General features: G+C 41.7%; 4 protein-coding genes and 1 non-coding gene across 12 annotated transcripts in view; 1 reads left to right on the top strand and 4 right to left on the bottom strand.

Annotated features, from left to right (window-relative positions):
* Window positions 1-27,887, bottom strand: part of LOC115597732 (apoptosis-stimulating of p53 protein 1-like) — a 49,021-nt gene extending 21,134 nt beyond the window's left edge. For 4 of the 8 annotated variants that reach the window (XM_030443958.1, XM_030443960.1, XM_030443959.1 and 1 more), the window contains exons 1-4: window positions 18,646-18,863; window positions 14,402-14,549; window positions 11,917-12,024; window positions 10,133-10,194 (exon numbers count right to left, since the gene is read on the bottom strand). In XM_030443958.1, coding sequence (XP_030299818.1) covers window positions 10,133-10,194; window positions 11,917-12,024; window positions 14,402-14,549; window positions 18,646-18,762 — 435 coding nt within the window. In that variant the 5' untranslated portion in view covers window positions 18,763-18,863. Of the gene's footprint in view, window positions 1-1,401; window positions 1,708-8,280; window positions 8,506-10,132; window positions 10,195-11,916; window positions 12,025-14,401; window positions 14,550-18,645; window positions 18,864-27,429 lie in introns of those variants that run through there. The other 4 variants (XM_030443962.1, XM_030443961.1, XM_030443965.1 and 1 more) reach the window with 4 other exon arrangements.
* A 2,486-nt stretch (window positions 27,888-30,373) lies between these two features.
* Window positions 30,374-39,019, bottom strand: LOC115566030 (protein tyrosine phosphatase type IVA 2-like). The gene is made up of 8 exons (XM_030391776.1): window positions 38,907-39,019; window positions 37,948-38,085; window positions 37,723-37,845; window positions 36,744-37,469; window positions 36,542-36,634; window positions 34,156-34,286; window positions 32,683-32,757; window positions 30,374-32,517 (listed from the first exon to the last, which is right to left on the bottom strand). Exons 4-8 carry the CDS (start codon window positions 36,837-36,839, stop codon window positions 32,406-32,408), a joined length of 507 nt encoding a protein of 168 aa, XP_030247636.1. The 5' UTR covers window positions 36,840-37,469; window positions 37,723-37,845; window positions 37,948-38,085; window positions 38,907-39,019; the 3' UTR covers window positions 30,374-32,405.
* Window positions 39,020-41,291: 2,272 nt separating this feature from the next.
* Window positions 41,292-49,247, top strand: gjb9a (gap junction protein beta 9a). The gene is made up of 4 exons (XM_030443072.1): window positions 41,292-41,596; window positions 45,776-45,991; window positions 46,910-47,211; window positions 47,314-49,247. Exons 2-4 carry the CDS (start codon window positions 45,821-45,823, stop codon window positions 47,654-47,656), a joined length of 816 nt encoding a protein of 271 aa, XP_030298932.1. The 5' UTR covers window positions 41,292-41,596; window positions 45,776-45,820; the 3' UTR covers window positions 47,657-49,247.
* Window positions 49,248-50,629: 1,382 nt separating this feature from the next.
* On the bottom strand, window positions 50,630-50,711 carry trnas-gcu (transfer RNA serine (anticodon GCU)). Its single transcript has one exon. It is a non-coding gene; the product is annotated as a tRNA-Ser (tRNA).
* A 1,187-nt stretch (window positions 50,712-51,898) lies between these two features.
* marcksl1a (MARCKS-like 1a) lies at window positions 51,899-54,842 on the bottom strand. Its single transcript, XM_030392008.1, has 2 exons — window positions 54,501-54,842; window positions 51,899-53,302 (listed from the first exon to the last, which is right to left on the bottom strand). The coding sequence occupies exons 1-2, from the start codon at window positions 54,588-54,590 to the stop codon at window positions 52,760-52,762; spliced, it is 633 nt and encodes a 210-aa protein (XP_030247868.1). The 5' UTR covers window positions 54,591-54,842; the 3' UTR covers window positions 51,899-52,759.
* Window positions 54,843-72,089: the final 17,247 nt, after the last annotated feature.

Here is a 72,089-nt window from a genome sequence, read left to right as displayed (position 1 = left end):
CTGTTCCAGTGAATAATAAGTCTGATAGCCACCCTGTGCTTCATCACTGCCTTCAGGCTGACTTGCATAATTCTTAAAAAAAAAACAGTATTCCAGCATAATTCAGACTACATCATCTTTTAGGCGATGACATTGTGCACTTAACACTGATTTTCCAGTCAGTGGTGCCACATGTCATTAGCAAACCGCTGACTTGTGGGATTCTGCAGATCCATATTTTGATGTGCATTACGGAGAGTCTGCAGATACAAACTGATCTCCTGCTAATGCACTCCATTGCTGTCAAATCAAAGGAGACCAGACAGTGCCAGTATGATTATAAGATTTGTGAGAAGTGAAGCGGTGGTTAACAGCCAGATAAGTAAAAACAAGACCACCTGACATTTGTCATTATAAGGTAACCACAACCTTCAAAAATGTAAATCTGTTTCCAGAGAATTCACTCGGTCGATGTTGAGTCCTTGATCTTTCAAGCATCTTTCATCACACAATGTATTGATATGATGATGCAATACACTTTAAGCATGTGTAGATGTATGACTGTATGGAAGCAATGAACATTTGAAATGTATAAGCTATTTTGAAAATGATTTACTAGATTGTAAAAATGAATTATACCTGAATATTTCTTGTCTTACTGTATGAACCGACCCACCCTAAAACTTGGGAAGATATCTGTAGGTCTGAAGCATAAAATCAAACAATAAAATAGTTAAATAATATTTAAACTGGAAACAATTCTCTGTCTAAATTTGCAATGCCTGATGTACATTTAGACCACATCAATTAAGATGGATGGTTTTCCAAACCAAGCATCCTAAAATGTTTAATCCAGTAGTATCTAATTTCAGTAAAAAAAATACTAAGTAGTAACAATATTTCAACACTTAATATACAAAGGCGTAAAAAAAAAGTAATGACTCCATTTCAATACTAGAAATGAAAAGTTGTTTGCCAAACTGAAATCCTGATACCTTTTGCTTCCATATGTTGCATTATAAAGATGAATTATAAAAGGTGAATAAACTGAATTTTGTTGAACCCTCCACTTAATCTGAACCTTCTTGCTGACTTGCTTGGTTTAAAAGCCTCCGTGTGAAAGCTTGTCATCTGTTGGTTTCACTTATCAGCAGAGAGAGTGATACCAGTGATGTTACACTGCTGTCCTTCAATTAGCTCTCATTTACGTATATCCTCTTGGCACTGCGATACCCATCCTTTTTACGAAAACAAGCATCTTACAGATATTAAAAAAAGTTAACAGTTTCCCCCGACACTTAACAGCATAGCCATGTATTCTGCTGCTCCCTCTGTAAACACTCTGCGGACTGCGCTGCTCCGAGCCTCCCAGCTGACATTAACATGCCGTTTTCTATCAGCTTCCCGCTGTGCCGTATTTACCTGCAGGCTGTCCCATGTGATCCTGCAGGAGCGGACTTTAATTTTGCTGCATTGTCCTTCAACAGTGAATTCCTGCACCAAATCCACCTCATTCCACTCCATCCTCACAGCCCCTCAGAGAGACAGCGGACCTTTATGGTTTCGGCTGGAAAGACGATGCTCGCGGATTGGAAGAGAAAAGCTCGGGAGGGGGACACAAGAGCGTTCCTTATCACAACTTTCCCTCTCGTCCGCCCGGTGATGTGCTCTGATTTACGACACTCTCTCCCTCAATCTATCTCTCTCTCTCTCTATCTCTCTTGCTCGGCCCACGCTCCCTCCCTCCCTCCACCCAACCCTCCCATCTCTCTCGCTCTCTCTCATATACAAACTCTCTCTGGCATTGGTGTGTTCTCATATGACGTGTGCAGCCCAATGTGACACTACATTCAATTACTACAGTAAACAAACATGCGAACCCATAAACTGGTGAATACAGATAGATCATCACCTCCATCTGCTTTTTACACTTATCCTCTTTTCTTCTATCCTTCCATCTTTGTATACCCCCTTCTCTTCTTACACCTCTCATCTGTTTCTAAATCTCCCTCCGTCCTTTTGTTCTTCCTTCTTTTACACATCTACATCTTTCTTAATCCCCTTCATCCCCATCTTTCTCTCAATCATTATCATCCCTCTGCAGCTGGCTTTTTGCTGCAGCGACATCCCCCCCCCCTCTCTCTCTATCCCTCTCTCTCTATCCCTCTCTCCCCCTCATCCCATCTTTCTTTCTCCCAGGTTCCCTCAGAAGGGAAATCACTGCACCAGAGCCTGATCGGGCACTAGCTGCTCTCAATCAACCTTTGTCTCCGACTCCACAAATGTGTTATGAGGAATGATGATGCTGGCAGATTAATGGCAGCGTGCACAGCGATCTCGGGGCACAAATTCCTGCCAGACGCGTCCAGCGACACACGCGCACGCGACATGTAACGTGCACACACACACAGACACAAGAAATCACAGCTGACTCCTGCTGCATCACACTGTCCGCCTCTTTTTCTCTGTTTTACTCTCTGCAACACACACACACACACACACACAATGCGTGACTTAACTGCTGCGTCACACATTTTCTATATAAAAGAGACACACATCTGTTTCACTCGGATGAAGACACACACACGCATGCACGTACGCACACACACTCACACACACACACACATTCAGTAATGAAAGCTGAGTTTCTGCCAGTGCTGCTGTGTGCAGTCATCTGTGTGTTGGCTGGAAATGTGCAGACACGAGATGCAGTATGATTAAAAATGTATGCGTTTTTTTTATAATTAAATAAAACATATATTTATTAGTAGTATAATTGAAATATGAATACATTTTCAGTGCTATTCACAGGGTTTTTAAGGCCGAAGCTGATATGTTTGAACTTGAAGTTCTCAAGTTCCCTTCAACCTCTTTTCAGGCCCTTAATATAGCTTTTAGACCACACACCTGCTTTTAATGTGACAATATTCAGATTTTGCAGAAACTGGAGGATTATTTGCATCTAGAACAAAAATGAGGAAAAACACTTTACAAAAGAATGTTAACCTGTCACAGATCACAGATATCACGGATCAAAGTCTTAACTTGAAACGTATGACTTCTATGACATGTATGCTAAAGAGCTGAACAGAGACACGTGAACACTCTTGAGATTGTTAGAACTGAGTTTTGCCAGATTTGATGGTTTCCACCCAATTGGTCTCCTTTTTCATTCAATTTGGAGGCTTGTGTTAGTGTTATGAATCTGCAACAAAACTACTTGGTTAGTTGTAGGAAAAGTTTGGGGATAGAATGATTTCAGTTGAAGTCAAGTTAAGTTAGATCACGTTAAATTACGTCACCTTAAATTCTGTCATGTTAAATGTGTTACAAATTGACAAAAATGTCAGGAGGAAGTTTTTTTTTCATTATGCACGTCAAGAAAAATGTTGAAACATCGAGGATAAAGTCTAGATGTTGAGAGTAGAGTTGACAGTACAAGAATTAAAGTCGACCTATTGAGACTACGTCAAACAGCACATATGACTGCCTCAACAAAATGCCTTGCTGATGAAACTGTACTTCCGAATCAGCTTTAGTAACAAAGAAATGATTTCTCTTTTAGCTCACAAACACAGTGCAGTTGTCAGTATTAGGACTTTGAAGAGATTGTGCCGAAAACGTTGTCTGTCCAGAAGGAAAAACTACACAACCATGGAAGAGGTGGCCGCATTCGTGCAAGCTGAAATTGAAAGGATGTAGTAATGGCGGAGACCGGATGCTCTGTCGCTCCCACTCACTGGATTTGAGGGACCAGAAGAGTTGACTTTATTCTCGAAATTTCAACTTTATTCACAAAAATTATATTTCAACATTATTCTCAACATTTCCACTTTTTTCTTGAGGTGCATAAAAAAAAAAAAACCTCCTCTGCTCATTTTTTTTGTACACCATCCACCCACACTGCCTCCCTGCAGTGCATACAAAATTCACAAACGTGGTGCTTCAATCCGTCAAAGAAACTCGGTGTAGGCACCAAAGATACACTTGCTGAGAGTGTGAAAAAATGTAAAATCAGTCTCCATGTACAAAAATCCTGTACGTTAAATTTTGTGTAAGTCTGACCAACTACCATGATACTATTTTGCTACATCTGCAAATAGTTATAGCCATTTGCTAACAAGAAAACCTTCAGAACAATCACATTATAACGCTGACCACAACTGTCTGCTGCCGCTCACAGTTTCACATTATGTTCAATCACGGTTATAATCTGAAGCACATGGGTTATTTGACCTCCTCAGTGTGCGAGTATTGTGTTTCCCAACAGTGTGTATGTTCTCAAAGTTATGCACACATACGTGTTCTTGCACACACACACACAGACATGTTGTTCTGATCATAGGTCCCATCAGTAATGAAACCCATCCCCTTCCCATCTGCCGTATGCCTCCAGGAAAAATATTCCTCCTAATCTACAATAACAGCCTTCAGACATTCCTGCAGACCCGGCTGGACCAAATGGTTGAAACCTGTGTTATCAAAGCCGCTCTGGCGACAAACATTCTCACACCAGCATAGCCTGGCTGTCCTGTGACTGAAAGGTCACATCTTTGAACCTTACCGCAGACAGCTCGTCCGTCAACATCCATCTGTCCTGACACTTTCCTTGGGCTAAACACCTTAAGCAGAATTTAGCAGCAAAAAAAAAAGCTCGCCCCGCTGGATTAAGTACGGGAATACTGAACACCCAGATTTCATCCGAGCGGGGACTTTCCTACGACTACAGAATGTAATATTAACATCGAGTGATTGAAGTCTGCCGATGTCCCTGAACCCAGACTATCGTATAACCCTCAGAGGCATTTCTGGTGATGATATACAGTGAAAATATTAATCTTGATCCGTGTCAACACAACCCCTGACATGTGTCTTTTGTCAAGAGCACACAAACAGACACACCTGACTTCTTAATATATCCCTCAGCAGTGCTCGCACACACAGCTTGGGTTGGCTCAACAGACTGTGTTAACTCGAGATGTGTGACGGACCCCGTGGTCGGTCTGAGGAGAGGGGTGAGGCTAAAAGGACGCTGTCTTGGGGAGGTGAACGAGGAAATGTTGTGATAGGACTGCTGTTTACTGAACCAGCCCACACAGGACAGAGGAAAACACAGCTCCTCTTCACAATGTGCAAAACACCAGTCTTAGCTTTTCGTAAAACCACAGTAAAGATACAGTATGCACTTATCCAAAACACTACATATCATCAGTGATCACTCCACCTTGCCCTTTTTCTCCCACATTTTTTAGATTACCACTTGTATAGTACAAAATCTAACGTCCTGGAGAATTTAATTGTTTGTCAGATTTCCCAGGTCAGCTAGCAGCTCGGGTTAGACAGCAACCCAGAGTGTCAGTATTTGATGACTTGAGACTCAGCAATCAACTATCTTACTTCAGGAGGTTACATTTTGTTGCATTAGGAAGGAAACTGTAAAACAAGACTAGAAGTCCACAGTCATGCTAAAAGTGCTGTGAGGGTCAGATGAGCAAAATGCTAACATCACCGTACTTATTCTTTCACAATGCTAACAGACTGGTTCAGCAGATATAGGCTACTGACAATGGTTAAGTGGTAGACAGGTGTCCCAGTTACAAACAAATGACTGGAAACCAGTATAATGTAAATTCTGGACTATAGAACGCACCTGAATATAAGCCACACCACCTCATTTTCAAGTTAAAAAAAAACTCTACATATATAGGCCGCACCCCACGTCTGCTCTCTGTGTGTTCACCCAGTCTTCAAGAACGTTTTCAAGTTCGGGCCATCTGCTTTAATTACCTCTGAAAGCTTTTGTCGTCTTTTTGCATTGAGTCAGTTCTTCACGCTGCCGTCTCCAGCGGCACTCAAGCTTACGTGCAGCAGCTCTATTTCCTTCTTTGACAGCCAGATCGATTGCCTTTAGCTTAAAAGCTGCATCATATGCATTTCTTCGTGTGTTTTCCATGATTAGGGTGTGTGCATGATGCGCAAAATGACTGTTCAAAACACAAACTAGCATCTTCCTCGGTGCATTATCTCTTCCACTTGTCTGTCTCGCTCTTGCGCTTCCTGCTAGAGTGCCCCCTGGAGGCCGTTAGCCCGTAAAAATCTATAGATTAGCCGCATCATATCATAGGCCGCAGGGTTCAAAGCGTGGGAAAAAAGTAGTGGCTTATAGTCCGGAATTTACGGTAATTACTTTTAAGAGGTAGATTTGTGTGTGGCACATTTCTTTTACCAGATCTGTCGGCTCCAATTAGCAACATGGCTAACGCTAACTAAGACCTACGCAAAGTTTGCTCTGCTGGTAGAGAAACTTAGGTATGAACGGGTCCTGGATACGGATTGTAAATGGTGCCAGAACAGAAATAGCATATAGGGGCTCCTCATAAAGGTTAAGTTCGCTTTTTTTTTAAACTACTGTTAGCATGTATGAAATTACAAAATTCCTTCTGTACAAATTAGAGCACAGAAGATCCCTCCTTCAATCATTCAAAGAGCTTGACGATCGATTGGCTGTGGACAACAGTTCTTCTTTCACAGCAAGAGTTCCAGATGTGCCAGTATGCACAAAGACTCTGCGGAGGTTTACCACTTCTCCACCAGTGTGTCAATTCATACAACATGTGGTTCCAAAAGAGGCGTTACGGTACATGGCATGATGTTGACCTCTGTTTGTTTGTTTCAAACCCTTTATAATCATATGAATGATGCTCTAAATTACATAATTACATAATCACCATCAGTAAACTGGACGCTGTCTGACTCTCTCACTTGTGGGGAGGGATGCTGTTTTCTGGAGGAAAGTTCACTGAAGTCTCTTTTTCCTCATATAAGTTGCCAAAGACACTGACAGTTATTATGTTACTGTTGTTTGGTCCTGTATCGTTGCTTTGTGGGACATTTCTCTTTGACTTGGTGAGCGAAGTATCTGTTTAGCTGTCAGACTGTGAACACCATCAGATTGACATCATCCCTCTCCGCACCGCCCGGCTTATCCATTCACACAGACACCGGTTGGCCTCTGCTGCACCTCTGGTACTAGCGAAATTTTGACCCTCGCCGCATCTGAAACTTTCACACGAAGGATGATGCAGAGAATTTGCGCGGGGTCCCTGCACTCAAAGGGCAGTGTGAAAGGGGCTACTGTGTGAAAGCTTGTAAGGGGGAGCTACATTTCAGCAAGATGCCATTAAAATAGTTTACAACATGTCATTTAATTTAATAGTCATTGTTTTATAATAAGATACCACTGAATTTTCCATCGTGTGTTTATGCTGATAATTATATTTATTAGAGAAAAAGGAAATCTGAATGCGCCAAAATCAGAATTTTCAGGTCAGACTTTAAAAAATTCGGAAATTGGAATCGGCCCAAAAAAAAATCGCAATCGGTGCAAGTCAAGGAACCAACATTACATTTTTCAGTGGAAGAATGACATTACCCTGAATTCCTGCAGAATTGTTCCAGTAATATTAAAAATACATGTCGCTACCATGAATAATGACATCGGTGTTGAGATGAGTGATGAGTAACAGATCATCAAACTGCTGTACTCGTTCAGTCTGTCAGCACTGTCATCTACATCCTTCTGTGGGAAGAAACAGCATCTGGTATGTGTCTGTGTGTTTCTGTGTGTATTAGTGAGTGAGAGCTTTCGGATATGATTATATAGAGCCGAGAGTCACACCCTGACTTGGAGTCACACACACACACACAGACATAGACCAATAACACTGCCAAGGCCAAACACACACGGCCAGACGAAGCCACACCTCGCCTGCACATAGCGTCCAGTTTGAAACTACACTGACCGCTGACTGCACGCACACACACACACACACACACACACACACACAGAAACACATGGCCCACAACAGTCCCACCCTGACACAAGACACACACACAAAAGCCAGTATGTGTGTGTGTGTGTGTGTGTGTGTGTGTGTGTGTGTGTGTGTGTGTGTGTGTGTGTGTGTGTGTGTGTGTGTTTGTGTGTAGTCTGGATCATGAACAAAGAATAAGAAACTTAAAAAGTTAAAAGAAAGTAAAGCACACTTACACACACACACACACACACACATACACGCCAGACACACACATTTGAAAGTCACCTCTACATTTGCTCCTATATCCACTTCCTCAGTTGTTCTATTATGTATGACAAGCTGATGTGAGGAGAGGTGGGTAGAAAGTGTAAAGCAACCACACACACACACACACACACACACACTTTTTAGAGCTTCACACAGAAATGGTCTCACACACACTCTACATACGCCCACTGAAAGTAAACACATTTCCAGAACTCACCCCCACGCTGCTCTCTTGCCTCAAACTCTTTGTTTTGGCTCGAAACCGAATGTTGAAGGTAGAGGACAAAGAAAGACGGATACCTCAGTACGACTGTGAAGGAGTGATCGAAGTAGGACCAAGAGAAGACGAAGGAGGAGCTGCTTGGCTAGCTAACAATCCTCTTAGCCTGGTTATGTCATGGGACCAAGCTAATCCTACCTTCACTGACTGACCAAAACACACACACACACACACACACACACACATAGACACTGGCTGACTAACTGGCAGACTGACCAACACAGATACCCAAATACATTCACACACTCAAGCATGGTAGGTGACTGGCTAACCGAGGCCTAGCCAACATAGCTAATGTCTCGTCTGGGGTCAAGCACAATAGCTAACATGGTTGAAAATAGCTACCAGTGACAGAAAAAAGCTGCCAGCATGAGGTCAGCTGCTCCATTTACTTTATGACTCAGTATTTTTGAGGGAAGAACAGGATAAAACAAGCCGGCACAACAAAACATGCTTAGCTAGCTAGTAATTAGTCAGGCAAGTGACAAAAGGCTAATTCCCACTTTATCTATTTTTCTGTCTGCCTTTAAAAATACCTACAGTAATTATATTTGTGTGTGTGTGTGTGTGTTCACATGATTCTTACTGGTAGAGAACTATAATCATCACTGTCACTAATCCATGGGGGCTAATCCGCTCGACTACACACAGAGAATAATACATATGCACACACACACACACATACACGCACATTGCATTGTAAATATACGAGGGCTCACATAACCAGGAAACACTAAAAACACTTTTAATGTTTTATTTTTCTTCCCCGAATTCAATTAGCCTCTTTGAAGGTTATGTAAAGATTAAAACACCACGTCTGACTTGAGTCTGGACTATATTTTTCTTAGTGGCTACTTGTCTTTCACATTAAGTTTGGCAATTATCACAATATACAACAAATATTAAAGGAATATTCTGATCTCTTGAGAAACAGCCAGCCACGGCTCTGTCCAAAGGTAACTTTCTGTTATTTCAAAGGCATATTTTACCTTTAGCAAGAGCAATGCTAGCTGTTTTCAGTCTATATGATAAGCTTGTAACGGTGCCCCCATACCATTGTTCCAACAGCCCATTATTCCAAAATCCCATTGGACCAGCAAAAACGGCCATTGCTCTGAAGGTCAGTTACTCCAAAAGTACACACTCTTTGTGGGACTTTGGGGGATTTGAATCATGGGAACAATGCCCGGTGCCGACTAGTATCTTAAGAATAAAACACAGTGTTTGATTACGTTGGTATTTGAAGGCCTAAAAGATCCTTGTCAAACTTTAAGTCCAGCGATATTACCTATGTAAGGAATCGCCAATATGTATAATTTTTAGCCGATACTGATAATGACCTGCTTCTCATGGCTGATACAATATAATGACCACTAATTTCATATCTTTGTATTTTAAAATGCAGTTCATAACCTGCAGTGGACTTGTAGACTTTAGCCCTCTCTCTCTGAACCTGAACTAGGAAACTGCAATCATGTTTCCCAATGTGCTCTCTTGTCTACACTCTACACAGATGAAGCGTTTGGTGACACCCTCACCTTATGTGTTGAAGTTTGTTTTATTGGCTCTATTTATCTTTTTAAAAGCTGATAATACAGATTTCCAAATAGTAACAAATGATCATTATGTGTTGTAGTGGATTTGGAGATTGAGCTAATTAAAGATGCATAACACAGCCTGTCCTGCATCCTAAGCCAAACCCAGCTCCACTGTGTGTGTGTGTCAGTGTGTGTGTGTGTGTGTGTGTGTGTGTGTGTGGGTGTGGGTGTGTGTGTGTGTGTCCACCTACCCTGTCATTAGCACTCTCTGTTGCCTCTGTGGTCCAGCTCTGCTCCAAAGGCTGTTGACTTCCTGCATATAAATGAAGTATGACAGGAAATCTGAGCAGAGATGGTGAAATAAAAAATGTAATGGACTGAGGGGGGGAGTAGACTGCGTAACATATGACCGACATACACACAGACACACCTGCACAGGCTGTACAGTGTACAGTATATAGCGGTGTGTAGTACGAATGCAACACGAGACCACAAACATTTGAAATAAATGAAAATTCAATATGGATGAAGATAAAAACCCATAAACCTCCCCGGTCTCATCTATACATAGCTCTGTCTTTCTCTCCTTGTATAACCTAAAAATTGCATCACTGGTTTTGATTCTACTCAGACCCGACGGGTTCGATCTGGGCTAATCCCCAGCCAGCTCTGAGTTTCATGTCCAGTCAATGGAGTTGAAGTTAATGCACTACTTAACATTCAATTTCACTGATACCAGACTATCTTACATTTAACAGGGAACTTCTATCAGTGATTACATTCAATTAAGCGGTAATTGAATTACTGAGTAAACGAAGACAGCTAAAACAGTATAGCAGTAATCAATGGTAATTTATGGACACGTCGGGGAAATACATCATCATCATCATCATCATCATCATTAGTTGTGGCGAGCTTGAATTCACTTATGACTAATAAACTACATCCGTTCCATCCAAACTAGGACATTTCGCTCTCCATTACAGGGCAGATTATTTGGTGATGTAGGCCAGCGGAGTAAGCTTCTAACAGAAAGGAGGTGTCCTTGTGTGGGAGGTTGAAACTTAAATAAGCCAGAGGGCAGGCGACGTTCAGTTAGCCTTGGAGGAGGTAGCGCATGAGGCTAACGTGTTGCTCTGGCCCCCTGGAGAGCAATTTGCTTGTTAGGAAGCAGTTTTATGATAACAGGTGAAGAGACAAACACGGCCAGTCAGTCACTCATATGAACTGTGAATGGATGGAAAATTACAAGAACAGAAGATTAAATCTGTTCATTAGATGGCGTAAACTTAGATACAGATATATAAACAACTAAATCACACACATGGGGAAACCTTAACCTTAAAAAGACTAAGTTATCAAAGTTATAATTATTTAATGTTGAGAAAGAAATTCACAGTTCACAAGCATTTGATAATAATGAGGTTTTAATGAACGACAATTATGTTTCTAATGAATGAGGGGGTGGAATGCACCAGCAGGTGGTGAGGTTGCCCTGTCGCTGCAGGGAGCAGACACAGAAACAGTGATTATATCAGAAACCCTGCTAGTTTACAAGTTTCAGGCGCTAACATGCACGGATATTTTAGAAATATTTGTTCATAGTTTAACAGAAGAAGGAAAATGAACTGCCGTGGTTATTTATTTTGATGATAATAATAAAAAAAATGTTAAATGCTGTTTAAGTGAGTTCTCAAACCACTCACAGGGAGCTATTTTGTCAGAATATGATGTGATGTTTGTGCGGCAGACCAAACATTTTCCTGCCCTTATCTCTGTCCCCCCTCCTTTCTCGTTCACGTTTGCCCCGTCCATGTTATATAACTCTAATCATCTTATCTGGCTAATTACTGCCCAAGCCCCTGACCTCACCTCTAAACCTCAGACACACCACTGGTTCACTCTCTTTGTCTGTTCCTCTCTATGAGAGTGAATGATGTCCTTTAACGATTTGACAGTGTTTTTTGTCAGTCAGCAATCCATATTCAAAACTCGAGTTCAATTAGGGACTATATGTATTTGTTTTTTGCTGTACCTTGTGTCCAGGATGGGCAGTGTCTGAGGTAGAAGCTGACCTCGGGCCTCCTGGCTCCCCACTGCTTGAGAAGATCCAACAATAACACCTCTGAGGGGAGAACTCGCTCTGAGGAGGGGTGAAGAAACATTAGCCAGGCTGTTACACAGAGAGCCAAATTATAGAGAGAAGCCAGGACAGGATGATTCATTATATCACTGTATACATTCAATTACCATGACTTACATTATCATGGAGTCCTACTTAACAGCATTTACTGTCAATAATCATTAGTGTCTGAAATAAAATGACAGTATGATATTCCCTCTTTTGCTTCCATCTTATGCTGGCCAAAGCTATACAGTATTGGTGTATTATTATTATTGTTATTATTATAACAATATATGATAACTGATAGTCATTCATATTAATTTTCTTTATTATTTCACTCTTTAACTTGATCCTACTGTCCTACCGGTGTAACTCTCATGCAACCCACAGATTTCTATTTTAAATTCCAGTGTAGCTCCCACCGTTCTAAAAGATGCCAAATAGGTCAGGTTAATTTTTGTGAAAATGTATGTAAAAGGATGCACAACACAACACAGATCTTTCCATGTGATGGAATGATGCAGAAATGAAGCACATTAGCTGTAAAGAAACTCACAAGGGGTTTTAAACTGTTAAAGGTACAATATTATGTTCATTGAGGTTGGTATTTTTATTTTTTGCTGCCTCCAAAATACATTATTGTATTCCTACAGTCCATGGCTGCAGCACCACCTTTATTCATACTCTGTCTGAAAGCTCCCTTTTGTCATTTTAAAGCTGCTCCCAAAAAGCCCAGTCTTCCTTCTCTGACTGTTCAACTCTCACAGGTCTGAGCAGACAACACCCACCATGTTTCCACATCAGCTCTGCCAGTGTTGTTGTAATCTCGGCGATGCTGGTCGGAGGCTGTGACGGTATAATTGTAACATCACAAACATACAAAAGTCGTAAAGCCTCATTTAAAAGGCGCAGTTTCTGAATCAAGACATCTAACTTTGTACACCATAGGACCGTTATGTGATGTATTAATCTCTGAAGCTCTGAAGCTCAGAATCATGTTTTTGTTCCTTTCGTTTGAAGCGTAATATATGAACAGAATGTCATTAAAGGGTTAACCCACCCACAATGAAGTAGGGATGAAACTGGGCACTGGGCACATAACGAGCGACAGCTTGGTCTAAATGGTTTCTGTAATGGTTAGTAAAACTGAAACAAAAGAAAGCTTGGGGTATTCTAATGTTTTCGAAAAAGCCAGCAGCAATATTCTCCCAGCAAAATAAACCAATCTGGTGCTAATAATATACACACACCAGTCGCGAGGCTAGCTGTGGCCTTGAGGCAGCAACACTTTGTCACAACACCATTTATTATGTGCTGCCTCACAGTGTCACCCTCTAAGAACCAGTATAGTATTAGAGCCATTTATAGCCTGTCTGGCCACGCATTCACACCACAGTGATACACAAACACACTGCGTGGTTATGTGCATCATTGCTTTAACAGCTATCAGTGAATGAATGGAGGCCATGCTATAATGGACAGAGTGGCTCTAAGTGTCTGCATGTGATGGACGGTCTGTGTCCACGTTTACAATGGCATACTATTGATTCCAGGAGCTGTAGTGGAGATATAGGTCTGACTTTGTTTACAATTAGCTTCGAAGCAAAGGATCTAGGCCAGAGGCACAATGTGATTATCCTGTCAGATAATCTCAGATTATAATCATGTAAATAATATAATGTTCAAAGGACTGTCAAGACGGGGTCAATGCTAATTATGCAAGTTAACGTCTTGGCTGTTATCATTCCTGCCTTGTTTTAAATAGTTTTCAAGGAGACATATTATACTACTACTACTACTACTACTACTACTACTAATAACAATAATAATAATAATGATAATATTATTATCATTGTTTTATTATTTATCATTATCTTTATTATTATTATTATTATCATTAGTAGTAGTAGTATATATCAAATTATTTTGATTTTGCTGCAACATTGTATCCCTCCTCTGCTTTAGCTCCTCTCTTTAAGGCCTCCCATCTGAATACACTGTCTGCTCTTATTGGTCAGCCGACACATGCCTGACCAAGCACCAGCAGAGCAGCTGTGCTTAATCAGCTCGTACATACCAAACTGGCCAATAGGTATTTATTATGCAAATGTGTGACCCTGTGATGTGGTGTGATGTCACAAAGTCACAGAATGTCAGATGGGTCTACTGACAAAGTGTTTCAGGAACAGTGTTTTCTGTGGGAGAGTGAAGCTTCTGTTGGTGTGGATTTGACCTTTTCAACCTTCTAATGCATCTAGTTGCAATGCAATCTTTTAAATGCACAAGAACCTCTCTAACACACAGGAGGAAAGGGGGAAACATGAAAGATAGGTCTCCTTTAAAATGTTGTCTTATTGTATAAACTGTACAGAGACAGATGGATGGATGTACTCACCATGCCCATTCCATACTTCAGCGAGGTGACAATCCCCCTCACCGGCTTCTTTGCAGTATTCCACTACATCAATCACTCTGGTTGCCGGAGTAACTGGGACCTCAGTCAGCATCTGCTGGGTGTCATTGAGGTAAACTGTAAGGATCACCTGTAACCATAGAAGGAGACATGATCAGTAATGTGAAACATCATAGCTTTTACCATTGCAGGAATATGGAAGATGAAAAGTGAAGTATTTCTCACTGATTACAGCATGGGATGATGAATGGTTTGCAAGTCAATCAACATAATAACTACACTTAAATGACTCGGTCATGCCTTTATCTCAGCATTAAGGAGCAACCTGACTGATCAGAGAGAGATCACGCTCAGATTACACTACTTCTAATGAGTTAGGGATATCAGGATAGTTTAGTGTTTCACCTGATTGTTTATTCTGCGTTTTGTGAATATTTTTGGTCCCCAAAAATAATGCAACACATTTCATTTGACTTTTATTGCATATCCATGCGCGTGCATATATCCCAATATCTCTCACTAATTTTGAGTAGTGTAAAGTAAAGGACCTAATGCAAACAAAATTTAATAAACCAAAATTATCTCATATTTAGTCAGAAATGTTCCCAAATCATGTTTATCCAAGTCTTTAGTAAGATTAGTTTAAACGCAGAGACATTACAGTATAATTTTGACAAAATTATTATGATGACGCTTCAGGTTTGATTTAACATATTTGAAAAAACAGATGACTTCAAAGTGTCAGCTGGGCAGTAGTGATCCCCTCTGAAATATATATATCTTGTATCAAATCCCCCCAAATTCTGCAGCCAACAGATTAAAATAGCAATCAGAAAAGGACATCCTGTGTTATCGCCTGTGATGTCACCGGCAATGTCACTGGTGATGTCATGTCAAATAGTCGGACGGCAGTTGAAAGATAAATTTAGGGTAATCTGGGATAGGAACACACAGACCAACCAGGGCGCACACATACACACAGACACACTTTTAATCTCAATGTTGCATTTTCTCTCTCGCCCTCCCTCACACAGACACATGGACACGCATCACACCGTCCACTGTCCACATACCCACAGACACAAACTCCACATATACGCTGCTCTAATCCACAGTATTCTATACACCTGGCCCAGATCATGTGAAGTAATCTCTGTTCACATGCAGACACACTGAGCGGGGACACATTCTCTAAAGCTTGGATTAGACACACACAAACACAGACGTACAAATACACGACGTACGCACACATGCGAACACAGTGGGGGTTTTACTAGTCCACAAACCATTTAAAGTGGGAAAAACGTGACCTTACAAGGGATGTAATGTTTCTGTTTCATGCGGCATTTGTCACAGTGAAGGGCTGCTGGCAGAGATCAAAGGGTGTTTTTATATGATCAAGTCAATTGAAATCATTCCGAGTGGTTTTCCTCATTAAAAAAAAAAAAAAAATACTCACAATTTCCTTAAAACACTGTAAAATATTCGCTATAAATGCAGCACATACACACACATAGTACACTGTCATTGGGCGCTGTTGAGAACTTGATTTCCGGAGTAACACCACAAATGTTCTAAAATCTGGCACCATCATATGTGTTAACTGCATTGTCAGTTATTTGGATATAATGAATGACAACATAATCATAATAGTAAATATGTAACATTTCGGAAAAAAAGTGAGCATTACTATGCTATTCGGTCTGCCACTGGACTCAAGTTTTCATCGAAAGCAAGGTTCATATCACAGCACAGAGGAAGCATGTCTGCCATTGTGCAATTGTGCGATTGTTTTACCTGGTCACTAACAAATGGAATAACTATGGAAGGTGATAGAAAATGAAGTGAAAAAAGAGTGAACAGAGAGTCTGCCACAGCTGTGTCAAAGTGTTGATGTGTTCCCCTTCACCACCTCGACTTGGAATGGTTCAAAACTGACATTCTTTCTACCGGATCAAGTAAAAAAATGATCAATTTCCAATTGCAGGTTACTGTGATCCAGAACCTATTTTCTACTTCCTCTAATGGGAAAACCAGCACAAAGTAACATTTCACATTCTAACCTCTTTAGAAGCACTTATTTTAGGGACCAAGTTGCTTCTATAACTGTGCTTAAGAATTATTTCAACAGTGGAAAGGTGATCTTTTTTTGTTTTAAAAAACTGGAAGTAGAAAGCTGAAAATATTTTTGAAATTGGTGGCACACGACCTGAGAAAACAGAGGAAAGGGGCTGTGGTATTCCCTTTTGCTTAAAAGATGGAGAATTCAAATCAGTCAAATAGTATGTTCAAAAAATACTATTCCCACTGTGGTCTTCAGTGGAAGGTTTTTGGCAATGGAGGAAACAGATTCATGTGACCAGCCAAAGGCAAAAAGCAAAATACCAACTCAGGGTCACTGAACTGGACATCCACTGACTTTTTTTCAGTTCCCTTTTTGTAAATAGACTGCATCCTGAACAGGAAGGTTTGCCTCTCATTGACCCAGGGAGCATTTTACATTCAGTAGTTTGCTGAAAGACACTTCAACATGAGGACAGGAGTAGCCGGAGAAAGAAGCAGGTTTTAAGTTTCCACCCTGGCAGTTAAACTTCTGTAGTGTAGGTGAAATGCTTTGTGATTCCTATCGAAAAGAAAACGTCAGTTAACTGCGAAGATGTGTATTTCTACTGCAGACACATTGAACTGTCATAGAAAGGTACTATAAAAGGTTTTATCATGTGTCCCTGAAGCAGCTCAGCGGAGTTCCCCCTAACTCATTTAATTATTCACACATGTGCACCTCCTACTGCGACATGTCAAAATGTCTTCAGTGAAAAGGGCCGACTGGGTTGTCTTCGCATGGAGAACTGACGTGTTTAGAAAACCAATCTGCTGTTTACAACCGTGGTGGGCTTTCAGTACCGCCGTTCCACAGTAGATTACAGTATATCATCCAAAGACCCTCTATAGATAGACCAGACTGTATAGTTCAAATGCAGGCCAGATTTACCTAAGCACCAACGCACACAGCACACTGCGGTTTGAGGACTGCTTTCCATGAAGAACGATTAAGACTAATCGTGTCCATATCTAAGCATGCATAATACTAGACCAAAAAATAAATCCTAAAACATATCAAATAATAGCAATGTAAAAAGGCTTTGTTTGTAGCAATAAATTGTTAAAGGATAAATCTACCTGAAAATGTTACTTCAGTCAAAATCTACTCAGCTTCACAGAAAAGAAAACAGCGTCGCAGCATTCGCCCACACAACTGAGGTAGATTGGGACTCGTTTTAAAACGTAAATAAACAATCAAAAAAAACAAAAAAACAAGAAGAAAAACGAGTAAAAGAACAAAAAACAAAACGTCTGGAGTAATCTAAGTCTCCTAAAGCCCTGAGATCCCAAATTAACATGATAAGATGCTATTTACATGCTTGATCAACGGTTGAGCTCAGTCACCCTCCTCAGATGGGGGGGCGGGGTGTGTGCTAATGCTTTTAGCTTAGCCAACACAGTTAAGATTTCAGCTCTAAATAGGATTTCAGTAGTCTTTTCAAAACAATTCAGGATCTCTGGGCTTCGCTCCGGATCTGCTTCACTTGTTAAGGAGAATGCTCCGACGATGTTTTTCTTTTTGCTGTTTTGTGGACTACGTTTGTGTTCCCTTTTTGGGTGAATTCTTCCTTTAATCCTAGAAAAGCCTTTAGAAAAAAAGAGACTTGTTCAGTCCGTATTGGTTAATTAATTCACAAGTGCACACTAGTTCTGATCTTCATTTTTTTCAAGTTTTACCATGATGAGCTCACAGGAAGGTCAACTTCCTCTCGTCTATTTGAGTTGTGGTCCCTAAACTGCCTCTGGTGCTGAGTGAAGTGACTCTGGCTATTTTAGGCATTAGACAAGGAGAAAGAGATAGTTCAACTCTGAAGAGGGGAGAGTGACAGCCTGGTCTTCCTTTAGTGAGTCTACTGAGAACGCATATCAAATCTCACTTTACATGTTGCTCAGACCATTTCAACACAATGCATTTATTGTGGCAGGACAGTGGCTGGCATACACACTCCCAATTGAAATCTTAACCTGGATCACTCTGCCTGATGCTGAAAAACTCCCCCCTCTAAATCAGCGTCCTCACATACAGTGCAGTTATTCTTATGTTGGTCTGGCCGATTGTGCAAGAAACCAAAGCCCAATCTTTCTAGTCAAAATTAAACGAATCCGATCCGTCTCTCACTCACCGCTGGTTTGGTTTTCAGCTTCTTCTTCTTCTTCTGTTGTTTCCTGCATTTGCTCAGTTTGAGGTTCTTAGACACAAACACCAGCCGCTCCAACACCAGCCCAAAGACGCGCTTCATTGACCAAAAACACACACAGAAGTGTGTGTATGAGTGCGCACACGCATGCGTGTGTTGGACGTATGGATGGATAATTAGCGGCGTCCAATGGATAAAGTGTGTTTGAAGTTTGTGAGTGTCAGGCTGTGTGCATGTCCTAATGCTAGGAAATATGAGGGAGGAGGGAGGGAGGAGCGGGGGAGGGAGGGAGGGAGGGAGTCGGCTTTCAGTAAATATAAGGAGAGGGAGAGGCCGTGAGGAGGAGAGGATGATGGGAGGTTAAAAAAAAGAGATTCTGGACAGTTTTCACGCCTGTTATTTGGGAGTGGACCATGATATTGAGCTGATTTTGGTTTTTTTTTATTTTTTTTATTATTACTAATCAGATATGGTCGCGTCAACACAGTCCACATCTGAATGATGGATGTGGTTCTGCTATTATTGGTAGAATGATTCATTCATAAAAACATCTGAGACTTGTGGGAGGATGTTTCTCATAAGCCTCGCTCCAAGTAGCCGAGTTTTAAGTTACAGTAAGTGGATTTGTGCAATTTTCAGGAGCTTTCAAACATGAAAATTGTCAAATTGTGATAAAAGAAGAAACTCTAACGCAGTTTCGATCCAAATGTTGGTATCAGAAATGAAAAGACTGATTTATTAAGAGGTTCCCGTAGTATTTGTTGTCACTATCTGAAAACGGTAAAAACATAGCTGGGGTCCATGGACAATATTTCTTCAGTTCCACTGAAATCATTCTGATTAGAGATTGTAACTGGACTGTTGACATCACTGCTAAATAACGTGATCAAATAAGATGAGCATTTACACAAAGCTTATGTAAAGCTTCTGAAAATAGGAGAAGTCTATTTTTCCAACTTTATTGAGAAAATTAAATTCACTACATTCATTTGCCTGCAGTTTTCAAGATGGACCCACATCTCGTCCTGGGAGCAACATTTGCATCTCTGGTTCGGTGGATTGCTGTTTTGTTCATCCTTTCAATCATAGTCATGTTTCACTTTCACATGACTTGGATATTAGGCGCTAATGTTTTCCTAATATCAAAGTTAACACCACCACTTTCGATCTGATTGAAAAAAATCATTCAGATCAGGCAGGATCAGATCAATATCTTCCACTTAAGATTGGGCTATTATTCTGATTATCAATGGAAGATGAGAGTCCATGCAAACATAGCCGATCTAAAGCTTGAGATGAGTGTTTAATCAGGGGACCTTACACTTTTTTGCGGTTCTCCTGCATGCTTTGCACTTCAGATCTATGGTTTTTAATTGTTGACATTCAATATCTGTAACATTTTTCAAGATTTTGATTCTAAATCCTTACACAGTTTTTTTAACAGTACGGCCTAATTTTCTGATTTTGTACACAAGGCTCAAATATATAGAGTCAGATACATATTTCCATATGTGTAGCTAGTGAAGCCATTATATTATGAATTTGTCAGATCTGCTCTCATTTGAATGTGAAACAATATGTTCTCTCATACATGCTAAACATTTCCCCATCTCAGCTGACAACTAAATCATATAAAGTATCCCAGTCAACAGTCTATACAACAGAACATCATTGGATTCTTGGATCATCACAACACAAGTGCCCGATTAGTTCGAGCATGTGACGGCTGAAGTGTGAACTCTCAAAAAAGTCCCAGACGTTCTGATGCCAGAACTTTTAATTTTAGCTCCGGGTGTAGCAGAGCTGGTGCCGGCCAGGTCACGCGGGGTCAACACTGACACCTTCACTTGAGCAATCAATAATGGCACCATACTGACGCGTGCTCTGTTGAACTACTACTGCTTAACACGATTGACGCTGAGCTTTTAATTTGGATGTCATTTGTCATAAAAACGTCTGCGGTAACGCCCGAGAAAAACGGCTCGATACTATTCTGAATGGTAGACACGATAACAGGCAGCGGGAGGAATGCAGGGACGCGCCTAAAATAATCATAAAAACTCTCGCTTTATGCACAAGTATCAACATTGGCTAACTGCATCAGTGTTTATCCTGTTTTTAAGGATGGTCAGTGTGGTGTGTGGAGTGAGGCTGTCCAGAAGCAGCAGTAGTAATGCTGGAAGGGGGAGAGATTACAGAGGCCACACTGATAAACTGCAGCATGACTGCACACTGACACACACACAAACACACCGAAGCACACACACACTGACGCACACACACTGAAGCACACACACTGACGCACACACACACAGAAAGGACACAGAAGGTACACTGGCAGAAGCACTCTGTCTCTCTCTCTCTCTCACACAGAGGGTCACATGTTCGGTGCATGTGCTCGAAACAGTGCGTCCATTGGAACTGACAGAAAATCAGTAGACAGCGCAGGGGAAGCGAGTCAGGCGAGCGAGGACAACCGGACGACCTGCCGCTACATCACCACTGTCATTACCGACTGATTAATTCATCAATGTGCCCGTGATCACAAACGATGTCTCGATCCATCCTCTTTCTCTCTGTTTCGTCCTCTCCTCTTCCCTTCACTCGTCAACCTCTCTGTCGCTCCCGCACACAAACATGATGATAAATCTCTCAGTCACAGATCGGCTGTCGCGGCCGACCTGACCAGTATTTATGTTATGTTGCAAACATGCTGCCCCGGAGACACACAGCTCAAGTATTCACCACAAATGTTTCACGTGGGTGGCCAGAAGAGGTCGGTGAAAATCTGGGGACGGAAACTATTAACTACAAAAACTATCTGCACTCATTTTTTAGATCACAGGTCATTTTACCGACCATATGATGTGCACTGCATTTTGTGCATGAATCGGAATTAAATCAATTGATCCAAATCACTCAAGATCGATATCAAAACAGAAGCTCTCAAGTTTCTTAGAGAGGAAGCAGTGTTTTGTTATGTATAATAGAAGCACTCTGTAGGGAAATTCAGACACACTGCCTTGTAAGAGTGTGTGTGTGTGTGTGTGTGTGTGTGTGTGTGTGTGTGTGCGCGCGTGTGTGTGTGTGTGTCTTGCTCACTCTGCAGGAACTGGAATTTTTTTATGAACAAAATGTTCTTCCAAGTTCCTCAGAAGGGACAGTACTGTACTTCCACCCACCACAGACAATACAACCACACACTGCAACAGAGGTGGTGAAGATTCACACACACACACAGAAACGTTGACCTCAAACAGCAAAATGAAATGAAAATAAGGTCAGCTGACCCGAGTGGACTTGAGTCTTGTCACGATGACATGACATCATGCTCACCAGCTGAAGAGGACAAATGTGCAGCGAGCCGGAGTCGAACCCGAACTTTCAGATTCACGATTAAGAAGCACTGAAGCCGAGAACTGCTTTGCTCGCATTTTTTTGTACATGCTAATTAAGATCACGTTATTCAGTTCATTGTTTTGAAATCTCGTGGTAACAAAAAGCTTGTTTTCGTGTGACAACGGCTCCGTTTGGAACGAGCAGTCGGAACGAACCAAGTCGTCGTTAAATAAGTTGGCAAATTGTAAAAAAAAAAATTGCATTAGTAAACTTAAATGGGAGCTGTATTTTATTTGTTTGCAAGCTGAAATAATTGCTCGTGTTTATCTGTTGAAACGGGGAAGGTTTGTATCTCCTGAAACAACTGCAGTGGTGGAAGTCGACTATTCGTGTAAGATGAACAGTGAACACCAGGAACACGCTTCATTTCTATGTAAGATCAATGACAGGCTGTTACTGGCTACACAAGCTGTAGATGTGTGCTGTGTAGTTATTCTATCACCCCGAGCATCTCGCAGAACCATGAAACATGCCCAGAACGCTAAAGACCTGTATTTTCAGAATGCGACTGACAGTTCATATTAGCAGCTGTGTCATTTTTAGTGAATGTGAATTATGTAACAGATATGCCCGGATGCTGCTCAGGCTGCTGTGGCTTTTTTTTTTTTTTTGCTACTAAATCATTTTAAACGATGATGGGACTCTTTTGGGATCTGGGGTTAGAGGCTGCTTATACCTGCTGTACCAACCACACAAGGAAGGTTATCCTCCTGGGAGTGAGATGGTTTCAGGTCTGGTCCATCTGTCATGCTCTTGTTATGTCTGCCCGTTGGCTTTTTTTTTTCCAAACCTAACCCATTGTCCTGACTCTTCCTATGTGTTTTGTCGCAGATCCTAAAATAAATTCCTCTTGGGCTACAGCTGAAGAGCAGCTGGTAGGAGCCCACATGATTTTAACTTAATTTCTGTGACGTCTCAAGGGACCGTCTCCTTAATGATGAATCGAGGGAGGGACGTGAGGCTCGTGTGGGACTGAGGGGAGTGCTGCCTTTTTTAAAAAACGCCCAGGAAGCTCTCCCTTTCACATCCACAGCGGCCAAAATTAGGAAAGTATTACACGCCGAGGAGAAAATAGCTCTGTCACACTGTCTTTCCAGTGAGGCAGCTTCAAGTAACGCCTGCTAATAAACCAGAGGGATTTACAAGCTTAAATATAAAGTCATTGAAGACTGACTTATGATATGCATGTGTCTGTATTACATTGCAATTACAACTTAAGAACTCGGCCGCCACACTATCATCTTAAGCCCTGTACAATGAATGAACAGTGGATTGAGCTGTAAATCATGTTCTTAAGCGAAAGAGCTTCTCAGATGACATATTTACAAAAGTAATTATACTCCTTGAGTCTAATTCTCTGACAACAGAGTGACAGTGTCGGTTTTAAAGTCCCGACAAGACTATAAATGTATTCAAAGACAGAGATAAACTAAGAGCTATAGGAAGAATAAAGCGCATGAATGAAAACACGAGCGGCTGAAAAGAAATAAAACCACAGAGCTTCCCTCCATGCAGCTGTTGAGCTGTGTGTGTTTGTGTGTGTGTGTGTGTGTGTGTGTGTGGGAGCGCACTGTGGAACACAGTGACAGCTGAAAGTGATTTACGTTTCAGACGCCCCAGCTCCCACTGCCCACACCCAAACACACACTCACACATATCAGTCAGCGGCGTCTCTATAGGAACTACATGTGAGCGGTGAAACACGAACTCCTTGCTCATTGAGAAAGAAACAATCTGTACACTTCTGAACCAGCACACAGTGTCTGCTACTGTGCGTGTCTCTCAGTATACATTTTCCTCCATCAACCAAAATGAATCAATGCTTTGGCCTATTATTTATTTAAACCATTTTTATGTTCGGGGTAAATGTATTCAATCCTGCGAGAGAAAAATCCCACTTAATACATTTTGCAACAGGTCAGGCTAGCATAAAACTTTTCCAGACCTCTTGTTTGCAGATGTGACCCTTAATATATGGCAGACCAGCAGACCCCGATATCACAGTTTAATCCGCTGTACATCCCAAGTTGTTTACATGCAAATTTTGTAGAATAAATGTTACTTTGTTTTGTGTTGTTTTAGCATTTCAGCATATTTAGTGTTGAAAAGCAATGCTTTAACTAAGACATTAAACTGTTCAAATAGTGAATAAAACGTGGGAAAATAATAACAATTTAATAATAACATAATTTAATAACAGTTGTAAAGGTAACTATGGCCTCCCGAGTCTGAAATCCCTCTCTGCCGAGGTCTGAAGCTCTATCTAAGATACGATCGCTAGCTTGCAAGGCTGACTGAGCCAACCGAGCTAACTAGCTAACGGCAGCTATGTTTAGCAACATTTACTAGCCCCATTCACACTTCTGTTTGGATGTGGGGATCCTGCGCCAGCTCTTCGTCTCCTACTCTGTGTGAATGTCTCAGAGGCAGCGAGGGGTGAAATTTCATTCCAGTGCTGATCCGCCTCTGGAGGTAGTATCAGAGGCGCAGCATTGGAGAACCGACCAGTGTGAATGGATAAGTTGGCGGCGTGTATCGAGGGCATGTCAGTCTGACAGTCTGATAACTACAAAGGTCCTTCACTCAACAAAGTGAAGAAAAATGTTCCACAAAGCAACGTTACAGGACCAAACAAAAGTAACCTGTAACTGTCTTTGGCAAATTATGAGGAAAAAAATACTGCAGATATACGCGGAGAAGAGTCCGTCCTGCTGTCTGTCCTCCTGTCTGTCCTCCCAGCTCTTCGTCACATTTCTACCTGAAAAACAGCGCCTGTCACCAAGTGTTGGTGTTGAAAAGAAATCACCACGGTGGTCAGTTGTCCCGACCGAGACTTCAGTGAACTTTCCCCCATAAAACACTCTCTCTCCCTGCAAGTGACAGACAGGGTCCTGTTTACTGATGGCAATTATGTAATTATGAAATTTAGAGTGAAAAACGTAACTTTGTCACTTTCCAGGATGTTTGGTGGGTCAGGATCTCAATCACTTCACATTATAACAGCATCCATATGATTATAAACACCAAGGAAACACTTTGAAAACACACCAACGTCATCGTCATGACATGTAGTGTCACCCATCTTTAGGAGCCGCAGCACCGGCTTTCTGTGTGAATTACACAGCGGTTCGTCTTTAAGGCAGAGATGTTTCGCTCTGTATAAACCACCAGCGGCGGAGAATGGCGATAATGCGCCGTCTGTGTGTGAAGAAGGCAACTAATTACTGGTGATATGCTGCCTCCTATGTGTTTGGAGAAAGAATTCAACAGGTGGCCAATTCTTACATATCTCAGCTTTAATTGTACATTTGAATTCAAATGTACAATTAAAGCTGAGATATGTAAGAATCGGCCTGTTCTGTTGCTCAGTCTGTTAGCCTTGTGAAGATTGCTTCACAAAAATATTTAGCTTAATGTCAACATCAGAATGCTAACTTACTCAAACGGATATTGCTAAGCTAGATGTTTCAGTCAGAGCTGAAATGGTGAACCAATGAGAGAGTTGTCCAGTGACTCATACAACGAGTCACTGGACAAAATGCTACTAGCATGACTAATAAATAGTATGATTTAGCATTGTGCATGGAAAGTGACAGTGGTGGCGGCAACGTTGCCAGCTCTCTACCCAGAGAAAAATGTGTTGGCTGCTTCAGAAGAAGTTTCGAGATGATATCATGCTCTGCTTTGCATTTGCCATATCAATCATGTGAGCTGCCTGCTGTTTACAGAATGGGGGCAAAGCTGCGTGAAGAGACGTCTGGACAGTAATTCAGGGGTCAACAGTTCCTCCAGCATAATAAGGTAGACTTGTTGATCGCAGCTTTCGGCAAAATCCCTCACAAAAATGGAGTGAAAGTCACAAAGCTATGAACACAGGGTAGAGGCTAAAGCTCACTTTACTCTTGGAAAAAAAAGGGGTGAAGAAAAGGTTTGAACCAGAGAGGCTGAGGTCAGAGGTCAAGGCAAAAGTGTTCCCTGTGTTTCTGTCTCTCCCTCTCTCTCTGAAGTAAACACATCTCTATATCTTCAATGTATTGTCTGGAGCTGACAGCTGCCCAGCCCCGCCACAAAGCTTAGTGTTTTCAGCCTGTGAGTGTGTGTGTGTGTGTGAGAGAGAGAGAGAGGGAGAGAGGGAGAGGGCAGGATGGAAAGAGGAACACAAATGTTTTACTGATTTTAGTGTCTGCTTTCCAGCACAATAAACGTTTCTGCCTTACTCAGTGCTATCGTCTGCATGTACCATACTTCCTTTGTTTTCTACTCACCAGAACTCTTCGTACACATCAGTAAGACATCTTTGAGTATTTGAAAACTTGATGAAAATGCATGAACATGTCGTTTCAACATGTTTCTGATAGGGTTCAGTGTGTGTTTGCCCCACACAGGCATGCACAGACTCAATCGTCACAAGCAGGCCAAAAGAACAGCAAAACAGCTGATTGAAACCTTCAAAATAAAAGCCCCTTTGACGTGGTGCTGTCATTTTTGAGTCACACAACGAGAAGTGAAAATCACAAATGCATATATTCTTTGACACATACAGTAGACATATGGAGATATACTGAAGGGTACGATGTATATGTGTATTTGCCACAGTTCTACCAAAACTTCAAACACAAAACAACTTCTACCAGACACACTCAAAGCATATTTAACATCTAAACTTTTAAAATCAAAGTTTATAACATTCAGCTTGAGATACAATAGATTTGTAGAGCCACCTCTACTGTCAGGAAAAATCAACGCTGATCTCGCTGATTTGGAAATAGTGAATAACATTGCTTGAATGTACACTGTATGAAACATGCAGAGCCTCCATGTTATAGTATACCGTATGCTTCCTTTGATTGCCAGTGAAAAAAAGTATGTTACCTTGGTGAAAAAGCAACCAAGTCCAACAGCCTACACTACACTCTACTCTGCCAAGCTGCCATTTTGGAAGCAGGGCGCAGAACTTCCGGTGTTGGATAAATTGATACAGCCGAGACACTTGAACACAACACGAGTTTCTGACTGAGTTGAAAGGTTTTTACTTTGTGTTGAAGTCGCTTAAAAACGAGTCAGCTTAAACCTCTTTTTATTTTCAAAACTAATTTGTTTGGTAGAAGTTTAACTTGATTTCCTGTCTTCACTTTTGGGAGAAAGTTGACGTAAAAAATAAAACATAAATACGCAGCAATGACAATAAACACAAATGGTTTGTTAATGAATGAATGAAAGCACGCTTATATTTCATATTTTGGCATTTCAAATGTAATAAGGTGAAATGTCGCCGTTTTCCCCCATCACAGCTGTAGTTATGTTTGGAGTCACATGGAAATGATTATGTTCGCTCGTCCTGACTGATAGAATCCATCAATGAAAACTCACCGGCAACATTCCCGCTGGTCAGCTCTCCTGTCCCGTTAGAAAAGTCACTTTCTTTAAACCTCCTCCCTGTTCCTCCACTCTCCCCCTCCCTTCTGTTCCCTTTCGGTCTCTTCCTCTGGTCTCACGTTGTTTTTCCTGCACATCCAGACTCTTCTTCTCTCTCTCTTTCTCTCCCTCCCTCTCTCTCTCTTTCTGCGCGTCCGGCCAGATTATCCAGATGCTGTGAAGAACTCAAACTCCAGCTCCTATCCACTTTCCTCTCCCGGTCCCTCCCTCTTCCTTCCTCTCTCTCTCTCTCTCACACACACTGAGTCTCTCTCCTGTGTTTTTACACTGGAAGGGTAAAACACAACGGCACTTTCAGAAACCTAGAAACAGCAGCTGTAGTTTCATGATGAGAATTTCACTGATTTCATCCTGCAGTCGTCAGCGGGCGGTCTGCGGGGTGAACTGGGTCACCCTCTCGCTCATCCCTCCCTCCCTCCCTCCCTCCTGCCCCCGCTCTCCTCCTCCTCCTCCTCCCCCTCCTCTTGATAAATGGCCTACATGTTTAGTACAATAAACGGCAAAACAGTTGGTGGAACAATCAATCGTATTAAATGTCTCTACTATTTCCCGGAGACGTTGATAAATGTCACTTTGAGTATTTGTGATGATCTTTATGTGCACCGCTCCCATGGTAATTACTTATGTGGCTTTATTATATGTCATATTTGTGTATTACAATCTAATGGGGAATTAGGTTTCAATAATGTTTTGTATGGAGTTCACTGTAATAAGCGTTAGTTAATAGGTCAAAAGGGCCATTTAAGTCCTTGCAAGATGCCTTTTAACATTAATAAGACTATATCGGTGATAATCATAGCAAAAATATATACTAAAAGTTTATAGTTAGTTTAAAAGACATGTTTAAGCACTTACAATGATGCACTTATAAACAGTTATCTTTGTTTTTTGCAGCTCTTAGAAACTATCTTTTAAAAAAAAACAAAAGTCACAAAGTACATATTAAAGATTTAAGATCTGGCTGCAAAAAAAAAGCATTATTAACTGCTAACAAGTGGTTAACTACTGATAAAAAATACATTATTAGGTATGCATTCATCTTAATAAGGCAACAAACAGAGCTTAGTAAAGGTTTAACAATGACATGTTAATTAAACTCAAATGTGTTTGTAATGCTGTTATTAACAAGCCTTTTTTTTAACCTGTCTTAAGAATCTGCAAACTGTTGACAAGTTTATCAGAGAAGAGTTATTGTTATAATGAACGTTAAATAGTTATCGCTGTTCAACTCCCTCCCAATAACATTTCAAAGGTTAAGAAAGTGCTCTTTTTATATTAGCAGCTGACATGATGAAGTCCACGACTATTTGGCGGGATATTACTGCCATCTGCTGTCCACAGGAGTAACCAAAACACTCAGGCTGAACATCAAGACATTTGAACTTGACCTCTGGACACACCTCTCTGACTGCTGGGGAGGAGTGCATATTTTATTCTCTCTGGTCTCTGGATACCAGTGCATGAATGTTGATCTGTACAAAAGATTTTTCAATTCATTTGAAGCCTGAATGCTCTAATGTTCTGTTCAGGTTCAAACTGCTGAGCAAGAATTCACTTTTGGAGGACAGTGTTGTTTTGTGGTGCTGCAAAGAGGTGGCTCTGTCCTGGAGCCTATTTAACACGCTGAGTATCACTTAACTGGATAAAACTGTGCTATACACATGAAACCAAACTTGAACAAATATAGTGAAATAAAATATTATAAGTCCACCTAAATAAAAGCATTTTGTTCTTAGTTCTTGTCTAACATTGGATTGAAAGAAATGCTCCAGGGCCGAGTGTGACCTTCAGTCAGTCGTCTCTTTGTGTAAACATGAACATGAAAGTGATGAAAAGACGAAATTCCTCATTTACATTTTTCAAGAACCGAATCTCAAACCCACTTCTTGGACATGTATTGTGTTCACCCCTGTGGCTCTTTGGTTCAAGGTTGGTTCATGTGCGTGTGTGTTTTCAGGTCAGTCAATAAATCCGTTCAACCTTGAAACATCCATTGGCTCCATGTGATGCTATCCATCCACCATGACAGCGACATTCACACAGCACCACCACAGCCAGAGGCAATCACTCATTGTCTCTGGAGTGCACACACACACACACACACACACACACACACACACACACAGTTCACTGAGGGCAGGTCAAGCTCAGCCTCATGTTGGGAGGCTACCTATTACAGCTACAAATCTACATGCAGTCAAATCACTGTGACCTGGAACTGTTGTGTGTCAGCCCAGTAGCTTATGATGATGACCATTTCTACTCTAGCCATCAATGCCTATACATTTGTGAGTAGTTACATTATCAACAGAATGTGAAGAAATATCATTTTTTGATGTTTTGTTAAAGATGTACACGTATTGTGTTGAAGGGATAGCTACAGAAGTTAGCATGCTAACCAGCTAGCCCAGGCCCATCCTTTCTCAGAATACCACTTTGTAGTGGCATCCGATAATGTAGCTCAGGCCTCTGGAGGTGGGTGTTGATTGACGTCGACTTCTTGTGCTTCGTGTCCCCGCCTGAACCCAGCCTTGTTTTTGTTGTCCCTGATGCCAGATTCCTGGTCGAAGTTGCTGCAAAATGCTAGCTGCATGGCTACCTGAGCTAACTGCATTCACATTGAGTGGGTACTCGGACAATAAATTCAAAAGATGGCCAATTTGTACATACTGCACCTTTAAGCGTCCACTAATCTGGAGTTATTTTCAGAATTTTCTCAATATATGTAAATAAGCTTGAAAGTGAAATGGCCTGTGTGTCCTGCATATAAATGTGTTAAAATATTTTTTCAACTCACAACACTGACACATTAAACTTCATTTCAAAAATACTTTCTGCCACACACACACACACACACACACACACACACAAACAGTTACAGTACTTAAACACTTTAATTTTACTAAGAAGACTGACAGATATTTCCAAGCAGACAGACATGTCACAAAGAAACACTGTGGAATAAATAAGTAAATAAATGAATAAATAAATAAATAACAAGTACAAATAGTTAAAAAGGTACAGGGAAAATAAAACCTATAGAAAAAAATAACAACATCACAAAGATGAACAGCATCTTACGAACACAATAGCTGACCAGACAGCTAGGCAAGTACAGAACTGGAGATAGACAAGAACTATGGCCACAAAGGTTTCAGTGGCAGCCATGTTGGATCCACAATCCTGTTCAATAGGGGTTAAAACAGGAACACAGGAAGTATTCAGCAGACTGTCCCATTAGCAAATTTAACAGGGGCACCAGAGGTCACTTACAACCTAATTTCTTTACTATCTTAAAAATAGTAAGTGCTCATGTGTTTGCATAGAGCCTACCATTATTCAACAATATATTTTGGGCTGTTGTAGCATGCACATTGTTAGTGGGAAGCATAGACAGTATAAAGAAGGGAACGTAGCCACCGGGGAAGAAGTGTGAAGCCAGTGTGTAAGTGCATTGAACCTGCATTCAGCTGGAGGCAACTCCACTGGTTTCAAAAGGAAGTCCGATTGTATAGAAGTCTGAGGAAATTACCCTACTTCTCACTGGATCGATTAGCTCAGTAAACAATTTTCTAATGGGTGTATGCACTCAATGTCTATTTTGAAGTCTACTTGAATTAAGAATGATGCTCATTTTAGTAAATTACCCATTTAAATCTAAATAGATGTTGAAGCAGGGCAAGCTTTAGGAACTGGCTACCTTGTAATTGACAAGTCCCAACTATAGCAATGCATAGTGTTCTCAGTCAGATCCACCCTCCCATCCAAATAAACCCTTCTGGCAAAAAAACAACAACCAAGAAGACAATGGCTTTAATGCCAAACTCAGTGCCTCAAAATGGCAGTCCAAGAACCAATGGGTGATGTAACGGACCCAACACCTGCTCCCTTTACACAGTCTATGGCAGGAACACTATTGTCACATACTGTATACTGCTACTACATCATACACTGCTTGTAGACTACTTGTATGCTGAAGTAGAGGTATGAAGCACGGGGGCTCATGAATGATTTTTTGTTCTTAAAGCTAGACAGCCAACAGGAAAATCTATCAAAACCTTTCAGTGTTCAATTATTAATACAGTCACCATAAGATTTTTAAACATGGTGGCGCACTTGCCTTGATGACATTATGAAGGACAGTGTCAAACAATTATAGTCAACACAGGTTTGTTCTAGAGAAGCAGGCTGTGCTCATATGACTCAGACTTGGGACATACTATACAATAGATAGGTAGATTGTAGTGCTCTTTAATACATTATACATCACATTTGCAAGTGAGAGTACATTTCTAAAAATGATTTTAAACTTTTCATCTCCTTTAAATACACGTCTTTAACATTGTATGCTTCCCAAGTTCAGTTTTCATCTGTCCCACATTCTGGCTTCGGGGCATTGCTTTTTTCAGTAATCAAAAGGTTGGAATAAAGATATACATCTAAACCACTGTGTGGATTGATGTGCAATTAACCAGCATGCCTCTGAAAGTACATACAGACAACTATGTATCATAGCTGCACCTTTAACAGTGAATTAATGGAGTAGCCTTTTGATTTCACAGTGATTTTGATGACAAACAGATTTACTTTTGCTTACCTTGGGGTTCCTTTCTAATGGACAAAGTAGTTTTGCTACACATTAAGGTTACAGGTCAAGGAGAACAAATAAAAAGCTTTAACATATCCAATTTTTACTTCATTTATGATGTGAAAACAGAAGATGTTAATCTTTTCGTAAGACTTTCAGGAGCTTGACGTGAGGTCCTTGAATACTTGGTGCTTTGAATAATTTTCAGGGGCTGTTACATTAGCTTATCATTTTACCCAAACATGTCAACTTTCCATTTAACATCAAAAAACCAAAGTCTCCTGTGAAGCTGCACTGAAGATGTAGGGGAAGTTGTGGATTCCTACTGTATACAGCAGCTCTGTCCGTTGGCATCTTTGGAGCGAAGACACAGTTTAGCTTTGTAGCTTTCCAGGTACAGCAGCTGCTTGGAATTGAATGCTCCACGACGCTTCCTGCCAAACATCATCAAAACACAAATAATATTTCTGTTGTTACAACAACAACATGGGCGTGAGCAATGACAGGGATGACACTGAATACAGTGCATGGTAAGACAGAGCAGTTAGTTGTACAATCAAGTAAAGGGGAAAACATCGGAATCACTGTTTGGTACTCACAGTCTGATGAAGTGCACAGCATCCTCATACTCCATCCCACACTCAATTAGAGCCAGTGCCACCAACACGGGAGCTCTAAGGACAAACAACAAAAAGATGAAAATGTACAACCATCTTTGGACAACATTTCTATGGTTCTATATGAAGTACAGCCTTTAACTCAGTGTGTGCTTCTAGCTCAATCAATTTAATTACATATTTTACTTAAGAGCCCTGTAGCTATAGATCAAAGAACAGCAGCAGTGGCTGGAAGTGTACCATTTTGAAAATGTAGTCTGAATCAGAATCAGACTTCCTTTATTGTCCCACAAACGGGGAAATGTGTTTGTCACAGCAGCCAAAAGGACAGCAACTTTACAAAAAACAATAATGATAATAGTAAAACATAAACAATATAATTAAAAGGTAAGGAATAGAATAGACTCATCCATACATATAAACATAGTATTGCACAACATTAACATATAATCATAAACAGTGCGGCAGCAAATTGTTATTTCCAAATAATACATATGGGTATAAAAAATTTGACCAAATAGTGCAAACCATATAGCTGTATTGCACAGTGCAGAGAGAGGTCTACCAGCAGCAGTGCTGGTTTTGAAGTCTGACAGCAGCAGGAAGGAAGGACCTGTGATACCTCTCCTTTACACACTTGGGGTGTATCAGTCTGTCACTGAAGGAGCTGCCCAGTGCTGGGACAGTGACCTGCAGGGGGCGGGACTCCTGCACCAGCAGGGATGACAGCTTGTCCATCATCCTGCTCTCTCACACCACCTGCGCTGCGTCAAGAGGGCATCCCAGGATGGAGCTGGCCTTCTTGATAAGTTTATCAAGTCTCCTCCTGCCTGCTGCCGAGATGCTGCTGCTCCAGCAGACTACTCCATAGAAAATGGCTGATGCCACCACAGAGTCATAGAAAGTAGTCAGGAGTGCCCCCTGCACTCCAAAGGACCTGAGCTTCCTCAGCAGATACAGTCTGCTCTGACCTTTCTTATATGCTGCTGCAGTGTGATCTGCACCACTTAGCTTGATGCTACTACTTCTGAAAATGACAGCCAAAAGCCAAACTGGCTTAAGTGGACATACATTTATTTGCATGTCATTATATGTAATAAACAAAATATGTTATTTCCTGCAACTATTAGATAGCAGTGTTGTGAGAAGTTCTCAAAAGTCATACTTGAGAAAAAGTAAAGATACTTTGTTACATAATTACTTTGGTTAAAGTTAAAGTCCCCCTACACATAGTACTTGAATTTAAGTTCTGATGTACTTAAGTCTCAAGATTCATTTTCTGGCAGTAAATGTAAGAAAGTATAACAAATATAAGTAAATGTTGGATCTGATATTCTGCATTTTTCAGATTAGTATCTGAATTTTTAATTATTAAAAGTTCAGAAATCTACTTTGAATTCTAAGACACCTGAGTCATTGTACTCGGTTCAATCTGCACTCCTGGTGCATACTAACCGTCCTAGTCCAGCAACACAGTGCACAGCCACACAGCTGCCAGGCTCCTCTCTGAACTTCATCTGCAGTAGGTTCAGCCAGTCATCAACCACCTGGTCTGGGGGGGCGGAACCATCGTCAAAGGGCCAATCCTGGAAGACAGACAATGTACAGTGCATTTAAAAAGTATACACCCCCTTTGATGTTTTCCCCATTTTCAACAACAACAACAACAACAACACAATGTAATCTTTAATGTCAAAACAGATTTCTACAAAGTAATGTCAATTAATTAAAAATATATAATTTAACATAAGTGATTATAATAGTATCCACCCTCTTTGAGTCTGTGTGGATGGGTCTCAATCAGGCCTGCACCTTTACCCCATTCTTCTTGCAAAACTGCTCAAGCTCTGTCAGGTTGAACGGGATCGGGCATGAACAGCCCTTTTCAAGTCCAGCCACAAATTCTCTATGGATTGAGGTCCAGGCTTTGACTGGGCCACACAAGAACATTCACCTCGTTGTCTTTAAACCATCCCCGTGTAGCAGCAGTACTGAAATGCTTCTTGACAGTTTGGATTGTACATAATTTATGAGAGCTTGTCAAATGATTCTTTCATCTATTGTCACTCCCTGGGAATTTGTACTCATGAACGTTTTCAATGTTGACAACATCCATTTTGTATCTGTACTTGAGTATTTTCTTTATAAATTTGTTTTATTCAAATTTAATGATAATTTATTCCTATCAAACCACTTTTCTGTAGTGATAATCTCTAATAATTGTTGAAGATTCTCACCTGAACAAAAAATATTTGCATCATCAGCAAATAATACCAGCTTCAATATTTTGCATACTTTACATTTGTCATTAATGTACAGAATAAACTGTTTGGAGCCCAACAGTGACCCCTGGGAGACGCCGCAAGCAATGTCCAAACACCTTGGAGAAAACTCACAACTTCAAAATTGTTGCCTGCCACTTAGATAACTTCTTACCCAATTCAATGCTATGCCCCTGATGCCACATCATAACAATTTATTAATCAGTATTTCATGACTGATTGTGTCAAATATCTTTTGAGATCCAGAAATACCATAATACATATTTTTCATTGTCTATAGAGTTTGAGCTTTCCTCATTTGATTTAATTAATACCAATGGTGTTGAATAGTTTGGTCTGTATCCGAAATGACTGTCGGTAAGTAATTTTTGTTTATCAATAAATTTGTCATTAAAAAGTTTTTCCAAAATTTTGGGGAATTGTGGAAGTCAAGAAACAGGTCTGTGTTTTGTGAAGTGGTATCTACTCCCAGTTTTGTACAGCATTATGACTTTAACCATTTCAATTTTGTGTGGAAATGTACCAGTTTGGAATGACAAGTTACAGATGTATGTTAGTGGTTTTGAAATCCCCTCAATAATCTTTTTCACTACTGTCATGTCTATTTCAATAAAGTCAGTGGACATCATATTTTTACATTTATTAACAATATCTATAATTTCTTTCTCATCCACTGCTGTCAGAAACATAGATCTGGTATTCCTTTTTACATAATTGTCATTCATTTTTCTTCAGTTGTCACTGATGGATCAGGGATTCCTTTCTGCCAAATTTTGGTCCGACATGCTATTTACCACATCATCCATATTATGATTTTCATTGTTGTTATCATTAAAAACTACTATTTAATAAATTCCATATTCTTTTAACATTATGTTTATTGTCACCTATTATTGCACTGTGACAGTCCTTCCTACACCTCCTTATTATTAGTTAACTTATTCTTATATTTTTTTTATTCATTTTCTGCCTCTTTAGTTAAGTATCTTATGAAATCTTTGTATAGTGTATTTGTCTTCTTGCAGGTGTTTTGTAATCAGGGGCACTTTTTAATCATATGATATGAATATTCTTCAGAATGTTTCACATGCACTGTCAATATCCTTTTCCTTATATAATGTTTCCCAATTTTGTGCCAGTAAATCATGTTTAAAGTAGGTTCATTGATTCCTCTGTCGTTATTCATCTGTATTCTGGTTTCTTGTCCAGATTTTTTTTTTCTTTTACTATGATATTATCATCATACTGTGAATAGTGTGCTTATTATATTGTTTTCTATCTCATTAGTGAATATTTTATCCATTATAGTGGCACAGTGGGATGCCACTCTACTGGGTCTGATAATTTGGGGAGATCGGCTCATACTGTACATTGTGTTGATGAATTCTTCATTTATGTTTGTTTATTTTTTTATTCAACAGATCAATATTGGAATCCCCACAAATGAAAAGTCCTTTCCAACTTATTTTTGAAAACATTTCCTCCATTCAGTCCCTGAACAATTCACTTCTTTGTTTGTAAGTAAATGAGTAGACTGCATATCCATATATGTCACTTACCAGGACTTGTATGCCTTCTTGTTCCACCGGCGCTTTGTCATATGTAGCAGCACACACTCTCACCAGGGTGTTTACTCCATATGCCTTCAGATCCTGCACGTCAAAACAAACTTGTCATGTCACTGTTGCTTCTTCTAGAAATAAAAGATGAAGAAATGCATGATGGGCATAAACAAAATGACCAGAATGTGTTTTACGTTACCTCTATAAACCTTCCCAGTTGTGCGTTGGTGGGGTTGTGCGTAATGAGGAATCTCAGACAGTCATAAGTGATCTCCACTGGAGCCGGTCGGTTCATTTTTAGATTTTTAGAGGTTTGTGAATTTAGAAAAAAAGATCAGAAAAGGACTGTACTTCAAAGAATGGAGTAACAGACAGAGTCTTCAAAGGATTTTCTCAAATAATCTTATTATTAGAAGAAAAATTGCTTAGGCCTTATAATTCACTTCACTAACTAATACACCTAAATGACTGATCAGAAAATAAAGTAAACCATTCATTTGATGGTTAAGAGTAGTTTGAATAAAAAACTAAAAAGACAAGACAAATTTCTTGGTTAATCAAAAGGTGGATACAAATCTGAACTGTTCTTGGCAATGAATGAAAAACTAAAATTGGCTTGATTACAAACTTAATCTAAATCTGGCAGAGTGGGATCAAAAAAAGACTAGAGAGGAGACACTCAAAGTTCACAGGAAAAATAAATCTGAAGACGGATAAAAAGATCTGTCCTTTCCTTCTTTCAAATCTACTAGCCCATTCAGAAAAGACTTGTACGAATCAGAGCAGAAGTAGGAAGCAATAGCAGGAGAAGAGAAGAGCTGTGAGGAAACTCCCGGAATAAAAGCGAAGGACTCCCCACTCCCCAGGACAAGTGACAGGCTGAAGGTTGGCTTGTCTTCATAAAGGTTGAACAGGATGGCAGTACCTGTGAGGAAGGTCATTCATTATACACCATTTCAGCAAACCTAACTAAAAAAAAAAAATCGTATTACTTTATAATGAATGCAATCTTTCTGTCCGCTGTGATGCAATTGTATTTGTGATGTTTTAGATATTGATATATTGATAACCAATATACACACAGTTACACTATCGGTATTTGTATCAACGCTGAATAAACTGACCTTTCATCTCTGTTGTCCAAGAACTATAACATGGTTAATTTCCGTACTACACACCTGTGGTGAATGGCAGTGTTTGCCCCTAGCTGGTTTGTCCTGTTCACTTGTCCACAATAAGCAGCAGGTGCTGGGCTTGGCAAAACTCCCCTCCAAGCTTCGCAAACGCCATACATGTGCAGCCTGAGGGACACAGAGTAATGGATTGCAAGGAGGACGTTTATCCACTTTGCACTGTATTAAGACACGGGACAGGGTTGGAGCAAATCCTGGTGAAATACTCACTGTGATGAGAGCTGAGGAGATGGTTCATTGAGCGGACACAGGAAAATGTGACGGCTCCGGGATGTAGACACACCATTGATGATGATGCTGCTGTTTTCTGGGTCCTGGCTGACAATGGCCCGCTAGCTTGCTGCTAACCTGCGGCGGAGAGGAAAATATGTTAAATTATTCTCGGCTATGTCACCTCGAACCAGCAGCTCCGTTTCATTCCTATTGTTGCGCACCTCTAATGAGAAAGGGACAAAAACGTAACCATTAGCTAACGTGTAAATAAAAGTATTTTACATAATGCAAATCTACATAACGAAACAACATAACGTTATATTGTGCCTGATTTCACATTTGGCGTTTGGCGTGTCAACACTTGAAAATAACGGGACGTATCAGAGCTATGGTGTTCAGCTAGCTAAACTTTATCCATGACCAGGAATCTGATTTTACACCCAGATTGCCGACAGTAATTAATATTATTACATTATCATTATTTCATTGTATCTACCTATACACAACGATGTTAATTTAACTATGTTCAGGAGCAGCCCGCTTGGTTGTTAATGCTGGCTAGAGCGATTTTCCAACATTTGCTATATCGACGGAAGCCAACTAGCTTAACGTTAGCCGTGTCCAAAGGCACATTAATTAATGTATATACAACACAGGTTATCACCCAGTTCAAGACGCAATGTAAGCGTATGATTTAGAAACTACCTCACTTGACTAATCAACGACACAATCTGTCATTACAGGCTACGCTGCCAGTCAGGTCATGTAAAAACAGGTCAACAACCATCACACAGCAAGCTAACACTTCCAGGCTAACGAGAGCATTCGCCGGTTTTTATAACAGCCAAATGACAGCGACTACAGTGGCCCTGTTAACTCATGCAACATTAGCTTCACACTGTAATTACAGTTGTTACATCGAAGTCAAACCACACACGACTGAATAAGATACTTACACAACGCAGTAGTTTCGCGAAAAATCCAGACGCCTCTAGTGACACAGAAGGGTCTGCGAAGGAGACATGTTGAACACAATGTCTAGTGAGCCACACTTAGCTTAGAAACTTCCGGCCTGAAACTCTCCAGAATAAAAGCAATCACAAAATACACATTGCCCTGTTTTGAAAACTCCTCTACACTTCCGGTAGTATTCACCCCTGTTAGTTTGACTAATTAAAAAAAAAATTACAGTAAGGATGGCCACTGGACTCACTGTTACTTCACATTATGTTGCTTTATTTTATAAAAAAAAAAAATCAATATCAAGTACTTGCAGCAGATTAAGTGAAGAAAACGTTTGTCCAATAAATTGAACTCTTGTTCTCCGCCCTCGATATCACATTTGTCAATCCAAAACTAAAAGTTCAATAAAAAAATTCAGAAATTCAAATTCCTTAGTAGCATGTGTATGATGTACTGTATGATGTATATGTCTGAAAGCAGGCAAATAGTTGCAGCTGTATTATAGGCAGATGTTGAAGTCATTGCTGCCATCTGCTGTTTGCACACAACAGAGTAAATCTACCAAGATGGAGCTGCATTGTATGAATGTTGAAGAAACACACAGAATGGCACTAAGATCCCAAGTTCCCTTAATTGACTGAATTCCCATGCAGTGTCACTCTGCTGTGCTCAGATTATAAAAAAAGTAATAAATGTGAGTGAGGGATCCAACATTTAAAGATTATTTTACTTAACAAAAAAACAATGTTTACGCTTGTTTTTTTCTCTGGTGGGCCATTTTGTTTTTTGGGACCTTTTTATGGCTTTATTGATAGGACAGCAAATAAGACAAGAGAGAGGAGGGTGACATGCAGCAAAGGGCCATAGGTCAGACTCGAACCCTGGGTCGCTGCAGTGGGGACAAAGCCTCTGCACGTGGGACATCCACTGCACCAGTTGAGCTAGTGGGTGCCCCAAGTGGGCCATATTGAACCTTGTGGCCGGCCAATTTTGACCTACCGGACCCACTTTGGGCTGTTTTGTTTTAAATTGACAGATTTTTTTGCAGAGATTTGGAGTCATCAGGACATGGACCCTAGTCGACCCAAGTCACTCTTTTGATGACTTGGGTCTTCACTCGAAAAAGAAAATAAACAACCCAAGACTAGGGGTGTCAAAGTTAAAACAGTTCAATTATTTGGCCACAATGATTGTGTCATTAAAATCAGATATTATGGCAGCCTTACTTTACACTCGACTTTGACTTAGACGTTAAAGACTACACATTTGAGGCATTGTGTCTCAAGTCAAGTCACTACTTGAGACATGGTGCCTCTAATAACTTGTCTGTGTTAATTTCATGTTTATAGTTTAGTTAGTTTTAGTTTAGTTTAGTTAAGTTTAGTTGAGATTGGTTGAGTTGAGTTGAGTTGAGTTGAGTTTAGTTTAGTTTAGTTTAGTTCAGTTCAGTTCAGTTTAGTTTAGTTCAGTTTTGTTTAGTTTAGTTTAGTTTAGTTTAGTTTAGTTTAGTTCAGTTTAGTTCAGTTTAGTTTAGTTTAGTTCAGATTGGTTTAGTTTAGTTTAGTTTAGTTTAGTTTGGTTTGGTTTAGTTGAGTTATTTTGAGTAGCTGTCAGTGTTTTGTTGTGTAAACATGATGGATTTTGTTGGATTGAGAATATATCAAGAAGTAGCCCAAGCTCTCCTAAAATATTTTTTGTCTTTATTGTATTACTTGACTTGCCTTCACCAAGGACTCGACTGACTTGCCTTGTTGGAGATCTGGACCAAATGATTTGAGTCACATGTTTGGTTTTGAGGAGATTTGCTGCTTTATGTTTCCATAAGCCTCATTTTGTTCGAGGGTTCAACACAGAAGGCGGTGCTGCTGATGTTCTTCTCATAAACCTAAAGCTTGATATTTACACTTTGACCTCTGACCTTCAGCCTGTTGGTAGGACAACATTTTCTTTATTGTTTTAAACGATGAACATAGGCTCCACCTACAGTACATACTGTTGATTGTTATGGGGTTACACTTTCCACCAAACGTTCTCTCATTTTTTTTTTTTTTTCACTTTGAATCAACTGTTGAGTTAATGAAACTGGTCGATCCACTAAATGCATTTAATTCATGTGCCATGGAACACATCGCTCACTGTAAAAACAGTTTGCATGAATCATACTCTGTGCAACAACAAAGAGGGTGTGGCATCTCTGTTACTTACTCTTTTTCTACTACACAAACACACACACATACACACACACACACACACAGAGAGAGAGAGAGAGAGAGAGAGGGGAGAGAGAGAGGGAGAGAGAGAGACCGCAGGCATTCCGGTTGGCAAGGATGGATGTTCTGCCTCTCTGCTCGACAGCACATATGTGTCTGTTTCTTTACTTATTTATAAGGTGTTAGGTTACAGGGCTCGTAGGGAGTGAAGTTTCCCTCTATCCCACATACTGACAAGACGGGACACGCAAAGTCTGTGTGTGTGATGACGTAGCAGCTGCTGAATCTGGTTTGGCAGGATTTCTGAGGGAAGGGCGAGAGAGCAGAGACGGACACAGAGAGGGAAAGGAGCTTAAAAGTTTGAAACTAGTTTTTCCTTCACTGTATTTGACGTTGCTGGTGTTGTATATAAATCTTCAACGGCTAGTGTGGACATACCGGGTTTTGGTGTTTGAGCCGGGTTTCAGCACGAGGTAAGTTTCCTTTTGTTTGGTTTGAGTTTATCACATGCTTAAAGTCAGGACAGTGAAGAAAAGATAGAAGCCAGCTGTGTGTAAATTCAACACAGGCTGAGCTACAGTAGTTATTTACACTAAAACATGATGGATACAAGTTGTTATTTATGACAACAAAAGGAAGAGCCACCATCATTCCACCTTTGAAAAAAACAATGGGAGAATGTTTCCTGTTGCTATGACTAAGACCCTAACTTCAAGTGTGGAAAGATATTGAGCAATCAACACGAAGACACAAATCCAAAAGGAAAAATATGATCTTCATATAAACTGTACATTCAACACATGAACAAGGGCCTCTTGGAATGTAGCCCTCTTTAAAGTTAAACATTTCCACACACTCGTGATACATCAGGATGGCATGCGGTTGGTTTTGTGGAGATTTCCTGAAGTGAAAACAGTTGCCTGAACATCACAGTGTAGTATAGAATATCTACAGTCTATTTTGCCACCTTACACAAATAACACATGCGCTTGTTAACTGCATGGATGGCACCAACAGTCCCTGTCTGATAGTTGTTAATAAATACATCCAATTCAATTGTCATTTGAAATCGTCTTACAGCAGGCGTCGAGGCCGCTAGATGGCACTTGGTGGACCATATATGATGGTTAAGAAAAAGCCTATGTTAGAGGAAGCCCAATTGGTGCAAAACTTTAGAATTAGATTTATCATGATAGAGGCCGTGGCAATAGACAGATCCAGAGTTTCAAGTGTTAGCACTGAAAAGTCCACGGAGCTGAGCCACTCCTGTTTTTCCAAATCTAAATATTTTACTCTTTCCTAAACAGTGCATGATCCTGCACTGCTCCTGACACCATACAGGCGTAAGGATGGTGGTCCCATATGGATTTTATTATTCTTTATTACCAGTTATGTGGTGGGTATAAAAGGAAAATAGGGCAGTTAAGACATTTTTGTACAATTACAGTGAGAAAACAACCAAGGAAATATATTTTGCAGAAACCGTTTCCTTACATAACTTGTGTGTCCTTTGTTTTGGTTAACATTTTCCACCCTTAACTCCAGGTTTGACATTTGACAGCAATAAATAGGAACAAATACGATGAAATGCTAAATTAAATACACAATGGTAAATAGGTGCAATGTGTGAGATTTTTTATTTAAAATGTTCTATATTTAACCATAATTATCAACAGACTACCAGTTCTGATTTTATGTCAAAGACATCTATGTACTGTGGAAGAGATATGTACTATGTACTGTGTTGCAGAGATATCTGCTAAGGTCAGAATGCTAATCAGGTAGCCTGAAAACCTCTTTCTCCCAACGGTCCAAAGCTCCTGTGCAGGCGGTATAAACAGTAACACATGTATGGCTAACTTAGCTGACAAGCTAACAGTAGTCAAAGTCATTAATCTAAAAGGGAACTCTTGAATCACACATCAGATCATGATGAGCAAATTATTCAAGTTAAAAACCTTTACTGATGTACGTTGTATACATTTGCGGACAAAATGACTTGGTCTCATGAACAGTCAACCGTCAGTAGAAACTAAAATCATAAGCCCAATGAAGGTTGGATTCAAAATCAAACTAAAAACCTGGATCAGAGCATCAGTCAGCTCCTGGACAGCCTGTGGCGGTAGTTAGTGGAGTCGGAAGCACAATATATGACGTCCCATAGGAGCTCAGTTGGATTAATATCACGGCCAGTTGACGGAATCGATGCAAATCCAGGAACTGCCTACACACTGTGGACACATGAGGCGAGGCATTGTACTGCACCAGGAGGAACCCAGAGCCCACTGCTTCCAGCGTACGGTCTGACAATCGCTCTGAGGATTTCATCATGGTACCAAACAGAAGTCAGGGTACCGCTGGCTATGTCCTGGAGGTCTGTGCAACCCTCCAAGGATATACCTCCCCAAACCATCAATGACCCACCACCAAACTGGTCATGCTTGATGCTGTCACAGGCAGCATATTGTTCACCACAGCGGCTCCACACTCTTTCACATCTTTCACATGTGCTCAGCATGAACCTGCTCTCATCTGTGAAGCGAACGGGGCACCAGTGGCAGACTTGCCAATTCTGGTGTTCTCCCGCAAATGGCATTTAAACTGCACGGTGCTGGGCTGTGAGCAAAAGTCCCAACGTCATGTTCTCGCCATGTCACATTCCGTTGCTGGGAGTTGTCTTGCTTTTGCCTCTCCTTTGCACTTGTTGTCACTTACATCTGTACGAAAGCAGGTGAAATTGATTCACAATCACTTGCGCTTCCTACATTTGACAGAATGATGTCCCTGAAGTCCGACTGACTTGGTGTTATACTGTGACGATTTAGTGTTCCACTAATTCTTTTTTAGGGCAGACAGAAAACAGTTAGCGGCAGTTAGCATTTACTCTTCTGATATCCTGCTGCTATTAGTTGGGAGTATGAACTCAGTAGCTGGTCAGTTCCTACATATTGGACCTTTAATGTCTGTTTTACATTGTATTATGAAGATACAGTACTAACTGTACAGTGCCAAACACAAATTACTTTTGGTGCTATGTTTATTTACCAGTTTGATCCTTTGTCTGCTTGCTCATCCCTGTGTCCAAGGCCATTAAATTCTTTAAAAAGATCTCGGCTATTCCATTGTTTTATATAGATTATTTGTGGGTTTTTTAAGTAACTCGAAAGTAGTAAAATAATGTATGTATTATTCTATGCAGACAGTAATACTGTAACATAATATATAACTTTAAACTGAAGATAACTAGTAGTATGTATTATATAGCATATTGAAAGTAACTTGCCCAACACTGGTTGCAACATGGCCGACTAATAATAAAGCACATTGTTTGTTAGTGAGTTTGCCCTTTTCTTACAATGATGTCCACATGTAACTTTTTTACATTAGCAACATTTTGCATAAAATGTAAGGCTTCAGGGTTTAAGGTAGAAGAAAAGCAGCAGATCAATTGTTTGGAAATCTGGTCTTTACATGCAGTCTGTCGTCTGAAGAAACCAGATGGTGCTTTCTTGATGATATTTAGAGAAGACTGGTGAGGTAGAAATGTCCTTATTTTTTAAAGGAAAAAATAGTTTTCTTCAATTAAAAGAAAATGAATTGATCAGAAATATAGTCTAGACATTATTAATGTGACAAATGACTTTTACAGCTGGAAATCTTTGATGGAATATCTACATAGGTGTACAAAGGACCATTTTCAACAACCATCAATCCTGTGGTACAATAGCATATTGTGTTAGCTAACTGCCACAAAACCCTTGTGCAAATATGTCAGCACAGCTGTAAACTGTTGTGCTGATTAAAGAAGCAATAAAGCTGGCCTTCCCCTGGGTAGTTGAGTGTCTGGAGCATCAGCATTAGTGGGCTTGATTTTAGTCTCTAACTTGCCAAAAAAACAGAACTTTCTTCTGAAGCTCATCATTCCATTCGTGTGTTCAGAGAAATTAAAGCTATTCCACGCGAGAAGTTGACAAGAAACTCAAGGTCTCATACAAAAGTGTGTACTATTCCTTCAATGAGCGGTGCAAACTGGCTCCAGCCAGGACAGAAAGAGAGGTGGGAGGACACAGTGGACAGCTGAGCAAGTACATAAGAGTCTCTAATCTGAGAAACACGAAACTCACAGGTCGTCATCATGCAGCTTCAATAAATGGTACCCCCAAAACACCAAGCTCAACATCAACTGTGACTCCAGGATGCTTTCCTTCTACACAAAGTAGCAAAGAAAAAGGAATGCCTGATATTGGCAAAAATAAAAAGACTTAGAAAGACTGGGGAGTGTTATGTAGAGAGAAATCAAAGTTTGAGGTGTTTGTATCACATACAGTATTTTCCAAACGTACATACTGATTTATCCATCAGCCTGAAGCCAGCTAATAGAGAAATTAATTTTCCACTCTGGAAGAGATGAGACGAAACAAGGTTTCTGCCTACCTCTCCAGGCAAATTGGCAATTTGCAAATGTTTTCATACAAGCCCATGCAGGCTGGATGTCAGTCACCAGTTTCAGGTGAAGCTATTTGCATCTTTTGGCTTGGGCGAGATGCCATTCAGTGATTTCACAGGTAATTCGGCTATGATTTGTGTTTTTTTCATATGGTCATTAGGATTTGGAGAGATAACTTTATTTTCTGTCTTCCTCTCTTTCAAAGGGTGCGCTTGTTTTTTTCGCCCAGGCCAGTGCAGCAGCAGCAGGGATGAACTGGTCGGGACTGGAGAGTCTGTTGAGTGGAGTCAATAAATACTCCACAGCGTTCGGGAGGATCTGGCTGTCCATGGTGTTTGTGTTCCGTGTGCTGGTGTTTGTGGTGGCAGCGCAGAGGGTTTGGGGCGATGAGAGCAAAGACTTTGTGTGTAACACTCGACAGGTAAGATGGAGGAACAGTACTGGTTGATCTATGCTAACACTTCTGTGCCTGTACTTCTGGAGCAATAACCCTCCCTAATGAGGAGGAACCACATTAACATACTGCCAGTCTAACAGAGACAGATGAACCCAAAATCAAAGATACATTTTTTCCCCTTACCTGGCATGCTACTTAACTATCTCAGCTGTTTCTGTGTGAATTGCAGAGATTTGGAGATGTCGGTTGTAGCAATGTCTACCTTCAAATTAGTTAAACTAGATGGCACTCAGCTTGTGGTGCTCAAAGAGCCACAAGAATACCTTAGAGCTAACACATTTTTTGTTTTAAAGAAATGTGCTTACTTCTTAGAACTTTAACACATATGTAAGCTTTCTCCTGACGCCAGAAGATTGGATATCCTAAATCACATCTGTCTGTTTGTTGAATTACTCTCTTCGGTTCACATGCTAATGTTTTAGACATGTATAGAATAGGAGGCAATTGGTAAGCAATCAGTACTTTCAATGAAATTGTGATCCAAACAGAAAGCAAATGCAAAATGCTGACCTTAGTTTTATCTGCAGCTGAAAAGTTGTCCTGTGGCAATGTGTTGAAAAGTGCTCCACCTGTCCCCTGAAAAATGCTGCAGGTTTAGATGCATTGTTGCTTTATACCATAGAGGCATTATAACCTTCATCAGCCCCTGGCAGCACTAGTGACACTGTTATGTATTTATCATTTCATGACATTTGCATTAGCTATGGTACAAAATAAAAGTATTGCCTCTTCATATCTCTGTTTGTGGTGTATTATCTCTGGTACAAATGTGATAACCTATACTATCACTCGTTTTTTTTTTTTCATTTGAGAAATCCTGGTCGTAAAAGAGAAAGCCATTACAATAACTTGTTTGAAAAGAATCTTTCATTTTGTTTCCAGCCCGGCTGCACCAACATCTGCTATGACCACATCTTCCCAATCTCCCACATCCGTCTGTGGGCGCTGCAGCTGATTTTTGTCACCTGCCCTTCTCTGATGGTGATGGCTCACGTTAAATTCCGCGAAGGAAAAGACGCCAAATATGTGGCACTGCACCAAGGCTCTCACCTGTATGCCAACCCCGGCAAGAAGAGAGGGGGGCTGTGGTGGACCTATCTGCTGAGTTTGGTCTTCAAAGCCGGATTCGACACATCGTTTCTTTACATCCTGTACCGGATATACCACGGATATGACTTGCCCAAGTAATGCTCGAATCGTTACTACGTAAAAAGACAGTCTGATTATCTACTGGACTTCTATTTACTTCTGTTCTGCCTTTAATCCTCTCCACTCTTTAATTTCAGGTTATCCAAGTGCTCCCTGGACCCCTGCCCCAACACCGTCGACTGCTTCATCAGTCGTCCAACAGAGAAAAAGATCTTCATGCTGTTCATGGTTGTATCCAGCGCGCTTTGCATCTTCATGTGTATCTGCGAGATGATTTACCTCATTGGCAAGCGCATCGCCAAACTGGTAAGCGCCCGCCATGAAAACGAGAGGCTTGTGTTTGCTGATCAGCACGAGCTCACCAACATGGCCCCACCGAGGTCCCAGTATCGTAAGACTGATCCGACGCTTGGAGACAGCCGGGTCAGTTTAAGCAAGAGGGAGAAGGTCAAAGAATTTAGCATAAGTACGACCTTGTAGGACTCAGAGGTCATTCTGTGTCGAATGGATGGCCACGCAACATGGGCACAAGTTACTTGATTAAAATGATCAAACCAAAGGATTGATAAAAGGAGCGATCCTGTGTGTCGTGATCCTGTGACACACCTGAACATGAAACTGTCATGACTCTCCGTTGGAGGATTCTCCAGCACTGGCCAGCTGTATGTTGTAGAGCATTGTTAAAGAGGGGTATAAGTATAGTATTGCTGTGTTTGGATATCACATGTCTAGCTTTACTATAGGTCTGATCACATTTTGGCCCACTATCCAAGGAGAAACGTCCAGGAGCTGGTGGGTCAGCACCAATGGAATCCGATGTTGTGTGTGATGGCGCAGTCCAGAGATTAACAATCACGACTCACCAACAATAAGCCATCTTAATTAAATGTAATGTAAGTAATGTAAATTGCTGCACTTATTATCTTCAACACTCTTAATAGCTTTATTGATTGTGTGACTTCGAAACAGATGGCCTCTGGTGCTCTCTGCTTTCTTCCACTGACACGACTAAAATGCTGCTTGCAATGTGACGAGCAGCTGTCCCCACAGCACGTGTCGAGGTTTCCTTCAACGTTTAACTCTTCACCGTTGAGCTGATCAAACAGGATCGTCTACATCTTCCTCTACAGCTTCTGATTTCCTGCTAAGGGGGCTCAATAGACCATATTAACGCAGTGGCCATTTTTCTCTGACATGCCACTCGGGGTGGGAAGCTCAGATGTAATAGCCCACTGCTGTGTTTGAGGTTGCAAGTCCTATAAATGTAGAGAAACTGACAAATTGTTAATGTTTCACTGCTGTCTCATTGCCATGCAAATAAAAGGATGATGGATGGTGAAAATCTGGAGGGACATAGCAACATTACTTTAAAGTAAAACAACACATTTAATGAATAACAGTAGCTTCTGTTAGATAACAGCTAATTTTAACATTCAACCACTACCTAGCTAACATTTTAACAGTGCAATACAATGCAATAGTAAAGGTATAAATTAATACTAAAATATCATCGCACATCTTGGACACACTTATTTAAGCCTGGAAACGACACACACTGGATGTAAAGGTAACGTCAGCGACTAGATGTGGTTGAATGCTAATGTTAGCGAATGGGTATCAAATATGTTATGCCACTATGAATTATGGCACAGTTTCCCTCCAGATGTTCATTATCCTTTGTCTTTTCAGTTTTGTAGTTTCTCATCAGTTATATGACTCGCAACCTGAAGCATAGCAACATCACGTTATTCAAGCACCCCACCCTGAGCTTGATGTCAGAGGAAAATGGACACTGTGTGAATTCTGTCTATTATCAGGACTCTAAATTTGCATCAAGACTCAAAGTTATAGTGCTTTCATTATGTAGGATGAGTAAAGGGAGAGAACCTGAAGCTGCTGTGTTGCTGTACAGGCTGGGTTTGATCCAGAGACACAGATTAGACTACTTTTGCTTTGACTATGAGTCAACTGACAGGTTATCATGTCGTCGAATATTTTTTTTTAAGACTTGTTTTTATTGATCCTTATAGTGCTATATTTAATTGCTTGTTAAATAAAAAATGCTGATCAATCTGTCTCTTCTGTCGTTGTTTCCAGAAGGGTCTTTTCCATCAGTTTTTCCTCACAAATAGGGAATGCAAATAGAGAGTGATACCAGTGACAGTTCTTACGAGATACAACGAAAACTATATCTTATTTAGCTGTAGATGTGGATTTAAAAAGAAAAGGTTGTGTTTAATATTGTTTACTGAGTTTTTCTTTTTTTCATTAGAGGAGCAAATTAGAAAATATGTCCAGAATTGAAATTTAAGAGATTACAAATGAAGGCGCAATTTTGCTACTTACTCTAATAAACTTATTTTTACAAATATTTCTACTCCTCCTTACTAAACAGAAAAACACAATCGCACAGATTCTGATATAATTATAATTGCACTTGTTGACTCATCTTGAAACACACTGCATTCCAACTCGACATAATCAAATAAAACATAGCAAAACAGTACCTCCTGTTTAGACTCCCTTTAGCTAGGACAGCCAAGTAACAAACGGAGCTCCTTGCTAATGGCAGCTAGCATTGAAGCTAGTTACAAACAAATATAGTTACAGCAAAGAGTAGCTTCCATCAACATTCTGGCCATTTCTTGCAAATTACACCTTTGAAGGTGCAATATGTGTTTTTTGGCGCAGACATTTTAATCAGAAACTATTTTTTTCATGAATGACTAAACTGACTAAAACAAACTGACCTTCAGACGACAGCTCAGTTTCAAACTGTTTTACTTTGTTTCGAGTGCAAATTGATGCATTTAATCACAATTGTATTCTAGGAACATGAAGCAATGTCCACATACAGGCAAAAGTCAGCTTAAGTCGGATAATCAAAACCTGTCTACCTGAATTCATTTCCACTCAGTCACCACTTGATGGCGGCATTCTCCAGTTTAAACGAAGTAAATATTCCAATATGGACATTTGGCGGAATTTGTCTCAAAGCTTTAAACTGTGCAATGGAATTATGAACACATATTGGTTCGGTTTAAACTTGAACGCACCCTTGAACGCACCATCAAGGTAAAAAATAATAATAATCATGTCAGCGGTGGTGTGCAGCGCGGGCTCTGAGCAGAGCTGCTCATGTTGACGGCGCAGGTTCCTGCCATATGGACAAGAGAGCCAACACAGCTGTCTTCTAGTTCCTCTTGAGAACTACTTAACCACTAAATATGCCATTTTATACATTGCCAGGACTTGACTGCTAAGATAAATTAGGTTCCGTGTTGTCGTATGAAAATAGTTTCTAAGATATTGACGTCTTTATAATGCAGACTCTTATTTGTTTGATGGTCTGTTGTTTCTTCCTTCCGAGCCGTCGTTAATTTTTAGTGTGGCGCCGATTTATCAGTAAACAGGAAGCTACCAGGTCGACCGGCATTTGGAAAACAAACGTTTCGACGAGGATGGGATTCGAACCCACGCGTGCAGAGCACAATGGATTAGCAGTCCATCGCCTTAACCACTCGGCCACCTCGTCCGTAATAACGCGTCATCAAGCAGCCTAATCTCGAATCACAATAGATGATTTCATGATATGCAACAGCGGCTAGATTAGGTGTTAGCATTAGCATGAGATTTTATAGGCCCGTAAACCGAAAAGCAACAGGCTGCAGTCACATAAGCTGCTTTCTATACTTCTGTCCACAACAGGGAGCCAGAAAGCAGCAAATACAATGAGGTATCTTATCCAGCTAATAAGGTAACTATTCAAGTGGGCTCTATTTTATTTGATCAACGTGCCAAGCGTGATGGCATAATTATTCTTCAAGTTATGTAATACATCTCATCTTAGACCCTCTTATCCTGCAAGAGGCATACCTCAAGTTTCATGCATAATTTGGACTAAAAGTTTTTTCACATATCCAAGTAATATGTGTAGTCAAATGCGACGTGGACTATATTCCTGGTGTTGTGTTTAAAGATGAGTGTGAAAGAAAGACTTGAAGGTACCATATGCAAATTTTAATCAAATGAGAAAGATCCTCATTGACTGATTTATTTTTTATTTTTATGCCTTAACAAATTCAATAAACAAACTCTTCTTTTTCATGACTGACTAACTGACCTTAAAGGGCGACAAGTTCATTCTGTTTCACTTGATTTATGTTCGGTGGACCCTGCCACCTTTTTCTAGCTTCGAACAGTGTTCTGGGGGCCTTATTTTCCCCCCTGAGAGCAGCTTGTTTATTCAGTAATGAATGAATACATATTTCCGAGTTTTGTATAATTACCCCAATAATATTGCAGATATCAAAATGTAGTTTAGATTTCTTCTCCAAAACTATATAGTGCCCCTTTAATACATCTAAAAGGAAAATATTCAAATAAAAATAATGCAGATTTTCTATCTGCAACATTTCTTGAGCAGGTGGGACCTTATATCATATACGATATATTGAATTTCTCCTACAGGGGATCATCAATATATCTGATTAGCAGCTGGACATCAACTATGACTCATGTCTGTCCAACAACATTTAAGTATACTAGTTGACTAAAATGTGTCTTTTATTCATCTAAATCATGGTTGAGTTTAATAACTCATCTAAGCAAGTATGTGAGATTGTTGTGTGTATGCGTGATGCAATAACCCTAGATAATGATAGGGCCCTGCTACCTGATCGGTGTGTCTTGAGGTGTGAATCACATGGCAGAACACAGACAGAGGGGATCAAACATTTATTTACCCTTATTAAAAGTTACAATAAAACCATTAACATCTTCAAACAATAGCAAAATAAAAGAGAACCAAAAGTATTGGCCAAAACATATTTACAGAGACAGTTTGCAGATAAAAAGCTCACATTTTATACACAATCCCAACCCCTGCGTCATAAACTCTGAAATGTGAACACTGCAATACTCAAGAAGCTTGAATGTGGTTTTAGCCAGAAAAAGAATTTAAATGCACAAAGAAAGACGTAGCTCTTTTTCCACCTCCCCTCCTCGATTTTCACTTTTCTATACATGATAAAATACTTGGAATTTGGGGGTAAAACATAGGAATGTAGAATTCTAAAAATTAATAAGATCATTTGAAAGGTTTGTGTCCATATAACAGTCATTTCGAAAGTGAAGGAGATGGTCTGCACCGCGCCGCTCCGCGACGGTGACAACTTTTTTTTTTTTTTAGATCCCAAAAAAGATGAGAAAGAAAAATAAAATGCTATAGGGCTGCCACGCTGTTAAAAAAAGGATGCTTCTCCATGAATTGGGAAAATAAGTCAGTATTCCTGATTCGCTCCACATCCAATCCATTACCTTCGCCGCACGCCAGTCATTGTGCACCGTGAGGGGGGTGACACAAGCCGACACTTTCATCATGAGAGGGCCCGGTGAGATTCCGTCTGTCGAAGAACTAATAAAAGGCAGTGAACTGGTGGTTGAATCAGCAAACGTGATATATCCTTTGTCTTCTTTTGTAGTTTTGTTTAGAACTTTAAGAACGTGGCACGAGTCTCTCATATATATATTTATATACTTTAATCTTGGAAAATCAGTTCAGGTGCCGTGGTGGGGGGGCCGTCACTCTGCCTTGGCCTCGCCCTCGGATGCTGCGGGTGTCGTGTCCTCGGCGGGGGCGGCGGCGGCCTCCTCGGCAGGGGCAGCCTCTGTGGGTGGGGCCTCCTCCGCTGCTTTGGCCTCTCCCTCGGGTGCAGCAGCAGCAGCAGCTTCGGCGACAGCCTCGCCCTCTTTGGCCTCGGTGGCCGGTGTCTCCTCTTTGGCTTCGTTGGCCGCGTGGCCGTTCTCCTCGGGCTTGTCCTCTGTCGTCGGGGAGGTGACCTCCTCTTTGCCCTCCTCGCTGCCCTTCTTGCTCTTTTTCAGGGAGATGCCCTTGAACTTGAATGAGTTCTTCAGGGAGAACTTCTTCTTCTTCTTGCCATCCTTGGCGGCCTCGCCCTCCACCTTACCGGCCTCGCCCTCGGCTGCAGGAGCGGGCTCGATGGCGTCCCCGGTGCCGGCTTCGCCTTCCTTGGCCGGTTCGGCAGTTCCATTCCCGTCCGCAGCAGCCACTTCCCCGTCGGGCTTGGCTGACACGTCGCCGTTGGTTTTGACGTGGCCGTTCTCCTGCAGAGAAGAAGAATCATTAGTCATGGATTTAAATAATCAAACTGGGTCAAATTAAAAACACACTACTTTTGGGGGGGGGGGGAACACAAAATCGCGCAGATACACAGATGGATCAAACTGTCGATGAAATGTGGAATTACATTCCAAATAAATCTGAGGAGATCTGGCATATGACGGATTAGCATTAGCCCATTTACTCCAACAGTTAATCCATGTTATACCTGAGGGAAGCTGCCTGCCCTGACAGTGGGCTCAGGGTGGGAGGGTTCAACATCTGTGTGCACGACTCTGGACACAAGGGGGCAGTAGAGCTGCAGCTAACCCTCACCACCGCCTGTGAGCCGGGGAACAAAGGAATCCCCACCGAGCCTGGCTGCTGCTCTCATCCAACAGCTGCAGCACGCCTTCACCACTGCTCCCAGTACAGCCTCACACCGCACAAACACACGGTCCATTTGTATTTAATGACCCTACATCACTTTTAGTAAATGAGTTTTTTATATGTGCACAGATCCAGTTAACTGTGTACTAAGTGGCGCCTCGTTTAATTAACTCCCAACAATCTCCCAATTAACCATCACACGAAGGCATCGAGGAGAACGTGTCATATCCACAAACTTATTTAAACTAGTTAATGAAAGCAGGCACGCTCGGTCGGTCGGGTCGGTCTCTGGTGAGCAGCCCGGCAGAAGGCGCCTCCAGCCCCGCCACAGAGCGCAGCCGCATCGCTCGCCCCGCATCTTTTGTTCGACGCGAGACCGACTTAATCTCCCGAGCACGGCCCCAACTCATGACAGAGAACCAGCTCCAAAAACACACTTCGACCACAATCTGCCCTTCTCGTGTAAAAGAAATGTGCGGCTAACTCGCCCCCCGTGGGCGCAGCAGACGAGTTAACAAAAGGCAGCAGCAGGCTGGTGGTGCGCGCCGAGCGGGGACGAGCACGGGCACTCGACGGCTGCTCTGCTGGAGGTCCCCCTGATGCTGGACTGCCTGTCTTAGCTTTATTTAAACTTATTTTAAACTTCATCCATGTCAACAACGGGGGGCTGGTGGTGATGGATCTGATCTGAGTGCGGAGTGTGAAAGAGCAATAGCTCGGCTCCCATCGCCATGGCACCCATGCTGCCAGTGGGCGTTGGGTGCCATGTGGCTCCCCGCTGACTGCTGCCCATCTCGGGCCTGTTTCACTCACCTGGCCGTTGGCTTTGGCAGCAGCTGGGTCGGCGGCGGCGGCGGCTTTCCCCTCAGCAGCTACTCCACCCTTGGACAACTGAGCTCCCATATCTTTTTTTTCCCTTTTGGTGATGTGAACACAAAAAAAAAGAAAAATCGAAAAAGAAAAACCTAGAGGAGTTTTTGGAGGTTTAAAATTCCAGCTCTGGGATGGGTAAGGTCTGGCCCAAAAAGAGGTGAAAAATCCGACCGGATCTCCTGCTTCCTTAGTAGGTCTGGAAACGTCAAGATCCCCCTTCTGTGAGTGTGGACCCCACGGCGGCTGAGCTCAAACTAAAGGATGTCGGCGATAAGACTGCGAGTACTTCAACCGCGCCTCAAAATCGACCCGAGGCCCCTCCCATGGGCGTGGCGGGCGGCCTTTGACCAATCTGCAGCCGGGAGGGGCGGGGCCTCCTCCACCCCACTGTCACTGCAACAGCGCGCAGATCTACTGGATCATCAGACTTTTCCACTGTTTCAAGATTTGTGGAAGATTTGGGCATTTTAAACTTGTCTCAGAAAGATGATTAACAGTTGTGTCAAGTAGCTGGGCTCTATGAGGCTCTGCAGTCATAGAGAAGTTCAGTGTAATTGATTTCATGATGGTCAAACAGTGCTATGAATATTGTAAATAGACCCTCACCAGAAAAGCATTTCTGCAACAAAAACAGTTTGACGTCATCAGATCTAAAGGAACTGTTTAAAGGTGCACCATGTAGTTTTGTGGACGAGAGAAAGATCCTCGCTGACTGAATTTCTGTGCCATAACAAACTTTGATGAGACAAACTGACCTCGAACAACAACACAGCATCAGTGTTGAGTTTGCGAATGTGTTTGTATGATCACTTCATTAATACTGTAGGTATTAAAATCAAAAGTTTGAATTTCTTCTCCAAAATGACGTACTGCCCATTAAAATGAGCCCGCGTGAGTGAAGCATCAGTTTTGAGACTGTGCTGCTCAAAGATATACCCAAGGAAGCTGAATGACACACATGTTCCAGCTGGAAAAGGCTGTTTGATCCTCTCAAAAAACACTTATTATCAACTTTCACATCGTGTGTAACGGTTTGAGGGACTCCCCTTCAGCAAATATATCCTCAGATGATCCTCATCATCTGATTTTTCTGCGCTGAAAGCACCCTGAGAGAGCGACGAGGAACCATTGATGGCCTCTGAGTGACAGGCCCCGGCTCTCAAAGAGTGAACTTGTTGCATAACGCGGGGCCAGCTCTGCACTCAGTGTGGACCTTGTGATGGCACTGGGGCTGCTTTGTCACTGACACAGACAGGGAGACAGTGAATCAGCCTGTCAGCCAGTAATGAGGTCTCTTGGCCAGATGAGCGAATCCCACGATTGCAGCGATGACACTGCATTTTTTTTTAATGTATTTATTGGAGAGTCCAATGCTGATGGGTCCCTCTTGTGATCTGACAGAGTCAGGGGTCATATGTTTTAAGCAGAGTTATGAGAGCCAGTGGATGGCTTCCAGGCATGGGACAGGATCGCACATGCATTTATACATGCCAGCTGCCTCGTTTTCAAGCCGTTACTCTTGATTCTGGCAACCTTAACCAAATTATCCCTTCTTCCCCAACAACAGGGCCCTCATTTATCCCGCAGATGACCCCGTGTTAACAAAATGCCACTCTGACTGCTTGTCACCTCCATATGACTTCATTAAGCAGAATTTACGATTTCCTCTTATGAAAGTATTCTTCAGAGGCATGTCTTTATGGTTCCATACATCCGTCATTGTTTCCACTGGTCCAGTGGCACACAGATCCACCCCCCTCCGTACATGCACACACTCACACAAACATGTCACGGCCGTGGTATGCGAGGCATGCACGCACCACCCGGAGAATGATCTCCATCCATTCAGTGGGCCGAGCTTCTCACAGTGGAGTACACCCTCAGGGGGCTCGAAATGTGCAACCCCAACCCCTTCCAGCCAACCACCGATGCATTCCCCCAAACTGAGTCAAGAAAGAGAACAGCATATTTGAGAGATGTCTTTCACCCCCAGCCTCAGCATCCCAGTGCATGCACAGCTCAGTCACAGCTTTGGAATTCCTTGTCGCTCTCTGATGTGGGACGTCTGAATGGGGCTGTAGTTCTGATGAGGTCTTTACATTGAAGTTGTCACATTTCAAAGGGACGTCTCGCCAGGTTAACCACAGATTTGTCACACGTCTACCGCGGGGGGAAGGCGACACATTATCTTCTACAGCACTGTACTTAAAGCGGCTCCGTGTAACAATTTGTAGCAATTGACGGATAAATCACTTGTTAGTGGCCATGTGTCGCAACAGTAGGAAACGTTTGTTGAGAGGTCTAACTTTTATGTTATCATAAACTTAACATTCGGCTGGAACGTTGACATTTCATCACGTTGACTTTACATGGTTATGACCTGACTTTCATATCAGGAGGTGCGACGCTTAAAAATGTTGCATCTCCGGCCGTGTTTCTGGCTTCCAAAGCAGGTATTTTAAGCTCAAACATGATCTTTTACTAACCCTAACAACGTTTTTTTTTTTTTTTTTTTGCAGTCGTGGACTCGGTTCGATTGAGGGGCAGGGGCGAACAAAGACAAGCAGCATGCGGTGAGGCAACAGTGCGCAGAAAGTTGTGATATATTTGTGGTGAACTGGAGGGCACTTTGTCATATTTTATCCACTGGAAGGGTTTTTGAACATGACTTTTTTTTTTTACTAAACTACACTCAAAAGCTCTGCTCAGCCACACAGGCGCTTCCAGTCGGCTGATAAGTCCACTAGAAGTTTGGTGGGGAAATACTAACGCAATGTCACCAAAACACATATGATACATTTATAAATAAGATGCATCACCAGCAATTAAACTGCCAAACAATATGAAATAAGGAAATTCAGACTTTTTGGAAAAATAAGACCTATTATGATCAAGATTTGTAAGTGTCTTAATTAGTTGGCACTGACTTTACTTGTAAATAGCCCAACTTGATTAAAGCGTATGCTAACAGGCCAATAGTGTATTTGGCTTATCTTGAGCTCATATGGTTTGTGCTACTCAGGGGGAGGCACTTTTGTCTTTTTCAACTTGGGAATCTCCGTGCTGACAATATACTTTGGATTGATAGCCTGCCACTCTCATAGTGTCTCTACTCTCATGGCTGCGCACTAGCCTTTATTATTTTCCTCCTCACCAGCTCAGTGTTTAATATGCAATTCAGTATGCACGCGCACTTGAAGCCCACACATCATCACAATGACAAGGCCCTGATTTCCTTGAGAAAAATGAGACCGTGGCTGGAGGACTTCCTCTGGACTCGGCCTGCCTACTTATTTCTGTCACGTTTGACGTGGTGCTTCTTCTCCTCTTCACACACACTTTTTTCCCTCCTAGCTAGTCAATGCCCCTGTTTGTGTGGTTGCCCATTTTTCATGCCCTGACACAGGATGAGCTCTCAAATCCCGCTAAAAGCCTCCATTGTCCGTCTCTCTGTGAGCCAACTGATGAGCATCACAAGTAGAAAGAGAGGAGAAGAAGAGAGAGAGAGAGAGAGAGAGAGAGAGAGAGAGAAAACATTTCTTGGGGATTAGTTTTGCTTAAGGTAGTATACTTGGGCATATCAGCATGATGAATATGTCATTTCTCAGGGTTCCTCCGCAATTCATGCATACACGATATCAAAAACAAGAGTGCAGGCTGCTTCCTGTGTGCTTCCTTGTGGTTCATGAGACATTGATGACTGAAAATTTGTTGCAGCTTATCACAGCTCATGGCCCAAACCTCAACACCTAATGCGATGTCATCCTGTGACGCACAGTCGAAAATGGGTTTTAAAATAAGAAATAACGTGAGAAATAAAGTTAGCGATAAGTGGATTATACTGTATACAGTCACATTGCCGTCAAAACTAAAATATTTCACTTTGGTGTTTCACAAATAAAAACGTAACACTGAATGAAGCTAAAAAGTGGCATCTAAGCAAATGAAAGCAAACATTTGCATTGCCAAGCACCTCTTTACAAGGAGAATGAGATGCAGAGTCCTCTTCACTCCCATGAATAAGGGTGCGTTGACTTAAAAGAAAGCCCTTTGTGATGCTAATTCATTCGATCAACTGGCTTATTGACTGCAAAAAAAGGCCCTCACCAGCAGGAAACCACAGAGCTGCACATGGTGGCCATCTTGACCAGGAGCTCGTGCAGATGTATCTGTCTGTTGGGGCTCTGGCAGTAGCTCTCAGAGGAGGAGGAGGAGGAGGAGGAGGAGGAGGAGGAGGAAGAACGGATAGTAGCTGGATTGCTCAGCCAGGCTTGCATGTTCGACTCGCCTCATTGATAAAATTGACATTGCGGGGGAGCTTGGAAGTGCAACGCAAACCTATAAGAAATGGAGAACAGTCATCATGCTGATGTGTGCAGATGTGCCTCACACACACACACACACACACACACACAAACACCCTCCTTCTTTTTCCCTGTGCCTAAGGTGGCAGACATGATGCGACACACCCCTCCCAACATTTCTGCATGCGTGCAGACATGCCACCGAGCCGGTTACCATGGCAACTACTGCTTCTATCGACATCTCCGGCTGCCGTTAACCAGGCGGGGGGGGGGGAATCGTTTGGTGGGAATCCAGTCATGAAGACAGTGGAAGAGGATATGGCTTTGGCGTTTGTTTTCATTTGCCTTATCATCTCTTGCTTGTTTGTTTCACATGACTCCGACTCCCACAATTCATGCAGCTGAGACTCTCCACATCTGTGCGACCGCAGGGAAATGAGGCACGGTTTCCTCTTTAACCTTTGCCCCGTCTACCTCCCCGTTAGACTTTTTTTCCCCCCTTCTACATCATAAATTCCATCTCCCTGTTTTATCGGCCGTGCATGCTTCCCCCCCCCTCCTCACGTTTTTATCTCTGGCATCAAGGCTATCACGGGCACACATCACCCACCGGAGCCTTGTCTGTATCTGTCGTAACACGCAGACCAGGTAAGAAGGCAGAGAGAGAGATTAAACAGATGGAGAGGCAAGGATAAGGCGAGGCCGAGGAGGTTTTAGAAGCGCAAAATGTGTTGATGAGTAAAGCAGACGGGGAGGGTAAGGGGCTGGGCAGAGTCAGTGTGTGCGCGCGTATGTGTCAGACAGGGGCGCGCAGTAGTAAGGCAGCTCATCCCCAACGGCGGCGGCACTGCGGCGTTACTAGGTCAGTGTGCCATCATCTCATTCATCATTATCACAGCCCGGCTCTTCCTCCTGCACCCTCGCTCTTCATCCCTCCCACGCTTTCTTGCAGTTGTTCTCTCCTTTTCCAGCGCACACGGCGCAGTGTGAGAGACACAGAGCTCCAGAGACAGAATGGGAAGCCCTAACCCAGACAGACTCAGAGGGAGCTGAGGTTTAGGCTGCTACAGTATAATGGATTGATGCAGTTAACTCAAACTAATGCGTTCAATTCATCAGTTAATTAAATGTTGTCTATTCAATTGATTGCTATTACTTTTCTTTTTACGGACATTTATCGTTCCCAAAATTGGTGTAAAAATACAAGTGTGCAAAAGAAATGGCATTCGCATCAGCTTCACCTTTACTTTACTGCTAATGAGCTAATGCTGGCGTGCTAGCATCATACACTAAGATGGTAAATATACCAGATACACTGCAGCATGTTAGCATTGTCATAGCTAAACTTACACCTGGCTAGCCACAATAGCATGTGAAAGGTTGTTTTGGTTCTGATCCCTTCCATACTCAAGTCTAAATGATAGGAACAGGGCTAAATCATCTTCCTTTTTGTCAGTAGGCAAATGGCTAGATGAACTCCACTCTCATGTCTCTATGCTAGCTAAATATAAAGACAAGAAGATACAGCTAGCTTAGGGACATCCAACGTGAGGCTTGATTAAAGTGTAATAAAGTAGTGAAGTCTTTAAAAAAAACAATAATGGAGATGGACTTGCATTTCTATAGTGCTTTTCCAGTCTACTGACCGCTCAAAGCGCTCTACAACACTGTCACATTCACCGACTCACACACATCTTCATACACCGACGACAGGGGCCGCCATGCAAGGTGCCAACTGCATCATTTGTGATTTTTTGCCTGTGGTGCCCAAGTTGCGCTGACTTGCTGGTGGCCTGGAAAGGGATGTTAAGTTGGAAAAACTGGAATTGTGGGAATGAATGACTTTATTTGCATTAATAACTGCAGATTTAATTTGTTTTTCTTAGAAACGTTAACCATTATTTTTTTCATTAAAGACTTATAAGTTGAACTGTGCACAACAGTATGGGAACCTGCCAATAACAAAAAGTGAAGGGAACCATTGTCCCCTCCATTTATCAAATCCATGTCTTTTTGGGGGGGGGGGGGGTCAGAAAAATCACAAAATGACAGTCCCTGTCCCTCGTGAGCTCAGTGTAATGATCTGGAAGCGGGAGCACAGTTAGTCTGCCACACTCCACACCGTTAAAGCAGGCCAATAGGCCACATATCATGACAGCTTTGCATTCCTGCGTATTGTAAACGGGCCTGGGTGATATAAGACCCCTGCTGCTCAGTAATCGCTGGCAGCATAACTGTCTGTTTGTTTGGTATACACACAGATGCGTATATACGACAACAACCACTTGCGTGCAACCGCATGCAAATGTGTTTACCCCTCACCACTGCCCTCTGCTCACGGTCGGACTCATTAACTCAGTTCTGGGTTATCTGCTGGCTGGGGCGTTGTGTTTTTTTTTTGTTTTTTTTGGCCAATCTATGAGATCATCACTCTCCCCGAGCTGAGCCCCCGTCCGTTTTTCCTCACACTCCTCAAACCCCTCACCCCCTCTCCTCCTCAACCTCCCTCTCGACGATCTTTATTGTGATGCAGATTTGGGGATCAGGATCAGTGGGGGATGGGAGCAGGGGTGTGGGGGATGGAGAGCGAGGAGGTTTGTGGAGAGGCTGTGGTTAGTGTTAAATTTGACCTAGCAGCCCTGCTGTGCCTCAGCGGGCGGTCCGGCATGGGCTTGGGGGAGGGGAAACCAAGAGAGGAAGAAAAGAAAGAGCTTCGAGGGGTTATCCCACAGCCCGTATACAAGACTCAGATATCAACATAGCAGCCTCATCTTGAAATAAAAGATGGCAGACACGCCCCTTTGTATCTTCACTCGACAGTAATCCCATCCAGGAGTGGAACAGAGATGAATAGGATGTTCAATGGCGTTTTGTTCTGTCTAGACATAATGAGCTTAATGTCACTGAGGTCATGTTGTTGTTCCCTCTGTCATAGACTAATACCATGTCAAACTAACTGGAATATGAATAGCGATCATAATTTGCAAATGGGAATGCATTAATCTGCGTATTTATCTGCAGGGAATAAAGCCATTACTGAAACGTCGCTACTTTGCCCGCACAGATCGTTCAGCCGTCGCGCTGTCCGAGGCTGTGCGGTTAGTCTTGGACTTCTCTGCAAGTGTGTCAGGGTGTGTGTAATCACTATGTGTGTCTGCGCGCGTGTTCTTACAGTATGTCTGCAGCTTAACCTACGGCCGCGCTCCACCCAGCAGTCAGAATGCCTGCCCTCCAATGACAATGCATCCCACCCCTCTCACACACACTTTCACGCACGCCAGAATGGATGGCAGAGATGGTAGAAATCCGAAAAAGACAAATGTCTAGAGTCGATAACCGGCCACGTGCTTTAATGAGGCGCGTGTGGGACGGATTTATTGACTCTGCACCTGTTATTGCTCTGACAAAAAGACAGCGAGTTCACTTCTGTTCCCTCCTTGTCACCCATCTGATCATATCCAATCACACTCTGAATGCACAAGAACAAAGTAGCGCATAGATATACACCTGGTACAGTTAGGGTTAGAGCACTGTTAACTAGTTTATGCAGACATTTATGATAATAATAAGCATTCTGTGATTTGTTGTTCCTATTTCTTGGTGTTCCTCCTTAAAAGATCTGAATTCAGCTTCACTTATGGAGTCAGTGACACATCAGGAAAGTGAATCCCTCAGCTGAGAGATGGGCAACACCGCTCAAGTGATTCTGTAAAAAAAAAAAAAAAAAATGTGTTTAGTTCACTCAGCTTTGGCCCGATTCATTATTTGGTTGTCGTTTTGCTCCACTTTTCCATTTTATCCATCTGCCATTGCAGCTGGGTTGTCATGGAGCAGCATCGCAGCGTGATGAGCTTGTTTGTGAGTGACCTATTTATAATCCACCCCCTCCATCTTTTGCCCCCAATTCTCTTTCTTGTCCTCTGGTTTATCAAAACACGGTTACATAAAAAACAGTTCCCTTTGAACCACCGTCACTGTGGCATGAAAATCTTTTGGAGTTATTCAATAATTCAGGAGACGGGGTGAGGTGTGGAGTCTGGGTTATTTGAATTTCACTCTCAGGATATTCTTAGCTCAAAAGTGGCAGACCTGTGTGTCACGTGTTTATTTGAAATATTGAAAGTCGCCAAGAAATGAAATCTGGAGCGGTTTCAGTCTCTCGGAATGTGACTTATTTCTGAGTGAAAGTCACACAGCTACTGTACCTAGCTACCCAATGAGTCACTCGGTCTTCAAAAATATTAAAATGTTAAAAAAGAAGAGAAAAAATTGACATTTTAAAGTGGCTTTATTTCTAAACTAAATGTTAGCAACTGTTAGTGGAGCGGACAGAGGCACTAGCCCCTTTCACACAGAGAACCCGCATTATTGCTACAGTTGTGGTTCGCCAATTCTCCAAGGTGTTTCCATGGTGTCCTCCTGTCAATCTAAACCCGTGGACAGTTTATAATCATATGGATGCTGTTGTAATGTGTTGTGATTGAGATCCTCACCCACCAAACATCCTGGAAAGTGACAAAGTTACGTTTTTCGCTCTAAATTATAAAATTACATAATCGCCATCAGTAAACAGGACGCTGTCTGTCAGAAAGGCTGTTTTCTGGGGGAAAGTTCACTGAAGTCTTGGTCTGGAGGGATGACCATCGCAGTGATTTTTTTTCCAACACAAACACTTATAGTTTTTTGCCGATGACAGACGCTGTTTTTCGGGTAGAAATGTGAGTTGGCAGGATAGGCGGGAGGACGGACGCGTCTCCATGTATATCTGCCGTATTTTTTTCCTCATATAAGTTGCGAAAGACAGTTACAGTAACTACGTTACTGTTGTTTGGTCATGTAACGTTACTTTGTGGGACATTTCTCTTTATTTTATTGAGTGAGGGACCTGTGTAGTTATCAAACTGTCAGACCGACACGTCCTTGATACGCTGGCTAATCCATTCACACTGGTTGGGTTTGCCAAAACTGCACCTCTGATACTACCTCCAGAGGCAGATCACCTCTCCGAGACATTCACACAGAGGCAGAGGCAGAGAATGGTGGTGTGAATGGGGCTACTGAGTAGGCCACTCCAGAATGTGCATACAGTCACATCCCGTGGACTTTTGCAGAACATCCAACCAGAGTCTTTCACAAAGAAATCCACAACACTAACCAACTCAAACAAAGCAGGTCTCATTTTTCATGTTACATCACAATCCACTTAAATGCTTTATTAGATTTTTTTTTTTATGGGACTCAAAAACGGTTTATTGGTTCACCACTTTGGTTAAAGTTTGAATATCTCAACAAGTATTCATGAATTGCCAAATCTAAAAACTGGCAACTGTTCTTATAAATCACAACCAGCCTGCCAACACTGACCTCTAGCCAGTCTCCACAACTTTATTATGACACTGTCAGTAGCATTGTACTTACCAAGAGTGGTGGCAGTCCAGTTTGCCATGTCTGCCCTCTCTCTTATCAGTGCTTAAATTGTCTAGAACTGCCCGACTGCGGTTTGCAGTGCAGCACCGACCTCAACTCAACTGGTATGCTGAGACAGCTAGCATTGATCCGCTAGCCTGAATAAAGATGCATAGTTGAGTCTGCATTAACCTCCCAGTAGCTTAGCTGTGGTTGGCAGTGATTGATTAGGGATTGATCGGTTTGAACAGTGAATAGAGAGGGAGGTGGAATGAGGTAAAGATGTGGGGATTGCACGTTGTAATTTACGTTTATGTCTCATTGGGAAATGAGCACAGTCAGGTTGGCCAAAGATTTACTGTTACTGCCTGTGTTATTCTCTTGTTAATTTGCACCTTGTCAGAGCTTGAGATATGGCCCTGATAGGAAGATGAATTAAAAACAAAACGGGATGGATATATCTCTTGCTGACAGGCACAATATGAAAGACACCTGCTTCAGCAACGGCACAGGGAAGAAAAAGACATTTGTAGGTTCTGAAGGGAGATATTTCCTCTGTGTGAATTCCCCTGGGGGCTTACTAACAAGGCTATAATGGGTCAGTGATGAGCTAGGACTGGAGATCAATTGGAGAGCATTTAGATGGCCCTCAGTGGAGCTCAGGCCATCAGCGGGCATGGTATTTGGGCCAAGGGCATCAGTTGGTGAAGGTCTCAGGAGGTTGTGTGCAAGATGATCAGGTGCTGCTGGTGGATCTCCATCACATCCTCAAATACTCAACATGTAAGCTGATCAGTGACCATTCAGGACAGTGTGGGAGATAATCTGCTTGAACTTAGTGACAATGGCTCGATATATATATATGGAAGCCCATGATTTGATGACATGTTTAGTTCTTTACTGATGTCACTGGAGGATTTAAGCCTATGGATGTGTAACTTAAGCACATAACCTGTGTCACAGGGAGATGACCTGACTGATGTGGCGTGTTCACTGGAGCAATTTGATCATGGTCCATTGTGGCCTGATTTTTGTCACCTGCTGGTGCAAAAGTACCCTTTGGGATGGTGGTGGGTTCATTATGGTAAGCAAAGACTGTTGAACCATCAAGGCTATTTGGTGTCATGATTTATCCCTGCAGCGTATGATGGATGTTGATGTGGCTAGTAATGGGGCAGCTCCTTTTTCCTTTGCTTGAGAATTTGCCCAAAAGGGACTAATTCCTGAAACATTCCAGGGTGCTCGGTTTTCTCCCCGAATTTGAAAGTTTGGAGATATAACCATAGCCTTCATACTCTTAAACCTAAACTTCAGCATTCTGAAAATGTAAGGCAAAAGGAAAAGCTTGCAGAATCCATTGTTCCAGGTTAACAGGATTTCATAGGATTTCCAGGCAATAAATTGTTGAATTTTCCAGGAGATTTACGTGGTCATAATGAGAAAGTTGCCAGGTTGGAGGCACGTTGTCCCTCCTAATGGGCTTGGGCGACCCCACTCTCCTCAAGGTCAGGGAGATCAGAGTAATTAACTACCTGCAGCAAGGCGCTTTGTCCACCTTTATCTTGGCTTCCATGCTATCATCAAACACCTCAAACCAACAGAGAGTCCTGCTTGGCTCTGAGTTGCCACAACAATTCACAACACACCTGTGTGTGTGTGTCTCGCTGCACCCAAACAGACATATTCAAGGTTGCCCAAGGACGCAGCCTTTGGGGTGATAGATGAGATGTGTGTTTGTTCCCAAAGTGCTGTGTAACGGTACAACAAGAGGTTGTTTCGGGGCAATAATGGCTCGGCTTTAGGGAGAAATAAAGCCTAATGAGCTGAATGCTTTTGTATTCACAGCTGAACATAAACAGGACATGGCAGCCCTCACTGCTGGGCGTGCTGCTAATGTCCCAACCTATAGACCCATCTTCTTCTCTTGTCCAACCACAGGCTGGATCACCTTATTAGGCCTGGAGAGTTTGGTGCCTCAAGCAGCTTGGCAGCAAGCAAGTGACTTTTGGGCCTGATGTATGCCCTTGTTATTCCAGATAGAAAAAAGAGAAACAGCTGATTATTGATATCTGTTAGGTGTCCAGGACGAGTAATGCGGCTGTCTGACCAAGCAGCTGTTCACCAAGCTTTTGGCAGGTGAAGGAAATCAATAGCAGGACGCACCTTTCAGATGAGGATAATGGATGAGAGGGGGGCACTGTAATGGAAAGATACCCGTCTATACTTTGGGCCGGGCCTCTCTAGGCCAGACAGATGGTGAAGACAGTAATGAAACAGCGCTGATGAAGGCCAGTCCAGGAGCTGTCGGATTTCAAACGGAATGCATGTTTGACTTGCTGGTGTCTGGAATTCTGTTAAGGTTTGCAAACAGACACAGAAGCGTGACATATTCTCTATTGTTACAATTCACTCTCAGAGGCAGTGGAGTCATTATCTCTCTCTCACCCAGTGTAACTCCTTCTCCAGTTGTTCTCCCACCTCCCATAGACTCAGATACACCCTCATATAGATTAAGACAGCTCTCATCAGCCTTGACACGCTCCCTGCAGGCACGGAACGCATTCCCTTGCCGAAACCCTCCTCACTTTTTCATCATCTTGCATCATTATGTGTCACGTATCCTCCCCTGATACATCAAAGATTGGCGACCATGCAGGTCTGCATGCACAGGAATAAGTGACAGTATCTGGTATTCATAATTGCTTAAAAGACTCACATTTCTAGTGAGTTAGATGTGCTTACTGCGTTCGACTGCACTGCCCGATTGTCACCATTTCTGGCAAAAGATACAGTAAAGCTTCTGTCAAATTACATCTAACACCAAATTACTCTTTCTCAAACCTATTTCCTTCCATGTTGGTCCCTCTGGTTGTTCCTCTCTCCCTTCCGCTGCTGTGCAAATGGATTAGTCTTGTAGCTCCCAGTCTGAAGGGAGGGTAGAGTGGTGTGCCACTGTCAGGCCATGGTGAAATATCGACAGAGATGGGAACTGGTTACGTGAGGGTAAAATGTGCAACTCTTCTGCGCACTTGTGTTTTTATATATCATGATTGCCCGCACGCCCTCAGCGATGTAAAGATCAAGTGTGATCTGTCCATTCTTTTTTTTTTTTTTATTACCTTTCAGGCAACCACATGGAGTCCCAAAATAGAGTCTTATCCATTAATAAACCATGTACCTTTGCATCCCAGTTCTTTTCCAGTATCCCTGCAGGAGAGATAGAGAGAGAGAGAGAGAGAGAGAGAGAGAAAGATAGAGAGAGGGGGGGGAGGGGACGGCCAGTGTGTCCGCCTGTTAACAGAACTGGATCATTGTAAAGCCCTCAGTCACCAGTGACACTCATTTCAGCTTCTCTACATTATTAAAAATGTTTTAATGGTCAGATGGCATGATTTATTTACCCTCATCTTGTCATTTGCTGTCTCTCTGACTCCACACATTCGCCTCTTGCACTTTTCTCTCGCTCTCTGTCTCCCTCACTCTTCCCCGTTGACTGAGCAGCAGCATCAATGACAGGGGTCTAAGTGGTTGCCATGACAGCGTTGATGGAAATCACTGGGATCTCATGAATGGAGGAGTTTGAACCTGCAGAACCTCACGTCTGGTAGCTGTCCGTACACGGTGAGAAAGTAGAGCCCGTTCCCCCCTGCAAACACAGATAAAGTACACACAGACATACGTAATATGTTTCACTATGGATGCTCTAACTGCCCCAGAGATTAAGCTGGTTTGTCGGAATCCACGGACAGACATATTGACAGGGAAAGATGAAGTCAGCATGTTCGTATTTCATCCCTCTGTGCTCTGCTGCATATTTATAGCACAACTAACTTTGAGTGTCTTCAAGGCAACCACACCAAAACTTCCGTACTGAACATTTCCACGAAGCCAACATTTTCAAATTCTCACTTCCTTAATATCTGTGCATTGCAACTATGTTGTGGTTTCCATGAGGAAAAGATTGCGGCTTTGGCGGTTCATCATTAAATTCTGGTTAGGATTAAGCAATAAAACACATAAAAACGAGTACTCAACTGTTTTAGCATTTCATTGTAGACCATCTTTTATATTCCATACAGCGCTCTCTCTCGCTGAAATGTGGTGCATACAACACTGTGGTAAACTCACTTCTTTCTAACTCCACAGATTGCTTTTAGACAGATTGCTTTATCAGATTTAGATGATTTGTTCTCGGGTTGTCTGTCCATATGTCCATACATTCACTCTTGTGAATGCAATATCCAAAGACCACCTTCAAAGTATTTCCTTTAAATTCATTCACAAAGCACATTTATGGCCATAACTCAAAATGTATAAAATAATTACAATACAATTTGACATACAAATGCTTAATAGGATAAAATGATGACGTGATGGCATTTGATATCAAAAAGGTCTGCGGTTAAATCCACTGTGACATCATAATATTCTGCAAAACATTAGATGGCCATTATTGAATGCCTCAGCTCTGGAACATCAACTTGACTTGTGCGTGAAGGCATGCAACTATGATGCAGTAATGCTAGTTTTTTTCATATGCAATAGAACTTTGCATGGATAGAACAGACTGTGATTTATAACATCTTTGCACTTCTACTTTTGCGATTTAGGTTAGGCAACTAAAACATTTGGTTACAGTTGGAGAAAGACAGAAAGATTGAGATTTCAGTTCATAACCTTAATAGCAAATTTTGGTCTTCTGCATAAAAGTTGGACATGCAACGCGCCCCATCCACAAAGTTGCCCTGCACACTCTTTTTAACCATGTTACTTTGAGCGCACATTCCTTCCTGAACATTAATCCTGAGGTGCATAATTGCTTACTATGGACATGATTCTCATAAACTGAGCCTGTCTGAACAGAGAGGGTAAGAGAGTTGGAGTCAGGGCTAAGGATGAAATATATATAAATAAATACATATATATATATATAGGACATATATGATTAGCTGAATCAAAGGCACGTGAGTCTTTAGACCTCTACTGTGTATCTTCTCCCAGTAAAAAAAAAGCAGGTTTTGCAGTGATAAGTTGTGCATACCAAGAGCACTCACCACTCATTCCGCCACACTCACCACTCTCTGCAGCAGATGAGAAATCATGGGAGGTCAGGGTGGGCGGGAGTTGGGATATGACATCACAATCATCATGGCTGCCACGGGCTGCAGCTGCCACCAGCTGTTGTACATTAAGCAAAGTGCATCAGGCGGATTTGGCTCAGCCAGTTATGGGATAACTCAATAACATTACTCTGTTAGGGGTTGCCTTGAGCTCTTTATTTCATAATGCATCGCGGTTTTACCACCCGACCTGCTATCCTACTCTCAGGAGCTGTCGTGAACTTTTAAGCTGCGTAACTTTATGGGTCATTAGAATTAGCCTCTGCTCGTCAGTCAAGTCTTAACACACCTTGCTGTTTCTATCCATGAAAATAGTGTCAACATTATGTTATTGTACAGATGCAAGTGCAGAATTTCATCAAGTAAGGCCATCAAATCAAATACTCAATGTTCTCGTGGCCTCTGGCTTACACTCTCAACATGACTGGGTCTTAATGCTTGCGTAGAAGAAGGTTAAGTGCCTTGTGCCAACACAGCATCCCTGGATTATCCTCACTCACCACAAGTGCCACGCAATTGTCCCTTAGTGAATCCTGGGAGCTCAAAGAACTAAAACCAAACTACAAACAACGAAAGCTGTGAACATCTGCAGTTGAGAAAACGGGATGAATGTCTGGTAATTAAAAAAAAATGCCAACATTTTTCAACCCCCTACTGCTTTTCTATTGGTCTTGGTGTGTGTTTGATGTATATGTGTGACCGAGCAAAAGGGAGAGAGAGACGGAGTGCGCAATGTGTAGCAGGGTCTTTTGACAGTAATTGTTTGGGATGGAGGTGGCAGCTGTGGGGGAAGTCTGGAGTAGAAAGGTGGTAGTTTGACCCTCCCCACCCACTGGGCTTTGCTCAAGTCTTGTCCACACTAATGGAGATACACTTGAAACGACATCTTTTTCTGTCCATTTTGGCCTCCATGCATACTATATCGGCCTTTGTGGCCACCAAAAAAAAACGCTTAGGAAAATGCCCTCTAGTATATAAATAATACATTTAATACGCTCTGTCAATGAGGTAAATGAAGCTTTCTGAAAACAGTTACATGCTGTAACACCTTCACAGAACTGGTTGATGCCTATATTGAAGCAAAGTTATGAGGCCAATTTCCTGTTCTCTCAGTAATCACTCAGTTTAAGTCAGCGAGGCCAAAAATGCCCATCTTAATGAACATACTGAATTGTGTAGAATTTCTTCTACAAAGTACATAGTGCCCTTTTAACCAAACAAAATAAATAGATTCTCATTTATTTGTGTGTTTTATGTTTGAGCAGCATGAGCAGCATTTCAAGAAAGTAATAGCTAACCATAGCTACTGTTAGCTAGTTAGTTAAGCTAACTGTGCAGCTAGCTGTCCTGTTGGCTGACTTTGGTTGGTTGGAATGGGGGGTGGGGGGGTTACACCATTAGTACAGGAGCTGCTAGTGGGGAGCCGTGCTGAGCTAAGAGAGCTAGCTGCATGCATTTGACATGATGAAATGAACTGTTAATTTCTTCACTTTCTGTCAATCATTTCAGTTAATTTTTTGTTTAATTTGTTTTAACCTCAAATTCTCATATATTATTTATAATCATTAACATATATGATATAATTATATATCTTTATATTGCAGATAAATAATCAAAAATAAAAATAAGGTTCTGTAAGAATCAATTCTAATGCTAGCAATCTAGGATACAAACATGATGGGTGTTAAATGTAAAGGGACAGATAGCTCATTGTTAACAGTTGATTACCAAGGCTATGTGTTTACCAACTGTTAGCGCATCACAAGCACTCACTGTGCCTTGACACTGGGCAGTCATCTTGGCAATGCCCCTAGGCATTTATTTTGGGGTAACAAGACCAGGGCCCTATCTAAATGAATGGGCTTTTTGGGAGAAGGAACAACACATGTGTCATACAACTGCCATCTCTGGCATTACAGACTTTTCTATTCAAACTGCATTTACTGTAATGGTTTGTCTTTCTCTTATCTCTGATAAAGTATGATATGGTCCAGTCGGTAGCACACCACAGAGGTTGATAGCTTGACTCCAAATATGTTCTTAGTCATTAGGCTACTAAACATTTTATTGATTTTCATTGATGAACCATTGTCCACATAAACTAGACAGTGCATGGGTCATGCTTCTTGTTACGTTCACATTATTTAGGAAGAAAACATTTTTCCACTAGTACTAAGAAGTGCGAAAACATGTTTGCTGTATCTTGCTGCAAACCTAAGGCATGTGATCATAGGTTTTATTCAGTATTTGGCTGATCAAACATGACTTAAACAACATAGTCAGTAGTAGAGCAGCTTTGGCCTTAAGCAAAGGTTTGTGGTTTGACAGTATTAATAAAAATGTATTATATGTGTTGGTCTCTTGGTGTGTATGCACTGTGGACTGTTGCCTCCACCAGTCCCAAGAATCCTAATTGCCATCTCCATAAAATAACAGCTCCTTCTGTTACTTCTCGCCTCCTCCCTGCAGACTGTATCAGACAGCATTTACCTGCCTTTTGATGCTAACATCTGTTAAATGATGTCTGACTTTGCTTCAGATCACAAAGACCTCTTCAGCCATCAAGAAATTTCACCCTAATTTTTCCCCATCTTCACTTTTCATTGCAGACTTGGCTTTATTCCTCTGCCTCTGTATTGACTGTGCGCGTGTTCGTCCGCCTCCTTGGCTGTCCTGTAGCCGACTCAATAGGAGGGTAT

This window comes from Sparus aurata, chromosome 16 (assembly GCF_900880675.1).
Source record: "Sparus aurata chromosome 16, fSpaAur1.1, whole genome shotgun sequence".
NCBI lineage: Eukaryota > Metazoa > Chordata > Actinopteri > Spariformes > Sparidae > Sparus > Sparus aurata.
The sequence above is the reverse complement of the archived record's forward strand: the minus strand, read 5'-3'. Positions and strand labels throughout refer to the sequence as shown.

Coding starts and splice junctions, on each gene's coding strand:
- LOC115566030 (XM_030391776.1), bottom strand. CDS start 36,839: ATGAACCGACCGGCTCCAGTGGAGATCACTTATGACTGTCTGAGATTC. Junction 32,758..34,155: donor TGTGTTGCTGGACTAGGACG/GTTAGTATGCAC, acceptor GTTTGTCCTTAG/AGCTCCCGTGTTGGTGGCAC. Junction 32,518..32,682: donor GCTGTGCACTTCATCAGACT/GTGAGTACCAAA, acceptor GATGTTTGGCAG/GAAGCGTCGTGGAGCATTCA.
- gjb9a (XM_030443072.1), top strand. CDS start 45,821: ATGAACTGGTCGGGACTGGAGAGTCTGTTGAGTGGAGTCAATAAATAC. Junction 45,992..46,909: donor TTGTGTGTAACACTCGACAG/GTAAGATGGAGG, acceptor TTTTGTTTCCAG/CCCGGCTGCACCAACATCTG. Junction 47,212..47,313: donor CACGGATATGACTTGCCCAA/GTAATGCTCGAA, acceptor CTTTAATTTCAG/GTTATCCAAGTGCTCCCTGG.
- marcksl1a (XM_030392008.1), bottom strand. CDS start 54,590: ATGGGAGCTCAGTTGTCCAAGGGTGGAGTAGCTGCTGAGGGGAAAGCC. Junction 53,303..54,500: donor CTGCCAAAGCCAACGGCCAG/GTGAGTGAAACA, acceptor TCTTCTCTGCAG/GAGAACGGCCACGTCAAAAC.